The sequence below is a fragment of the Sarcophilus harrisii genome, chromosome 2 (assembly GCF_902635505.1).
Source record: "Sarcophilus harrisii chromosome 2, mSarHar1.11, whole genome shotgun sequence".
Taxonomy (NCBI): Eukaryota; Metazoa; Chordata; class Mammalia; order Dasyuromorphia; family Dasyuridae; genus Sarcophilus; species Sarcophilus harrisii.
The window spans coordinates 462,684,883-462,756,971 of NC_045427.1; the positions used below are offsets into that span (position 1 = coordinate 462,684,883).

Below are 72,089 nucleotides of genomic sequence, written 5' to 3' on the forward strand. Positions count from 1 at the left end.
CCGGAGCCTGAATTTCCTCCTCTGCATGAGGGCGTGGGTGACTTCTGGAGTCCTTCCCAACCCGCTCTTCTTAGCAAGGAAACCTTTGCTAATTTACCCAAAGTCGCTAAGACAATGAGTCAAAGTTGTGGCGTGTGAGCTCAGACTCGCGGCTCTACCAGCCCCTTTTACAATCGCGGCAGTCCTCCCAGAGCAGGGCTGGTAATCTCCCCTAGGCGGGCGCGCCTCAGCCCCAGGTGCAGTGCTTCGGAGGGAGTGCGCAGTCCCTGTTTATGGCGTTTCCCTCTCCGGCGAGCCCCAGAGACAGCCAGCCTGCGAGGCAATCCCTCCGGTCACGGGGGAGCGCTGGGATTCGGGCCGCTGAACAAGCGCCGTCCACTCAGCTGAAGGGGAAGAGATGATGAAATCCTCTCGGAGACAGCCACAGATTGCGATTTCCCGCCCAGCCAGCAAAGCATCTTCAGCAGGTGTGTGCGTGAGCGGGCGGGGAAAGGGGGCGGGGAAAGGGGCGGGGCAGAACTTGCAAATGAGCACACTTTGCAGACGGAGAGGGAGGGGGACGCTTTCCAGCTGCGGCACACAGCACGAACTCTCCCGGTGCCCTTCTTTTCTCCTTTTTTCTTATCGCCCGAACAAGAAGTTGCCTGCAGCCGGGGAGGAGCAGTCTGGCTCCCTTCCTCGCCTCCCACCCCCATCCCCTCCACGGATTCAGAGCAGTGCATGGTGGGAGCTGTAGTTTTCCCAACGCTTTGCACCTGCGCTGCGAAGCCCGCTCGGAGAACTACAAGTCCCAGGGAGTGGCGCGGCGTTCTGGAGCCGGCTCCCTGACTTGTCCCGGTGGGTGTGGAGGCGAGTCCCAGAGGCCGGTGTGGCGAGGGGCTGGTGATGCTGCGGCGGACACGGCCGCCCCCGCCCGCGTCCGAGACCAGCTCGAGGGGAGCGCGCCGGGCTTAGGCGCGGGAGGAGAAGGAGCAGAAAGGCATGTGGCGTCCGGCGCCGCCTCCTCTGCCAGTCCGGGGTGCCCGGGCTCGGCTGGCGCGAGCCGGCGCTTGCCCGGGACCGGGCTCCCCAGCTGATGAAATGCGCCCTGCGCTCGGCCCCGGGGGCGGGGAGGCGGCTGCGGGGGGCGGCGCCCGGGGCGGGGGGGCGGCGCCCGGGGCGGGCGGGCGGGCGGCTTGCTGACCGAGCGTTTGTTTTCGCCAGGCTCCGGGCTAGCGGGTGGAAGGACGCCGGAGCCATGCAGCGGGCGGCGGGGTTGGTGCTGGGGCTGCGGGCCGGCTGCTGCCCGCGCCCCCGGGGCTGGAGCAGCGCGGCCGAGGCGGCCGGGGCCGTGCTGAAGCTGAGGCCGGAGAGGAACGGGCGCGAGTGGGTCCTGACGCCCGAATCCATGAATCCGCTGGTGAAGGCGGTGGAGTACGCCGTGCGGGGGCCCATCCTGCTCAAAGCCGGCGAGATCGAGATGGAGCTGCAGCGGGTGAGGGGGAGGGGCGCGGGGAGGGGCGCGCCCCGGCCGGCCGCCGGCATCCCCGCCCTGCCCCCCAGGGCTCGACCTCCTAGAAGCATCCGGGTGGTGCCTGGCGGGCAGAGAGAGCCTCTATCCCCTAAGCCCATTTATCGGAAAAGAAACTGAGGCCCAGAGAAAGGGAGCGACTCCCTAATGGAGCACCGAGTGAGACCCATTAGAACCTCAGTCTGACTTCTTGCTCACCGTCTCACTTTGCCTGCACGTAGCAGGGATCTGAGCGAGCCCACTAGCTTCCTGCGTCCCTCCTGAAGACCATTCATTATGCAAATAGCCTCCAAGCGGCTCCTCAAACTCATTGCTTGTCAACCCCTCCTTGGTGGTGGGGGAGCCAGAAAATTGCCTTTTTATCTCTTCCCTTCCCCGGGAGGCAAGCTCGCTTTGATCTGGAGGAACGTCTCCCATCTGGCTGTTGTACCCTCCTAGGACTCTGAGAGTTTAGAAGTTTGGGGGAAGCGGAATCGGGTCAATACAGGGGAAAAGCTGATTATTAGAGCCGGCCAAAAATAGACAGAGCTCCCTCTGAAAACGGTGAAGTGAGGGTTTTTCGCGTGTCCTCAGGCTGAAGGGCAGTGACCGTTTTAGAGGCACTATTATTGTAAAGAGGGGTATGGGATAAAATGGTCTTCTTAGGATCTCTAGGTCCCTATGAATTTTCTGGAGAAGGACCCCTCTCACCTCCCTGCTGTTGTCTGGGTGTAGGTGTAGGTGGGGCTGAGAAAAGTAATTGGAATTTCTTCTTCCCTGCCTGAGCTTGTCTTTGGAGCTTTTGGGTTGTCTTCCAAGTTTTTATTGATGCTCTTTCCCCGCTCTCGGGCTCTCTAGCCTTCTGTGTTCTTGTTCTGCTTAGGGTTAATTTCTCTGGCCTCGTAAAATAAGCCCAACATCTCTGCATTTGATTTTTTTTTTCCCTATGGCCAGGACAAGTTTAGGCTGTACTGTTTGAGTTCATTGTGGTGAAAATCCAGAATAGTATCAAAAGCAGCACCGTGGTATAATGACTTTCTGTCTCTAGAGAACAAGACTAGTTGGAATAAGTGGAGCAAGAGACTTTCTGTTCCTTTCTTTTCTGTTATGAATTCCGTACTCCAAACATTCTCATTGTTCTCCATCTGAGATGTTAGCCCTCCAAGCCTCCACAGAAAAATGCTCTTCTTACTATTCTGGCCCTATTCTGTATTCTGGGCAAGGAACCTTCTTCTGGGCAGTACTGGTTGGCCCCAACTCCACCTGTGATCAGGCAAAGATTAATGATGGTAATTCTGGTCTAGATGTGTCAGGACACTTCATTTTGCTGAGTCAAATTAACACAGCAACTCAAAGTGCAAGTCTCATCATTGAGTTGTAATCACTGTCTCCTTCCTGGTGTTTCCAGATCACTTCTGCTTTCCGCAAGAATTGCTTCTGTTTGTTTTTAATTTCCTAAACCAGGTGTATTCCTATCCCTTAAGAAGGGACTGAAGAGAAAATAAGGAGTTTTTGTCTCCTCGTTACTATTTGGAAAGCTAGAGACAATCTTTGAAACTTGCCTCCCATGAACGAGATAGAGCCATCATTTAACTTTTTTTTGTTGGCACTTTTGGTGGTTGGTCCTATCTTTGTCAAATATGATTTCATAGGTATGGGAGACACTCCAACTGTAGAAACTTCCTCCTCAAATTTAGCAACTCCTGTAATTTGAGGGTTGCTTAGGGCACTGAAAGATTAAGGGAATTGCTGAAAATCACATGGCTACATGTTTGGCTGAGGTAGGACTTGAATTCAGCTTTCCCTGAGTTCAAGCCCGATCTCTTCTATCTTGACCACTTACTAGATTAGTAATCAAAAGAACTAGATTTTAGCCCTGGCTAACAACTGATTCACGGTTGCTTTGTGCAACTTACTTAACTGCTATGGGCCTCAGTTTCCTAGTGTCATACATTTGGAGCTAGAAAGGACCTGAGAGGCCATTTAGTCCAATATCTGCAGTTTACATACAGAGAAGGAAACCGAGGTCCAAAATTATACCAGTGGTAAATAGGAAAGCTAGGATTTGAACGAGGTTCTCTAATGCCGAAACTAGCATGTTTTCTACTGAATCATGATTTCCTAACTTCTAAAGTGAGAGTAAGATAGTTAGATGGTCTCTGATTCTGTTATCAAATTGCCATGAAATGTTTAATCTGTTCTTTTTTTGAAAAGTTTATGGACAGATATTCCATAACTTTTTATTGTAGTTTTTTTTTTTTTACTTTATTTTAACCCCGTCAGCCTTCCTGATATCCCAACTTATCTTGTTTTTAATTTAAATCCATTTCCTTTTATGAATCTGAAGAAAATTGGTCAGCCTTATGCTCATAAGAACTCTTCTTTCCTTTAAAGATGATAATTACATTACTATCCTCTTGTCCAAGTTTAAACAGCCCTAATTCTTTAACCTATCTCTATAATCCCTATTTTTCATTATTTTAATAATTTTTGTTGCTGTCTTTAGAACCTGCTTCAGTTTTTCTGAATTTGTTTAAAGATGTGACCAAAATACACCACTGTAATAAAGAGTTTCACTGTATCCTTAACAGTGACTTGTTGGAAGCAAATAATCTTTTAGAACTAGCTTTCTGTGGCAAGTGTAGCTAGGGCTCCATTTCCTTCTCTGTAAAATGAGATTTGATTAGTTTTAATGTCTTTTATGTCATAGCTTAATCCATATAGAAATGGAAGGAAACTAATCCAGTCTCCTAATTTTACAATTGAGGAAGGTTAATCAGAAAATTAATTGAGTTGTCCAGGGTCTCACAGGTGATAGATCTTGAACTAAGTCTTCTCATTCCGAATCCAATTTGGATTTCTTCACGATACCCTAAAGTATATCTGTGACTCTTCATCTAAAGATGTCCTAAGAACATTGCATGTTCTCTTTCTAATCAGAGAACTTTGTACTACAGCCCTCTTTTGAGTTCTTTGCAAACATCTTACTGAGGACAAATTCTCTGTTCTTTGAAACTTGACTTTGGCATCCAGTTTGGACATGGATGACTAACTCATTCTTTTCATGAAATAATCAAGAATAGAAGTAGACTTAGAATCCTGAGACTCTACCCTTTCTGACAGTGATGAGAAGAAAATCCATGCATTGAACTGCATCTGAGAGAGTGAATGAGAGAGTGTGTGTGTGTGTGTGTGTGTGTGTATGTATGTGTGAAAGGAAAAAAGAGAAGATGGGAGAGAAGTTAATTGAATCTGAGCATATATTATGGGTACTGGTACCCTTCCTAATTACCTTGAGGGAAACTGCTGCTACTTTAGGCCAGGCCTCATCTCCTCCACCAGGACTTTTGCAAGAGATGCCTACCAATTCTCCTTGCCACCAGTCTTCCTTCCTTCCAATTCATCTTCCATTATATTTGTCAAAGTAATTTTCCTAAGGGCCAGAAGGATTCAGATCATGTCACTCCTCTGCTCAAAGACCTTCCATGGATCCCTATTGCCTATAGGAATAAAATTTAATTTGCACTGGTCTTGTTTTCAACCTGTCTTTCTACGGTTATTTTGTATTACTTCCCTCTACCCATTCTGTTTTCCAGCCATACTGGCCTATTATAAAGTCACCTATTTAAAAGTTAGAAGGGGCCATAGAATTTTTCTAATACAACCCTATAGTTTTTATATGAAAAAAAAAGAAGACCCAGAGAAATGGTGTGATTTCCCTAGTAACTCAAGTGGTAGAACTGGTATTTCAACCCAAGTCCTCTGTCTTCAAATCCAGCAGTCTTTCCACAATACCATGGTAGGGTGTTTTGTAGGGTTTTTATTTTCCATCTTTTCAACCCAAACATATTACATTTCCTCCAAGTCACCCTCACGATGCCTGTCTCTCCCGCCCTGTGTTTGTTCCTTTTGTCCCCCATTTCTCCCTCCCCATCTTTGTGTCTCCCCCTATCAAATTACTTTGCATTTAATTATTTGTTTTTCATTGCATATATTCCATCTCCCAATCTTTTCCATCCTTTTCCCCTTCCCTTTGCTAAGAATATAAATATCTTGAGATTTAGGATGCTTTTATTTTAATGTATGTCTCCATTACTTATAGAATTTGAATTAAACAATGCTCTTCATCTAGTAGTGCTCAATAAATGTTGAATTTATTCTCACACTGACTCCCTACTTATCCCTGAGAATTTTTGCCATCTTGAACAGGAATTTCAAAATACAAATAGAATAAACATTTATGAGACCCTTTCTCTATGCAAAGCATTCTGCTAGACATTGGGGAAGATAAAGATTTTAGCTAAGACATTTTTGACCTGAACATGCTAAGTCAAAGTCAATAAATATTTGTTGAGTGCCTATGTTACAAACCACACTTCTGTGATAGTCCAGTCTATGCTATGCGTAGTGCATTAGGATTACAAAGCAAAGTGTTTTGTGAGAACTAAGAGAAAAGGCTCTCAACTTGAGATTTTTTCCATTATGCCTTTTTTTCCCTCAGTGTTCATTCAGCCCATGTTGCTACAATGATCCTTAAAACTAATATTGGCACAAATTTGATAATGCTAGTGGGAGGCAAAGAGGATTAAATGTTTTTGTGAAGTTTTCCCCTCCATTTTAATGCCTGAAATTGGACATCTGAAAAATAAAGACCAAATCCAGTTCTAGGCATTCAGTTGAAAGGGAGGTTAGGAGACCTGGAAATCTTTCCCAAACCATCCTCTGCTAGGTAGTGGCTACCCTCTGAAATTATCCTGTATCTACTTTTCATATATCTTTTATGTACATAACTAACTACATATTTTTATGTTATGTTAAATATGTCATTGTTCTCTTTGAAGGTAGCAGAACAGGGTCTTTGACCTTTTGTGAACCCGTAGCATTTAGCATAGTTCCTGGCAATTAGTAAGTGCTTAATTAATCCTTGGTGATTGACTAGTATTTTTGCCATTAATTTGCTATGTAAAACTTGAACTTCTCACTTAATGTATGGACCTTAATTTCTTCATCTATAAAATGCAGATAGCAGTGCCAGCCTTGGGACCAGCAAATCCATGTATTTGAAGAGGTTCAGAAAAGCAGAAATCAGTAGAGAAATACAAAGAATCATTTATCTTAATTAAGCTTGGATTTCCCTTTCTCTTCAACAGTAAGGGTTGTTTGTTAGAAAGCTTGAGTTAAGGTATCAGGGCTTTCTCTTAGTGCTGAAGATTCAGCCTTTGCTCTCCATCCTCCTTCTCTTCCCCCATTCAATCTTAGGCAAAGTGAGGTAACCCCCTTCATTCCCCACCCCCAGGCTCCTTGTCGGCTGCTGATGGAGCATTTCCTTGAAAACCCTGACTGCTAGCTTCTTGTTGATCAGAGGTGCATGTGTATTTTCAGTTCCTCTTGGCTCTCTCATTAATTCCTCTGCCCTCAATTAACCCTTCCTACAAGCCTTCTATCTTCTTAAGTCTTAGGACAACTTCACTCATAAAATTTGAGAGTGGATATAGGTAATAAGGTTCCATTTATGTGTCATGATTTAGTTAAAAAAACATTTTTTTCATAGTAGTCCTGCTGGAAAGCTGGGTCCCTGGTTTTTTTGACCAGTCCCTCCCCCTGGAGAAACAAGTAGTGATGGTATCAGACCATTTTACAGAGAAGACTGAGCTTTATAGAAGTGAATTGCTCAGGGTAATAGAGCTAATAAGTTTTGGAGTCAGGACTCAAATTCAAGTCATGACAATTTGCTTCTGGCTTTTTTTTCCACAGCCTTATCTTTCGGGTGAGGATGTCACTTTTGGGGAACAACTGAACCTTAAGTGCCCAGCCACATCAGGTGCTCCCAGTTAGCATTGACAAAATACCTCAGTAACTGGCCAGTTGGAGCAATCTTTCCCTGGAGACCAGGAGCTGCTAGAGTTTGGTGTGTACTAGGCAATTAGACACTTGGAGCCCTGATCTATAATCTCTTCTTAATAACCTGGTCAGGCTATTTCTGGATTCTGACTTCCTGGAGAGGGCTGGATGGAGGACTTATATAATCCAAAGTCTTGTTTCTTCCTCTTGAATTTCAAGAAGCGGAACCTTCCCCCACTCTTTATCCCCTATGTTCTTGGTATCCTCCAGGGCTGCATTTGTAGCATTGAGCCTGCTGCACTTGCCCCCTTTGTGATGAAGCTTTCTCTTCTCTGGTATCCTTTAGAAGCATTTGTTGGTAAGAGGTTCCCAGGGCCAGGGCTTTTAAGAGGAAATGGGTTTATGAAGTTCCTTTTTGCTGCGACTCTTGGGTTTCTGAAGGATCCTCAGTTTAGCTTTTTTGCAATCTTCATTCTGTAATCTTTTTTGGTTAGAAGCAAAAGACTTTGGGGCCAGAGCCTTTGCAGAGAGGATCAAGAGAGATCCTAGTGTCTTGGGGATGCAGCTCCCCCTTCTGCTGGGCAGTCTGCCCTTATCCAAACGTTCTTTGTTCACTGTGAGAAGCAGCCACAGTGATCATTCAATAAACAGCTATTGTGCTCTTGTTCTTTCTCAGGCACTCTGCTTGGCATTGGAGATACAAAGTCAAAAATGAAACCATCCCTTACCTCTAGCAATTTTGATTCTATTGGGGGAGACATGTGCACCTCTAAGTATGTATGGATGTATAAATATATATACATACACACATATATATGAGTGTGTGTGTGGATATATATGAAATAAGTATTTTGAGGGAGGTAGAACTAGCAGCTAGTAGAGGACAGAAATCAGGAAAATCATATGAGAGAAATTTTAAACTGAACTTTGGAGAAAACTAGGAATTTTTTAGAGGTACAGGTGAGTAAGGAGAGCATCTTAGGAGTTAGTGGTAGTCATTACAAAAGTACCAAGATGGCAGATAGAATATTATGTGAAAGGAACAACAAGAAGGGAGGGATATAATGTGTAACAAATCCGGAAAGGTAGTCTGGAGCCTAGTTGCAAAGGGCATTAACTCCCCTATAGGTGTTTGTTTATGGTCTAGATTGAAGCATAATCAAACCTGCCTCTGTGGAGGGTGGATTGTAGAGGAGCAAATCTAGGGTCATACTCTGATTATTAACAACAACTCTGATTATTAACACCTAACATCACCCTTTGTCTCTGCCTAGCACTTTGCATTTGTCAAAGCCCATTCATATCCATCAACTATTATGATGCTGGAGATGAAGCATGTAGGATAGAAATTATCCCCATTTGGTAAAAATGAAACATTAAGCACAGATGCTAAAACATTCCTTCAACATCATACAACTAGATAATATTCTTTTGTAAAAGATAAGTTTCTATTGAGATCTTTTGGTTTGCATTGCCTAAATTTCTGATTAGATGGTATTAAATCTAAGACTAGAGGCTCAATTTCCTGATTCTTAAGTCAGACCTTGCAGTTTTTCTACTTGCCCTGAAAAATTGGTTTTTTTCATTTTTTTTTTTTTTAACAAGGAAAAAACCCAGAACTTTTTATGTATGTGGAGAAGAGGCACTGGGGCTGGAAGTGGAAGTGGAGGAGAGTTGAACTGGACTTGTCTTCCTCAAGCTTCTAAGGTCTTTCCTGTCTCCTGCTGCTGGATCATCCTGATGGGGGCTGAGAGAGCAAGAGCTCAACAGTGAGAGAGCTCGAGAGATTGAGATTATATTGAGTGCCTGCCCCAATCTGATAGGGTATTAATTAAGCAGGGGAGATTAGATTGGAGGAGGGGAGCAGTTTGCTTAAAGGGAGTGAGACCAGAACAATGAGGTATCCTCCCAGCCTGGTAATCATGTGGCTTCATGACTCCTAGATGAAGGGGAGTGCTATCTGGTGAATGTTGTGAATGGATTTAGACCACAACCCTGAGACTGGGCATAGAGCACTGGAGAAGAGTATTTGTCTCCCGAACATCTGGGCTATGATGTGTGTAAGTAGGGCTTGTGATCTGTCCCTGTGGATTTGATCTTCATGTGGCAGCATAAGAACACAAGTGACTGGAGAGAGAGAGCAGGAGTGTTAATAGACTGACCATTCCTCCCCATACTGCCAGATCCCCAGAGGTGTAACAGGGAATGTCCTACCCCTTGTTGGGAAACATCTTGTATTTGTATCTTTATGCCTTGGGCTCTGCTTCAGTAAGTGAGCAGCTTGGTGTAACCCTTCTCCCCTGCCCCCCCTCCCCTGAACATCTTTTAAAGGGCTCAGATAGCTATTTGAAAAGAACTAGCCATGCTTTAGGAGGGAAATATTGGGGGCTGTTTTGTGGCTGACTTCCCTGTTCCTAAAACCATTTATCATTTTGCTGTCTCAAGGACACACAGAAAAGAGAAATTCACCATTCCCAAGCCCCCTACAAAGCAAGCTTTGAGTCCATTGGGTGAAACAAGGAATGAAGAAGTTGGCCAGTGAAGGGGACTGGGGGCAGGGGAGGGTGTTCCCAAGTGTTATTCTTATGCCAGATAATGGGCCTGCACTGAAGTCCTCCAGCTGTGTTTTGGTTGTTTGCTGTCATGCCAGTGACAGGTTTGCTTCCTTCTAGCGAATATATTAATTTGGAGCCATGGAAATTTCATTCAGTTGGTCATGCCTGGGGAGCCCATGGGAGTGGGCCAGGCTGACAGAAAGATCTTTGTGCCAGCAAGCCAGGCTGGTTTCCAAGGTGCTATGGGACTGTGGGCTTAGACTTCTTTCTCAGGGCCAGCCCCTTGACCACTTAGTCCTGGAACATATTCCCCGGGAAGTCTGCTGGTTTGTCCTCTTATAATATATCATCCTTATTTCACTCCCCCTTTCTCCTAACATCTCTGAATTTTGGTTCCCAAACATTTCCATGAGACTAGACTCAATTCCCATGTGTCTGGCGCTATCCCAAGGCTGCCACCCTTCCCCCACCTCCTTACAGACTGGGCTTGGGACGAGGGAGACGTGGCTTGGATTATTAGGCATTTGTCCTGCCAATCTCTCCTTCTAGCTTTCGAATGATAGATGTTTTAGCTTCCATGTCACTCTGAAGTCCCTTAAAAGAAATCTTAGTAGGGAGTGTCTTCTCCAAATGATTTCTAGGAACCATGATATGCTCTTTTCTTTCTCTGAACTGACCCAAATCAAGAAGAAAGAGGTCTCAGGTTCATAGCCTCTGCTTGAGTGAAACGGGGGAGCCGAGAGCTCAGTGGCAACCCTCATATGCCCTTTTTTATGGGGAGTGTGCCTGGTTTTCTTATGATTCACTAGTGTCTGTGCTATTGCCAGAATTCTTTCTGGGGCTTTGGAAGGAAGGGGATGGAAGAGTTACCTTCTTATCAATCAACTTGCATATATCAAGCACCTGCTATGAGCCAGGAACTGTACTAAACACAGACTACAAGAAAAAAGACAAAAAATAATCCTAGACCTCGAGGAGCTCACAGTTTAATGGAAGAGATGACTACTTGCAAAATAGACATAAGCAGGATAAATTAAGAGATTTCAAAAGGAAAACACAAAGATTAGAGAGGACCGGGAAATGCTTCTTGCAGAACATGGGATTTTATAGCTCATTCTTGAAGGAAAGTCAAGGGAGCTAGGACATAGACATGAGGAGAGATTTCCAGGCTAGAGAAAGAAAATGCTTAGATTCAGGAGATGGAGACAGGAATGATGGAGGGTCTTAATTTGATCTTGGGGAGATTGGTTGACTAGGGAGATGAAATAACTTGTTCTTTAGGAAGACATTTTGATAGCTGATAGAGGATGCATTGGGGTGGAGAAATGGGGGAGGGGAGGAATTGATGATACTTGAGACAAGTAGATTATTTTGGTGGGTCCAGGTGTGAGGTGAGGAACTATACCAGGGTGATGGCAGTGACAAGGAAGAAGGGGGTCATATGATATGTTTCAAAAATAGAAACAAAGAAAAATTGGATGTAGGAGATGAAAGAATGAGGAATTGAACATGATATCCAAGTTGCCAGTCTGGGTGATTGGGAGGGTGGTGGTGCTTTTAACAGCAATAGAAAAGTTAAAAAGATGTCAGGGTTTGGGGGGTGGGGAAGATGATGAGTTGAATTTAAGATGTCTGTGGTTCATTCTGCTCAAGATATCCAACTGGCAGCAGATGTGAGGCAGCAGATGAGAATATATAGGGCTGAACAAGTTACTTGCTTAAAGCACAAAAATGGTCATTGAAACAGCCCCTTTAGCACTGAGCCATAGGAATAAGAGCTGGAAAAGACCTTATGGATCATCTTTTTCCAGATGAGAAAATCAAGGAAGACTTTTAAAAAATGAATAACTTGCTCTCAAGGTATCTGAGTTACAAGGAGCATAGTTGGAATTTGAATCCTTAGGTCTTTTAAATCCCAAGACCAGAACTCTGATCTTATCATCTCACCTTTAATCTATGCTGTCTCCTAAAACGATAACAGATTATGCCTTATCTGCTGGGTTTTTTTTAGTGTTACAATTTATACTATATTAATGATGCTGGTTATATCTTTCTGAAAATGCAGAAAGGCATTTTGTCAGAGTTAATAACTGACTTGTGTTCCAGTTCTGCTTTTGATATATGGTCATTCCTTCCTTGTGACTTCAGACTTCTTTTCTGATGCAAAGGGAGAACCAAAAAATTATATGTGGATTTTCCAGAACATGGAAGTTTCTCATCCTTAATCCTCACAATGTGGAAGGGATTATACTGTTGGTATAATTCTGAGTTTCAGTTGGAATCATAAATTTTTTTTTAATTTTTAATAGCTTTTTATTTACAAGTTATATGTATGGGTAATTTTACAGCATTGACAATTGCCAACCTTTTGTTCCAGTTTTCCCTCTCCTTCCCCCCAGCCCCTCCCCTAGATGGCAGGATGATCAATACATGTTAAATATGTTAAAGTATAAATTAAATACAAAATAATTATACATGTCCAAGCTATTATTTTGCTGTACAAAAAGAATCGGACTCTGAAATATTGTACAGTTAGCCTGTGAAGGAAATAAAAAATGCAGGCGGGCAAAAATATAGGGATTGGGAATTCAATGTAATGGTTCTTAGTCATCTCCCAGAGTTCTATCGCTGGACATAGCTGGTTCAGTTCATTACTGCTCCATTGGAACTCATTTGGTTCATTGGAATCATAAACTTTCAAGGAAACCTTATTTCTTCCCTCTTCCAATTGCATCTTCACTTTGACATTTCAAGAGACCTTTTCAGTCTGACCATGCCCCCTCCCTCCTTCACTAAACCACCCCACCATGACCACTTCCATGGCAGTGGAAAATTGCATCTATATTTCTTATTTAATTTAAGTTGTGAACAGAAGCATCCACTCCTGATATTCTCTATGTGTAGTTATGTCTGCCTCCTGGGAAGGGTAAAGAAACGTTCTGAAGAATCCCAATTATTTGTTCAGGATGCAAAGATGAAGCTGCCTTCTTTGATAAGAGACTTTGAATAATAGCAAATGTCTCCAGAGGGCATATGTGACTTGATCCTTCTTTGCTCCCTGTGTGTACCCTCTTGACTTCTTTGCAATGAGATGGATTCTCTAGGGAGAGTCAGAAATCTTAGGAACTTTCAAACCAAATACATCTTGAGAAGTAGTAGTACTTCTGGATGCTTGAGAAGTAATTCTCCCATAAAACTTACTGTAGCCTTTCAGGAACTTGGGTCTTTTGTGAGAATGTCATTCTGCATTAGTCTTTCTAAATCTGGGAAATGGATGAACAAGTTATAGTGTATAAATGTGATGGAATATTTTTTGTGCATAAGAAATGATAAAGGACTTGGTTTCAGAAAAACATGGGAAGACTCATATGAAATAGATGCAGGGTAAAGTGAACTGAACCAGAAAAATAGTTTATACAATGACAGAAGAATTAGGAACTCTGGTCACCATAATGACCATCCATAATTCTAGAGGACTAATATTAAAACAAGTTATTCTTCCCTTTTGGAAAGGTGAAGAACTCAGTACAGAATGAGACATTTTTTAAATGAGGTCAGTGCTTGCTTAACCATACATATTTGTAACAGAGGTCTTGTTTTTCTTTCCTTGCTAATAAGAGGAAGGGATTTAAGGTGGGAGGGAGAGATTAAAATACAATTTTCTATAAAATTTTGGCTCTACCCACCCAGAGGATCATAGCTGTAGAGCTATAAGGGGCCTCAGAGCAGCCTAATCCATTCCCTTCATTGTACAGATGAGGATGCTGTCATCTGAGGAGATTAGTATTTTGCCAGAGGTCCCACCGATATTAAACTTTGGGTGGGTTTGGACCTAGGACCTCTGACTGCAGAGCCTATTTTTTCTAATGTAAAACACTGCCTCCATCCTATATGTAACCACCCACTGCCTTGTATTCTCTCTTTAGGGCATTAAAAAGCCTTTCACAGAAGTCATAAAAGCCAACATTGGTGATGCCCATGCAATGGGTCAGCAGCCAATCACCTTCCTCCGACAGGTAAGGGCTTGGGCACGAGTTGTTTCTTATGGGATTAGAGAAAAGCAGGTTGTTTAATTTACAGGGAGGTGGGCTTGTGGGAAAAACAAACCAAAAACCAGTCCCTCCTAAACTGTGTGTCTGACCACTTGGGTCTTTTCTTCTTGGGAAGCAGTAGGTCCCAACTGCTATGATAGATGTGCTTGTGAACTTGCTTATACCATCGGCCTGGTGAGGAGCAGGAGCAACATTCTTCTCTTGCTCTTTAATCTCCTTCCTTTCCCCTTGTTCACCACTCAGCTCCATCTACCCTATCCAACAGCTTCTTAGTCTCTTTTCAAGCAGGGAATCATTTCACTTTTGCTGAAATCATTTGCTGAAATTGGAATAATCCCCAATGGGTTACAAGGATGTGTTCTTTAGATAAAATTTCTTGGAAGAAACAAGCCTGATGTTTTTAGGGCTTGATTGGCTTAATGTGGAGGAGATTTAAGGCTGGGAAGGATGTTAGGTCATGTCACATAACCCCCTTATTTTACAGGGCCAGTAGAGGTTGGGTGACTTGTCGAAGGTCAACATAGAACTGGCAGTCAGGATTTAATCTCAGATCCTCTCTGTCCAAATCTGTCATTACACTGTACCATTCTCATTACTATCGGTATGGTGGTAATAGTGGTAGAGGGCACAATTGTTAGCTTTGAGGCTCTTTGTGGGAGAGGGATTAGACTTTTTGTCTTGCTTCTAAAGCAAGAAAGCTGGAAGTTGCAAAGAAGCAGATTTAAGCTCAGTGTGAGGAAAACATCCCACACCTAACTTTGTCAGAGTGAAGTAGGCTGCCTTGAGAGGTAATGAATTGTCTTTGACTAGAGCTCTGGATGTCCATTTCCCAGGGTGTTGTAGAGAGGATTCTTCTCTAAGTACAAGTAGGACTATAAAACCCCTGTGGTTCCTTCTGCCTCTCAGATTTGGAGATATAGGGATGGGATCCTGTCATTTCCAGGGATTCCTGTGTGGTTCCTGGGCAGTGCTACCAAGGTCACAGAAGAGGGGACAGCAAGGTGAGGAGTCATAGGAGGAGAGGTGATCTGGAAAGCATGTGGAGGCAGTAGCTACAGCCCTGGAGAGGACAGAAGCACAGATAGGGACAGAGCCCTGGAAATTTCTGAAGAGATGGGAGTTAAGGCTAGTCTCTTTGTAGCTCTGCAAATGGGCATGCAGATAATCAGAATACTATGGGGGCTAACAGAGCAAGGGGAAGAAACAGACTTGAGGTAAATACAGATGAGGATTGCTTTGTTTTAAATATTCTCTCAAGGAGCTCTAACCAGTACTAACTAGTTGAGGCCCTGGGCTTTGCTGCTGGTGGGATTTATCTGTCTCTGAATATATCTGGCCTGAACAGGATCAAAAGTCCCCAGGCAACCTTCAGTCTTCACTGAGAACCTTTTTCATTTTGTTTTATAAAATACCACCAGAAAGGTGGCCCCAAATTGTTTTTTGTTTAAAATGACATAGTCCTTTTTTTTTTTTTTTTAATGGACAGTTCATGAGACCAAAAACAGCCTTGTAAACAAGTATAAAAAATTGACCTGCCCCCACATGCCCTTTTTTCCCTGCAGCCTGCCTGGCTTCTCCCACAGAGGGAGTCCTGGCATTGAGAACAAGTGACTTCAGTGTTCTTTTCCTCCTCACTGGGCAACCGATGTTTTTATTCACCCTAGCCTGGTAGGTGAGTGACTAGCTTGAGCATGAACAAACAGCAATAATAATAAAGGGTTCACATTTCTGTAGTGCTTGAAGGTTTCCAAAGTGCTTCTTTCTATAATCATGCCAGTGTTGTTGTTTCCTCCATTGGGAAGAATGGTCACTCACAGCTCATTCATGATCACTCAGGAAGTATTCGTATAGGATTTGAACCTAGGTTTCCTGACTATTCCTTCGTCTGCAATAGCACAGAGGATATACATGTTAGAAGAGAAAATGATTTTCTTGTCCTAAAAAAAAAGGGGAGCTTAACTCTGAAGACTCCCAACCAAAAACTGCCCAGTCATGCTGTTGCCCCTGTGGGAGTGGGCAAAGGGTGGTCCAGAGATGAAGAGCCATTGAAGAATAAAGAAACTCTTGTCCCTATACCCTCTTCTCCACCCACCAGCTTCACATACCTTCACAGGATATTCTGCTGACCTTTTCAAACAAGGACTGGCCTCACTTTGGCAGGGGCAAGCTGCTGAAATTAGAATAATCTTTGAGTCCTAGGGCATGGCAAATCATTAAATAAGATTTCTTGAAAGAAACAGACAAACAAATTGGGGGCCAGGGAGGGAGAGGATGAGAAGTACAGGGTGGAAAAAAAAAAAGTCAAAGAGCTCATTAAGTGAACTGGAACTTAACTTGAAGGGATTTGAAATGGTTCTGCCTTAGAACAGACCTCTCTGCATAGCTATCCAGTGTACCCAGGAGGTTGGAAAGCTGCAGGACACAGATTGGTAGTGTTTCAGCTTTTTTCAGCTAGTAACTTCTTGCTGAATGCTATTCCTTCTGGCTATGCATCTTCTAACTTGGAAAGCTGTACTTAGAAGGAGGAGAGGAAGAGGAGCCTTAGATTATGAAGGCAGATAGAACACATCTATGACCATCCTGTGTTAATAAGCTTTGGTCCACCTCCATCCAATTATGCTTCTTTTTTGAGTGCCTATCAGATGGCTTTTGAGTTCACCCTCCACAAAATATGCAGTTTGAGTTCCTAGCTCAGGCAGGGGATCTAAACCTGAGGTCTGTGAATTTTTTTTTTTATATTAAATATTTAACTATTTCAATCTAATAGGTTTTCTTTATTAACCTGTGTATTTTGTGGATTTAAAAGCATTATTCTGAGAAGAGTTCCATAGGTTTCACCAGATTGTCCAAGGGGTCCTTGACACAAGAAAAGATTAAGAATACCTTAACCCTTTACACCTTCCGTATCTCTCCACAGGAAACTCCATGAATGATTTCCCAGCTCCTACTTGTAGAAGGAACTGTGAGATCAAACTTGCTTCTTAGCTCTCCTTTGAGTGTCCATTCTGCCCAAGTCCTCGGATGTTCAGGCAGTACTATAGAGCTCAGGGGGTAGCTGTATTTCCCTCCTTTCTGGTCCTCCTCTGCCAAAAGTATGAGATGGAATAGAAAGAGAATATGGAACTTAGGGTCAGGAAGCATGGATTCAAATCCTGGCTCCAGACTTATTTAGCTGTACAACTGTTGGCAAATCACTTAATTGCTCCAACACTATTTCCTCATTTCTAAAAACAGATAATACCTCCACTGCTTATCTCAGATTTGTAAGAAAAATCCTCTGTAAATCTTAAAATGCTATAGAAATGTGAGCCATTGTACTATGATTACTCTCCCCACCAGCTGGAGGTTTAGGAGAACTGTCTAGGGAGAGGTGAGCTGCTGTAATCTCTGGAACAAATCCCAGCTAAACAAATAAATAAATGTGTATGTTTGTGTGTGTGTGTGTGTGTGTATGTGTATATGAAAGAGCCAGAGGATACAGATTGAGAGAGAGAGAGAGAGAGAGTGAGTGTGTGTGTGTGTGTGTGTGTGTGTTCATTCAGAGAGTTTTCCCTCCCTCCACATTTTGTCTCTTGGGACTTATGAAATAAAGATCATATGTCAAGGAATAAGTTGAGGTTCTGGGAAAAAGGCCCATGCACCTTTCTCCCCTTCTAGGTGGTGGCTCTTTGCACATATCCAAACCTGTTGGACAGCCCTAGCTTCCCAGAGGATGCCAAGAACCGAGCCAGGAGGATCTTAAAGGCGTGTGGGGGGAACAGCCTGGGTGAGCCCTTAAATGGGATGTGCCTGAGATGGGGGAGTGGGTGGGGAGGGATTCCTTGTGTACATCATATTAAATGGGATAAAAGTCTGTAGGCTAAATTGTGCATGTCAATGACTAAAATACAAATTCTGGGGAATGTTCCTAGAGGAGGAAAGCCAATTAATACATCTTTGGTTATGCTTAGGTTAACTTTCTGTATTCACAGATTATTGTTTTAAATAAAGTCTATCCAAGATTTCAAAGGGCAGTTCACTAACCAAAGTATTTGTTTCATAAAGTTTAAATTTTACCAGCTGGGCAGGTTTTGTAAATAGCTATCATTTGTCTATGACCCTAAGAAGATTGAAAGTATTTAGCTACTAGCTTTGGGAATAGAAGAGGAAAAGAAATAGTGATGTTGCTTGGTTTTGCTAAACATTCTTTCACATCAGACATTAATTCTGGTGACTTTATACATACACACACACACACACACACACACATTTCCCTTTGTCCTTTTCTATGACTGAGTGTATCTTGAGCTCACTTACATTTTCCATTTTGCTGAGTTTGAAGTTCCTCCCACCCCAGGGCCACTCATGACCTGCTTTCTGTGGCATCTTTATTGAGAAAGTCAGTCCGAAAGGGGGCCTGGGAATTCTTTATACCACAAGCAAAGGGCCAGGAATTTGACCCCCTTAAGCTGTTGGGGTGAAAATGTACTCTCTTTCCCCTTTTCCTGCTGCTGGGAAAGGAGTGATTGAGCAGCCAGCTTCTCATTTGAGGCTGAGATTTTGGGAATTTGCCTTCTTCTCTTTTCTTCCTGCTTCTGTACCCTGGCCCACTCAGAGGGGCGGCTTTTTGTGGAAGACCCTGGGATTGGATGTGAAACCAAAGTCTGCCCTGGCCCCTGTGCTTTTTGTAGAGTAGAGTAGAGTAGAAGCAAGGGAGTGGAGCCCAGAATCCAATTGTTTGTCCAGAAGCATGATCTCAGCCAGCTCCTTCAAGAAGACAGAGATTTCTTGCTGTCTGAAGGTGAGCAGCAGATCCTTTCTGCCTTCCCCCTTTCCATTCTTATTCCCTTTTATTACCAGTTCCTGCCTTTGCTCCTTTCTGCCTTCCCCCTTTCCATTCTTATTCCCTTTTATTACCAGTTCCTGCCTTTGCTCTCTGACCCTTAAGCTATCTGGGGTTTGTCTTTTAAGTTCATCACCTTTCGGGAAGTAGCCCTATTCTTGTGTTTTCTTTCTTTCTCTTCCTTTTCCTTAATCCCCCAGCACTGTCCTGACCTTGAATGCTGATATCCAGACCATAGACAGGGGAATAAACTTCTCTAGTATCCTACAAGCAGCCCTTACTACAAAGGAAATTGATGATTACCCAGTGGGTCAAACACTCCCTAGAGCATTTCTATGGGATTCCAGGGGTGCTTCTGGAGTTCCCTTGCTGTGCTGAATAAGATGGTTTATTTTTTCTTTGTTACAGATGTGTATTCTGAGGCTATTGAGTGGCAGCTCTGAGCAGAGATATTTCCTCCAAATAGGAACACATCTGTACTCCCTTTCTGCCTACTTCTTCCATCTGTCACAGAATGTCTTTTACCCCTTCAGGTTTTCTTGCAAGGAAAACAGAAGTTTGACCTTAATTATAGAATTTAGTGACACATCTTTACTCTTCCTTGTTTTACAGATGAGGATCTCGGGAACACAGGGCCATTGATCAGCCGAAGGGCCCCCCAAGTAGTCAATGACAGAGACTAGATTTGGACTACAAATGTAGAATGACCACAAACCTGCCCACTCAGTCATGCTGCCACGCTGATTCAGCAGATACCAAGTGCTTATTGTGTAAAGAGCACCTTGGTAGGCACCAAGAGACAGGATAACCCGAAGCTAAAATGGGGTATATAAAATGCGGGGTGAGAGCTAGAAAGATAGTTATTCCAGGCATGGAAATGTAGCATAGGCAAAGCCTCGGAAATGGAAAAGTACTAGGAATCTTCAGAGAAAAGAAAGAATAGGCCAGTTTGTCTGGGGCGTGAAGGCCGATAAGACTGAAGTTGGGGTATCGCTACCTTTGTCATGGGCCTTGAATGACAATTAAAGGAGTTTGAACGCTAGGCATTCTGGAGCCATTGTAGAGTTTTGAGTAGAAGAGAGACAATACATGCAGAAGGTAGAATGGAGAGGGAGCAGCTGAATGGCACAGGGGATAGAGTGCTGGGCCTAGAGGCAGGAAGACTCCTTTCCTGAGTTCAAATCCTCGCTAGTTTTGTGACCCTGGGTAAGTCACTTAACTCTGCTTGTCTCAGTTTCCTCATCTGTAAATTGAACTGGAGAAGGAAATGGAAAACCATTGCAGTATCTTTGTCAAGGAAATCCCAACTGGGGTCAGTCAGACATGACTGAAAACAACTGGACAACAAAGAGTAGAGAAAGTAGAGGTAGAAAGACCCCATAAGAGACTATTGCAGTAATCCAGGTTGAATGTTTGTTTCACTGAGCTACCCTTGTTGCTCATTGGCTGAACTCCAGCTTTTGAAGTGGCTTTTGGCAGTCCTATGCCAGCCATCCAAGTGGGAGGGAAAGATGATCTCTGGGGCCAGCTTCTTCCTCATAGCAGAATGTGTCCTTACCACAGAGCTTTAGTTATGGCAGCACAATTTATTTGTCTACAATAATCACTAAAACATAAGGGAAGAAAGCATTATGAGGTATCAGAAAGAACACTGAATTTGAGATCAGAGGACTTGGAAGGAAGGAAATAATTATTAAGTGCTTATTAGATGCCAATCACTATGCTAGCACTAGGGAGGCACACAGAAGCAAAAGGGGAAAATTCCCTGCCCTCACGGAGCTTACATTCTTATAGGGGAAGACACACAAGAAAGAGCTAAAAAGGGGTGGGGGTGAAAGGATGGGGAAAGAACAAAGGTATGGGATGTACGATTCTAAAGTCCAGAAAGTCAGGAACAGGTGTGGCAGTAAAGCAGGTTGGCTTGGTTCCTTCATGAAATGGAAACTTCAGGAGCAATTCCCTCATGGAGATTAGAGGCCTGGCCCTGCAGAGGGGTAAGGCCTTATACCACAAGAGTGGTAGGATGTTTGAAGGGAGAAGGCCCTAAATGCTAAGGGAAGTTCTAATTTTGAGATAGCAGGAGAGGCCTGATTTTAAAGACCAGAAAATTGGGCACAGGGCCAAAAAGAGAATAAAGACAGGCTCTTTCACAAAAACAGCTGTTCTAGTTTACTGTGTGGCAATGAACAAGTCACTTCTTTCTGGTCTTCAATTTCCTCCCTTATTAAATGAGAGCGTTTGGGCCAGCTGATCTCCAAAAGTTCTTTTTTAGCTCTTCCTGTTTAACTTAAGCCAATCAGTCTGGGGACTCTTTGATAAAGACAAATAGGAAATTTATTACTGTCCCCAGCTATTGTTAGACAGTTGTTCCTGTGCCAGGCACCTTGTGCTAAATGAACCAGGTTTGTGACTTTACTCAGCTGAGACAAAGGATACATTTTTTTATGAAGCCTATGTTTTTTATTTCTCTCCAATAATAACTTTCCTTTTTAGTTGGAAGAACAGGTCGTTCTCGTATTTGAGCTTCAATTGGTCCTTGACTTAACACCTGTAGTTATAGATATAAAGGCCAGCTAGTCTATGAAACCAGCATGGTATAATAGCTGACACTTACATAAGGCTTTAGGGTACACAGTGATTTCATAGTCATTGCTTTTAAGCTGCACAATAACCTTGTGAGGTAGATCGACATTCTACAAGACATCTATAAGGATCTACATTTATATATACATATGTATATACATATATAAAATCTTTCCCCAATTATATGTTAAAACAGTTTTTAAACTTTTTTTTTTAATTTTGAGTTTTAAATTCTATCCCTCCCTGCATTCTCCCTTCCCTGAGATGGCAAGCAGTCAGATATAGTTTATACATGTGCAGTCATAGAAAACATTTTCATATTAGTCATTTTGTAAAAAAGACTCAAAAGAAAAATAATGGAAAAAATTGAAAAATGCATGCTTCTGTCTGTATTCAAACAATATCTTTTCTTTTTCTGGAGGCAGATAATATGCTTCATTGTTAGTCCTTTGGGGTTGCCTTGAATCATTGTATTACTAAGAATAGTTAGACAGTTCTTCATTCAACAATATTGCTGTTACTGTATATAACATTCTCCAGGTTCTGTTCACTTTGCATCAGCTCATGTAAGTCTTTCCAGGTTTTTCTGAAGTCATCCTGGTTGTAATTTCTTACACACAGTACTCCATTATAATCATATACCATATCTTGTTTAACCATTTCCCAATTGATGGACTTCCCTTCAATTCCAGTTTTTAGCCACTGCAAAAAGAGCTGCCATATATACTGTATAAATAGGTCTTTTTTACTTTTTTTTTTTTTAATGTCTTTTGGATATAGACATAGTGTTGCTGGATCAAAGGATATGCATATAGGGTCCCCACTTAAGTATCACGGGCAGGATTTGAACCCAAACTTCTTAAGTATATTAGTCTTGGCCTCTCATTTTATTCAGGTTGATATTGCAAAAAAAGCCTTTTAATCTGAAGGCCTAGGTTCCAATCCTGGATATAGTTCTTACAACCTTTGTGATTAGAAACAAATGATAGCATTATTGGTTATAGAATTGGACAGGATTTTACAGATGTTCAAAGCACTTTAATTCTTTGTACCTCCTTTTTTTTTATAAATGGGGATAATAATACATCTACCACCTACTTCAGAGAATTGTAAAGAAAGCACTTCTTAAACTTAAGCCCCCTAGAAATATAATGTTAATAGGATAAGGGATGTGCACTGGACCTGTGATTTCTCTGATGAAGGGGAGGAATCCCAGTTAGCACATAATCTCACTGAGTTTCTTAGATTAACTCACCCGGGGATGAGGGTCACTTGTACCCACTGTTCTACTGCTTTGTATGTGTCAAAAGGAGGGACTTGGCTCAAGGTCTTCTTGGTTCCAAGGTCAGCTCTCTCCTTGCTCTGCTGTTCTGCTTTTCCTATATCATGCTGATAAAGTAATATAATATATTACTTATTATTTGATAGTATTCATGGGGTCCAAAGTATTACTCTATCTTTTAATACCATAGAAATTGCTAACATGACTGGCTATCTAAGGGCATGTAAAGCTCTTTAGGACAAAGGTTAGAAACAACCACTCTCACTCTCTCCTAGGGCCAATCAACAGAACTAACTCAGTAGTGTTTCCATTGAAACACTTCCTATCTGTCGGGCTCTGTTCTATAAATTGGGAATTATGGAAATAGGAGGAGATATAAAATCTGCCTTCAGGGAATTGAGGAAAAGTTGAGGTGATGAGACTAATACTCATTGTGTGACAGTATGGCCAAAAGTGATTTTGGCCCAAATCTGAGTTTGTTTTTTTTTTTTTTTTTCCTGTTATGGAGGATTTCTCAGAAGGGCGCCTTCTCTCAGTGTAGATCAGCAAGTACACTACAAGTTATGGTCTTAGAAACATGGTCCTTCAAGGTTAAGTGACCTCTACCATTGGGTAATCAGTGTCAGAGTGGACCGGAAGCTCTTGGTACAGTCTGCTTCTCTGGGGCCTACTCCTGCAGGTTCATTTCCTTACATCTGAATTCAGGATTCCCTGGGGTGAGGCCAAATAAAAACCCAATTCCCTTAGCTCCCACCCCAGTAGGATGTAAATTCCTTGAGGGGAAGGGCTAGTTTATTTCTTTGTGCTTAATAAATGCTTGTTCATTTATTAGAAAATAATATAGGGTAATTTGTTGTCTTTTTTTTTTTTTTTTTTATCCCTGAGGTAAATCAGACTAGTGTTATTATCTCCAAATTTGTTGATAAAAATATTAAGGCCTAGAGATTTACTTGAGGTCACTCAGCTAGGGGCCAGAGAGTGGGAGTGGGCAGGTGGCAGGTGAAGCCTACAACTGGAGCTTGCCTGAGTCCTTGGCTTTCTCTATTCAGCCGCCCAAGCGCCATGCTTCCAAGGTGCTGTGTGAGCCTTTGTCATAGCATTTGGTTGCTGTCTTCCAGGGGCTTACAGTGCAAGCCAGGGTGTGAGCTGCATCCGAGAAGACGTGGCCACGTACATCGAGCGGAGAGATGGTGGCGTGCCCACAGACCCTGACAACATCTACCTGACCACTGGAGCTAGCGACGGCATTTCTGTAGGTGTGGGCAGGAGGGGCCGAGGGAGGCTGATGGGAGGGGGGAACCTGTCTCTTTCAATAACTTTAGCCCTGGCTATCAAACTAGGTCTTGCCCCCTTCCACTTCTGAGTACCAGAAGTAACACAAGGAATCCCGCTCCTAACCGGAATAATCTTTTTAACATGACAAAAATTTGCCATTACGGCTATTCTTTTCCAAATCGCCCCCCACCTCAACATAAAAATCCTAGTCATCCTAGCAATTCTATCCACCTTAATAGGAGGTTGAGGTGGTCTTAATCAAACCCATCTACGAAAGATTCTAGCCTACTCCTCCATTGCCCACATAGACAATAATAATCATCGTACAAATTAATCCCACCCTAACCGTCCTAACCCTTACCATCTATATTATAGCTACTCTAACTACATTTCTAACCCTCAACCTATCAAACATTACCAAAATCAAATCCCTAGGGGGTCTATGAAACAATCAAGCACCCCCAAGTCTGAGGACTTAATCCCCAGCCCAGCCCTTTGGCCCATGGGTCATTGTTTGGGTCCTGACTCACTCAGATTGAAGGCACGTATCATTTAGTAACATTTCTTTGGACTGGGTGAAAGAGGAGATTCTTTGCCTGAATCGCCACCTGGCCTGGATTGTAGAATGGGTGCGGCCTCAGTCAGACCTGTGGAAGACCTTACCTTAAACAGGCCAAGGTCTCCCGCTGCATCAGGGCCATCTCCAGGTGTCTTGTTTTATATCTGGCCACTGGACCCAGATGCTCTGCAGGGAAAAGTGAGGGCAGTGACCGTGCATAGCCCTCCTCACTGAAATCCAATTGGATTACATGTCACAGCATCGCTTTGCTGATGTCCCGGGCTTCTTCAGGAACCAAGGACAGACAATGGCAGTCACAGTCTTTGAAAGACAGCAAAGTTCAATGGAAAAAGAGGGCTGGCCTCAGCATCAGGGTCATATTTTGGCTCAGACATTTAATTAAATGTGGAACCTGGACAAGTCCCTTAATTCTCTGGGCCTCAGTTTTCATATCTGTGAAATGGAAGTGATAATACTAGAATTGTAAGGTCACAGAGACTTTCTAATCCAACTTCCTTATTTTATGAATGAATGAGAAAGCTGGTTAGGTATGGGATATATTGTTTTCATTTTGTAGAATATATAATGTGATGAAGTATTACTAAGACAACAAGGAAAAACACATCCCTTGTTGTTGATCCCACATCACTTGTCCTGGTCTGAATTTTTTCCACTTTATAAACTGTTACCTGCATGTGGCTTTAAAATCCATATGAGAACCAGATCCCCCAAGGGAGAGGATAGAACCCAGGGCCACAGAGTATTACAAATTGAATGACCTGAAGGGATTATCTAGTCCAACCTATAAATTTGCAAGCCTTTTTTAACAGCCTGTTAGGTGCTGAGGATGGAAAGTTGGAAGGGTCCTGTTTTCCAGGAGACTCCCCTACTCACTTTGGAGTTGTGTGACCTTGGCAAGTCACCCAATCTCTCTTGGCCTCCATTCTCATCTGTAAAATGGGAGGGCACTAGGCTTCCCAATGTCTTTCAGCTCTAGGCCTTTGGCTCTCTTGTAAACCCTTTGGTGGTAGACATGTAAGTGGAAAGTGTAGGCCATGTAAGTGGAAAGTGAAAACAAAAGGAAGAAATGCTCTCTCCTTTTGTTTTGACCTTTGGAATTGCAAAGGGATACAACTTTCTCTGATGAGGCTGGACAGGGAGCAGGATAGAAACCACTCCTTAGCCACTGATCTCACAAAAGAATGATGTTCCCATCCTCCTTCACCAACTGCCAGTGATTTCCAGGCTCATTGGAACCTGAGGACATCTGAAAACCCCCTCTGAGTTTAACTTACTTTGCCGTGGTGTTCGTGTCCAACTCTTCACGACCCCATTTAGGGCCTTCTTGGCAGAGATACTGAGTGGTTTGCCTCTTCCTTTTCCAGCTCGTTTTACAGAGGAGGAAACTGAAGCAAACAGGGTGAAGTGATTGAGCAGGGTCACGCAGGAGTGAGTGTCTAAGGCTGGATTTCACTCTTCCTGACTCCAGGATTAGCACTCTCACCTCTGTACCACTGAGCTGCTCTAACCCCCTTGGGGATATTGACAGAAAACTTATAGAAAATATTTATCACCAAACTCTCTTGAAGCCCAGAGCTCCCAGCTAAGATTAGGACCCTCTGCCTGTGTTAGGTGCTGAGGATGGCTGAGGCTAGGCAGATGGTGGCACAGTAAATACAGCCATCCTGGAGTCACTTCAGATACTGGATGATCTTGGGCAAGTCCCTTTTCCTCTAACTTCATTCCCTCATCTGTAAAATGGGGTAATAATGGTATCTACTTCCCAGGGTTATTGTGGGGATCCTAGGAGGTGATATTTGATAAGTGTCTGGCACTTAATAGACTTTTAAGAAGTACTTGTTTCCTTCTCTTCCACTATCCCATGGAAGTGGAATATCATTGGATAATGTCTAGAAGCTGAGGCTTGAAAGCTATCCTTATCCTTGTAGAGGTTTTCCCTTTCCTGGGGGGTTACCTTGTCTCTTTGTCCCAATGTTTGCAGTTTTGGGTAGGAAAGATTTCACCTTCATTTACCTAGCTAGGCTTTGATTTTTATCTTATCTCGTTGAGGGAGGCAGCACTATTGTTTTCCCCATTTGACCAGTAACTAAAGGGATAACCAGAAATCATATGGCTTGCCTTGGGTCACAAAGTGGGGTATGTGGCAGACTCAGGGCCTACAATCCAGATTTCCTGAAACTCTCTTAAGAATGTTAGAGAATATAGCAATGTGGTGATCCAAGGCAATTCAAATAGACTTGGAAGAATGAACCATGGAGATTGAATGTAGATTGAAGCAAAAAATTTTCACTTTTTTTTTTTTTTGGTTTTGTTTTGTTTGCTTTTGTTTTCTCATTTTTTTCCCCCTTCCCCTTTTGGTCTGATTTTTCTTGCACAACATGACAAATGTGGAAATATGTTTAGAAGGATTAGACATGTTTAAACCTATATCAGATTGCTTGCTGTCTTGTAGAGAGGAGGAAGGGAAGGAGAAAATTTTGGAGCACAGTTTACAAAAATACATCTTGAAAACAGAAATGAATATTGAAAAATATCTTTACATGGATTTGGAAAAATAAAATACTATTGAGGAAAAAATGTTAGAGAATGAAAGAAATGTTACAGAGGAAAATGAGGCCCAGAGACTTTCCGGCAATGACAAAGCGCGTGCGTGTGTGTCAAAGTCAGAGCAAGAATCCTATAGCTCCTGATGTGGGTTTTTTAAATTTTTTTTTTAACTCTATGTTGTCTGGAACATCCTGTTTCATCCCAGAAATTTTGAGTAGGTGGTGACAAGGAAGACAGCTTTCTACAGTCACTCTGTGTCACTCATGACCCTTTGGTACATTCTGTTCCTAGTTAATTTTTTAAAAGTTCCAACTCTACACAGCCAGCGTCGGGGGAACAAAAGAGAATACAGGCCTCTGTACGGAGTGGGAGGTGTTCCACTAGGAATGTGGTTTTGGCTTGTTAACTGAATGAATTATCTACCCCCTGGAAGACCCTGAGTTAAGGATTTTTCTCCCACATGGCTTCAGCATGTGTGTGTACACCCACATTGCCCACTTGGTCTCTGATTTGGAAAATGGGGTTGTAGCTCCCTCTGGTGGACTAGGATGGTATTGCTGTGGCGTTGGGTGGTTTCTATTTAAGAATGTAGGGTTTTAAGTTGTAAGGAACCTTAGAGATTATACAGTTGTGTCCCCTCCCCTTTCACTTTCATGATGGGGCCAGAGAGGTGAAGTCATTTATTCAGAGTCCTACAGGTGGCAAACAGCAAAGGTGGAATTTGAATCCAAGACCCACAGAGTTGGAAGAGACCTAAAAAGCTATCTGGGGGCAGCTAGGTAACACAGTGGATAGAGCACCAGCCCTGAAGTCAGGCGGATTTGAGTTCAAATGTGGCCTCAGATACTTAACACTCCCTAGCTGTGTGACCCTGGGCAAGTCACTTAACCCCAATTGCCTCAGCCAAAAAAAAAAAAAAAGGCCATCTGGGCCCACCTCGCCTCCTAAAGAATTTCTTCTACAATAAAGCTAGCAGAGCTAGCATTCCACCTTCTAATTGCAGACTTCTCTCTACATCCCAAGACAGTTAATTCCTAATAAAGACAGGTAAAGGATTGCAGTGGATAGAATACTGGAATCAGGAAGACAACTTAAAATTCTGTCTTAAAATCAAATGGAAGAATGTAGATACAGTATTTTGAGAGCCTTAAGATACTTTATAAATGTTATTCTTATTAATAGGAGATTTTTCTTTCTACAGGGACTAAACATGCCATTTTTGCTCCAGAAGTAGGGCTTAATTAGTTTTTCTTTTTCATGGGTTCTTAGGGGAAAAGGTCAACTAAAACCCTAAGGATTTTCTGGATGATGTAGGAGTGTTAGAGGTGTATTTCACAATCAGAAAAAACCATAATTTGGTTGGTTGAATTAAGTTTGTGAAAGGTAATCAGTAATAAGTGGGTGATCTAAAAAGACTGATTCAATTTTCCACTCACTTCCTCTTGTAGACAGTTCTTAAGCTTCTGGTGTCTGGTGGAGGAAAGTCCCGGACTGGAATATTGATCCCCATACCCCAGTATCCACTGTATTCGGCTCTCATTTCGGAATTGGCCGCCGTCCAGGTGAACTATTACCTAGATGAAGAAAACTGCTGGGCCCTGGATGTGAATGAGCTTCGACGAGCAGTGACTAAAGCCAAGGAGTACTGTAACCCCAAAGTCCTCTGCATCATCAACCCTGGCAATCCTACAGGTAAATAGTGTTGAAGACCTAACCCTAGTAACTGATTTTCAGTTTAATTGAGGCATAGTTTTACTTCTTATGGCCAAAATGGAGTTAAGTATTCACAGTCCAAGTGCTATGTGAGGTTAAACATTTTTATGCTCTTTGAGGAAAGGGAGAATTTGAATAGATCTTAGGACTGATGGAGGGTGTACAAAACAGAAGTGATAATGGAGGGGTATGAAATAGAATCACCAAAGGCAGCAGCCATGGACAGCAAGTTGTGGAGGCATTTGCATTGTTCCGCTTGGAGGTAACTGAGTTTCCCAAAAGAACAGATTTTTTCTTGGTAGTATTTAATTTACTCATAGTCTTTGTACTGCTGCTAAGCTTCTCAGAGTATGATGGCAAAATAGTACGCTTTGCAACTGCAGACCTAGAATTCTGATGCCACAGGAGGTTCCTTTTACCTTTGGTTCATAGGTAAGAGAGTATGGAGTAGATAGGACAATAATTATAACTTGCCCCCTAGAAAGGCTGAGTGACATGAATCATGTTGAGGGTTATCCTCAGAGTCAAGATGACCTAGCTTCAAGTTCTGTCTCTGAAACATACTAACTCTTTGCATGTCTCTTAAAGTTTGCTGTGTATAGTAAGGTCAACAACAGTCATGTACTAGATATTTTACCTTGTTCCCTCTCACATCCCATTTTACATTTAAATAAATGAAGATTCAGAAAGTCTTGATATTTTTTGCAGGACTATATAATGGAGTTAAGTAGGAGAATTGGGTTTTAAATCTAAGTACTCTAACTCCAAATCTATTGCTTTACCTTGTAGCATAAGCATTACAAATATTCCCATTTTATTGATAAGAAAACTATGATATAGAGAGATGAGGTGATTTTTAAAAATCTATCCTAATTTATGGAAATTTTTATAGTTTACTAAAAGCCCTTTCCTAAAACAAACCTATGTGATTATATTATAAATATTGGAATCATTTTGCAAATGAAGACACTAAAAACATTTTTAAACATTTATTAAGCACATGCTATGTGCCAGACATTATGCTAAGCTCTGGAGGTACAAGAGAAGCAAAAGACAGCCCATAGTCAAGGAGCTTGCAGTCTAATGGGAAGGGGACATCTAATAGGTAAACGAATATATATAAAGCAAGCTATTTACAGCATTACTAGGCAATAGTTAATTGAAGGAAGGCACAGTAATTAAGAAGGTTTGGGGAAGGAATTAACATCCCCAAAAAGGTGGGATATAATTGGACTTAAAAGTCACCAAGGCCAAATGACTTCTCCAGAGTCAGACTATTAATACAAGTTGGAACCAGCAGGGGTATACAGTCTTTTGATGGTCTTGTATATGTCCCATTAAGTCACTAGGAGCAAATAAATAGGGATGTTTTTCAGGGCAAGATTGTGATTTTGATACTAGTTTCCTAACTGCCTGTACAGTTAGCTAATTGGAGAAAGTTTAAGCAGAAACATATCTGTGAAAGCATAATTTAATTAGATGTTTAAAATATTTACATACTTTCCCTATCATTTTCAAATTCTTCAATTTTTTTTTTTTTTTTTTTTTTTTTTTTTTTTTGCTGAGGCAATTGGGGTTAAGTGACTCACTCACCCAGGGTCATACAGCTAGGAAGTGTTAAATGAGATTAGATTTCAACTCAGGTCCTCCTGACTTCAGAGCTAGTGCTCTATCCACTGAGCCACCTAGCTACCCTTCTTAATCGTTTTTGATGGGCCAGTATTCACAGTAGTTTGTGTCCCCTCCTTAGTCCAGAACCTAATGTATGTTTCTGAATAAGAAATGACATGTGACTTTGCTCCTTTCCAAAGAAGAGGTGGAGAACTACAGATACAGAATGTTGCATAAGCAGTCTGATGTGTTTGTTATAGCTTTAACTTTACACCCATCTTCACCTTCACCCCTACCTCCTCTTATTGCTTGACTGTATGGATGAGAGGTGGGTGGAGAAGGACTTGCCAGGAAATGACCTCTGTCAAAACAAAGCTATCAGTAATGATGTTGTTTTTAAAGAAATGCCATTTAGGGAAAAAATCCGACTTTTCATGGGTTGAGAAGCAACATAATGTTGTATATTTTTCCTTTTGTTGTTGTTTTAAACATGTACACAATACTGCCTGATTCTATCCAGACTGCTAGCTTCATATTCCTTTTACTCAGCCTGAAAAATCCATTAAAAGAAGTGCTGTTCCCTTTCCCTTTGGAGATAAAATGGGCAGCAGCTGAAATGTGTCCGAGTTCATTCTGGAATCTTTTGTCTCAGGGACATAAAATGCTGCCCCACCCAAGTGAAAGCAAAATTTGAATTCCTGGTGGACACAAGCTATCTTATCAGTCTAAAATTTTTGTTTCTGGTGGGATTTTCTTTTGTCACTACAATCTATGACAAAGAAAAACTGTTAAAGCAAACTGATTGGTATTTATAATTAACTTAAGTTTCATTATGTTTTGTTTTGTTTTTTTCATTTATTGCTCTTTCCAGAATCAGTCCATACTTGCAGTTGGGGAAAGTAAAACAAATAGCTTAGATGAAGAAGGAGGTTTACATTTAAAATTAAGATCACTGGTCAGGAGGAAGGAATTTTCTGGCCAGATGTTTTGATAGCTTTTTAAAAATTTTTAAGCAGTGACCTAAACGAGATCTTTGTATGCCTTTAAACACACCTCAAAAACTATGTCTCCCTGTCTGTTGTGGTCCAGGAAAGGCTTTGATTCTTCATAGCATCCTAAGCAACTCGAATTGCCACAAAATAAATATTGATGGATTGTGGAAAATCTGGGCTTTGCAGACTTTAAAAAATTATACCTGATAAATAGCTTAGGTCTGAGGTGTGCTAAGTCTAATCATGACTTCTGAGCACCTTCTTTTGGAGTTAAGCTTCCCCTCAGTAATACTATAGACAGATCAGGATGTCAGTAAAGACTTAACCCCTTCAGAAGAGACTTCTGGATTGATGCCCAAATTCACAGTGATCAGAGGACTGTAATATTTTTTTTCCTGATTCTGGATTGATATTGATTTGTGGCGTATATGACTTGATCAGGCCTGATAAGAAGATAACAGAATTATTAATTTATCCATTTCCCTCAATTTCTGCCCCTACTGATGTTTGCAGCATTTCTTCCTATTCCATAAAAGCATATAATAGTCTGACTTGTAATTTACTCATCTGTGTCTGCTTCAGCAGGTTAAGAAAGTGCTTTCTGGGGGAAGGGGAAAGCATGAAGGCAGATCACACTGACTCTGGCATGATAGTGACTATGGAGAGAGGAAGATAGACACTGGATATTGTTGTAACTGGAAAAGTATACTGAGGTTCTGGGCCAGGTGCCAACTTAAATAAATTTAAATTTAGTTTCTTTTTCTTCTTTGGGGTGGGGTCTTTCCAGGTCAGGTCCAGAGCAGAAAGTGTATTGAAGAAGTGATTCACTTTGCTTGGGAAGAGAAACTCTTCCTATTGGCTGATGAGGTAAGAGGAACTGGGACTTTTTCTTCCCTCTGTCATGTTGTTTTCTTAGCCTAGTTCTGGGTGTGGAGCCACATAAATAATTCTGTGTGTACTGTATTTTCCAGCTTTCAAATATCTTACTCCATTATTTTGTGGCAATGTGTAATGACTGCCTTTTAAAATAGAAAGGGCAAAGATTCTTGTCCCTGTTTCACAGATAAGGAAACTAGGCTCAGAACTCACCTTTCTATTGGCACTTTTATGGCTCATAGTAAAATTCCTTTCATCATAACCATCCTGTGAAGAGGCTGTCTGTGGTGATAGGTATAACCCTATGAGGGTTTGTGGCTCAAATGTTAAGGGGTTTGTCTGTGCTCACACCTTTTATAAGTGTCACAACCAGGATTGTCCAGCTATTCTGACCACCAAGTTTAAATGTTTTTTCAGTACACCAAATTACCTCTTAGAAACTTAATGAATTGCTGCCTTATTAGATAAAGTGCTTTGGTGGTTTTAGCAATGTGCGCCTAAAACCCCTCCTACACTTAGAGAAATAGGTATTTAAAGTTTTCTTTCCTTCTTCCCACGTCCTACTCAAGTTTTACCCCAAGAAGTACTTCCCTAAGCTTAGACCTGCTCTTTGCCATAAACGTTGTTCCGTAGTTGTTCTGCATGATGTTGGATGTGCTTACTTACTCGACCTCTCTTGTTGTGTCTCTGGGACACTTGGATTGTGGCCCCTGTTCAGGCCTACGTGTGAATATTAGGTGGGTGTCATCAATCTGCTATGATGGTCTACCACTGGCCACTCAGCAGTCTCAAGAATGCTGTCCTAGCCTGCCTTATCATGACAGTCTTCCCAGAGTTCCATGGAGCTACTCCAGGCAAGCCCCCTTTCTTTCACGGGACTCAGTTCTCTATAAAAGAAGGGAATTGGACTACAAGGTCTCTGAAGTCCTTTCAGCTCCAGGGCTATGATCCTGTGGTGTTTGTATCTTCAGACATTTTTAAAAATTTTATTTTTTCAATTAACAAACATATGATTTCTCCCTTACCCCCTCTCTTCTATCTCTCTTTGAAAAAAAAAAAAAAAGAAAAACAAAAGCCTTATAACAAATATGCCCAAGTAAACACAACAAATTACCAAGCTGGCTGTGTCCAAAAGAACATAGCTGAGTCCATCAGCTCTGTCAGGAGTGGATAGCATGTCTCATCGTGGGGTGTCTGGAATCATGGTTTCACTGTCAGAGTTCTTAAGTCTTTCAGAAGTTGTTTGTCTTTAGACAAACTTTTGTTACTGTCTTTAAGTTGTTCCACTTCTGCTCATTTCAGTGTGTATGAGTTCATACACAGACTCAGTTTACTTCCCTTGGTTGATTGCTCAGGTGTACCAGGACAACGTATATGCCAAGGATTGCCAATTTCATTCCTTCAAGAAGGTTCTCTATGAGATGGGGCCAGATTACTCAAGCAATGTGGAGCTCGCATCCTTCCACTCCACCTCCAAAGGCTACATGGGCGAGTATGTCAGTGTTGGCTTTTTGCTGTTTTTTCAGGGATGTGGAAAACTTTTCTTCACGTATACTATCTTGGGGTTGACCCATTTGACTGATTCTAGGACAAATCAACTAATCTTGTCATTTTGATAATTCAAAAAGTTATATTTACTTTACAGATTTGTGATTCTATCAGTACGAGTCCTCCCTCTACTAATGTACATTGCAATGCCTCATAGTTTAATATGTAGGCTTTCAGAGTTTTTGTGACCTGATAATGAGCTTCTCCATACTTACATAGGCTTGTCCTTAGACAACAGACTCATAGTTCATCATTAGTCCAGTATTCAAAGCATTTCCAGTTTGGTAATAGATACCAGGGCAGCTAAGTGACTCAGTGGATTGAGTCAGGAAGACTCAAATCTGGCCTCAGACACTAACTAGCTGTGTGACCCTGAGCAAACCACTTAACCTTGTTTGTATCAGTTTCCTCATCTGTAAAATGAACTGGAGAAGGAAATGGCAACTCCCTCCAACATCTCTGCCAAGAAAACCCCAAATGGCATCACAAGAAATTGAAACCAACTGAAATCTAGCAGCAAAAACAAAAAAGTATCAGAGCTTTCTCTCTGCTAACAGCCATTGAGAACCCAAAATCCCCTTCACAGATTTGTGAACCATCAAAGGAGGATTTTAGTGAAGATCTTTCCCTTCACTAATGAATGAATTAAGGAAAAAGAGTTTGTTAAATGCCTGCTATATGCCTGATTCTGTTCTCACCTCTTGAGATACATCTATAATAAGCAAAACAATACATGCTCTTAAGGCACTTGAAGAAAAGAAGACAACCCCATAAGCAAGTAGTAGTAGTAGTAAGAAGAGGTAATTTGGACTGGGAAGTCATGAGGACATAATGATTGGAGTTATAAAAAAACTGATTAATTTGACTACCGTTCTCAGCGCAAGAAGCAGAAAGCAGGAGGAGACATAGGTATGTGTATGGCAGTGTAGTGGGAAGGTAGTCAGAGAGCATCATGGGAGACCAGAGGGCATCTAGATATGACAAAGCCATCAAGAACATAGGACCCTGAGGTGGGAGTTGGAGTGCTGTGTCTTACTCCTTAAAGTTACATCTATGAGAGAAAGAAAAAATTAATTAGAGCTGAGGGATAGCTTTAGTGAGGGGCACTAGCCTTAGTCACGTGGGGGGAGCCTACAAATGGGAAACTGCTTAGCTTCAGGTAATTTGGAATCTCTGGGCTGGTGAGTACTGGGCCTCAGAGGATTTAGTGGGAGCATTTTTTATAGGCCACAGACAAATTCAACTAGAGTTATTAAGTACCCACTCTGCAAGGCACAGTAGACAAAGGTTCCCTCAGGGTTAGTTGAGTTCTGGCAGGCCATAGTGAGCACCTAGGAACTGAATCCGGAGAATGGAGCTAGGTCCTGGAAGGACTGGTTTATAGAATGTGGGAATGGAGAACTAGTCACTGGAAACTTGGGAAAGATGAAGATGCTAAGAACAGTGAGCTCTGGAGCCAAAAGTCCTTAGGTGTCCCTGCTGACAAGGCAGACAAGACAGGGCAGAGGTTGCGGGTTCCATTAGCTGTATCAGACCAGCCACATCGAGGTGCCAGGCCGGCCATTCTGTGTTCATTCCCAAAAGGCGATTGGGCTGAAGTGGGATTGTATTTTGGAACCTTCCTAAACAGAAACCTTTATGTCTGGGGTTCCAATACAATTAAGCCGCATGAAACCAGGCCATGGAAAGGAAGACCCAGACTCCCAGCAGCCATGGATCCTTTTGGCCAGTGGCGCTTCTAACCATCCTGGAGTGTTGTAGGGGATAGCCGCAATGATAAATGGACTACCAAGGATGGGTTGAAGAAAGTGAGGGCGTTCAGCTTTGGGAAAGAGAAAACTTAGGTGGGACAAACTGGCAGAAGGTGTAGGCTTATTCTTCTTGACTGCAAAGGACAGAATAAAGTCTGAGAGGCAGACTTGGCTGCCATTTAGGAAGACTTCCCAACAGAGCTTGCCAAAGATGGAGAGGGACAGTTCAAAATGTAGTGAGTTTGATGGATGCTGGAGACTGCCTGTCTTGACTATTTGAGGATAATTTCTGGTAAAATGTACTAGTTTAATTAATTAACAAGTGTTTAAGAGCCAGCTCTATAGCAGACACTATACATACATAAATTTATGCAGCAGAAATAGAAAAGCAGCTCAGTGGTCTTATAAGTAGAGAACTAGATTTGAAATTGGGCACACCTGGGTTCAAATCCTACCTCGGACCCATTTATAAGCTCTGTGACCTCGATTTCTCAGCCTTGGTCTCTTTATAAAATGATCCATAACATTGGTGCCTACCTCACAGGGTTGTGAGGATCAATTGAGACAGCTTTAATTAAGTGTTTTGCAAACCTCAAAGTGCCATATAAAGGCTAGCTATTATTCAAAAATTAATCCCCACATGTACAATAATACAAGGTAGTCCCAGGAAGGAGGGCAGCACCAGCAGTTGGGAGGGTTATGGGGGACAGAGAATCGGGAAAGATTTCACAAGAAGGATGGTACATGAGCTGCATCATAAAGAAAAAAAAGGGTGGGAGGGAAGAGTTGGAGGGTTATGAATGAGTAATAGAGAGGAAGGCTCCTTTGAATAATCTCAGAGAGCTTATGTTATAACAGAAGAGAAAACTTATATAAATAAGTACATACAGAACCAATACAAGGAGTCATTTTATGTTACACTCAGACTTTTGGGATACCTTGTATAAAAAGTACAAAGTAGTTCAGTAGAAGAGTGTGTTCTAGGTACAAGGCTGTCTTAGCAAACCCTTGAGAAGCCTGGGAGTCGGGTGGCTTGGGCTCTTTTACAAGCTTGTCCCTTGGGAACTGCATTTGGATTCTGGTAGAGAGAATATGGTGGGGAGACGCTTGTGACTTAGGAAGAAAGTGGAAGAAGGGGACACCCCAATAGCACAGTTGACAATCTGAAACCTGGCCAAACTGGCTTGTAAAGGACAGTGCCAAGACCCCTAGGCTGATTGTAATTACAGAAGTTGTATCCACACCAGACTTCCATGTGGTTTTTAAGCTTCTTTCCCCTCCCCTCTGACCTACTGAATGTAATTTAGAATTAAGGAGCAGTGATAACTGTATAAGTTGTAGCCTGTTAACAGTAATTGATTATCCTAAAGACCCTATGAACAAGAGGTTTGGCAATTGTTAATGCTGTAAAGTTACCCATACATATAACCTGTAAATAAAAAGCTATTAAAAAAAAAAAAAAAGACCCTATGGTAATAAGGATACTCAAAGAATGGGCTGTTCTGGGCAGTTTCAACCCTTTTTATTTTATTTATTTTATTTTATTTATTTTTATTTTATTTTATTTTATTTTTTTGCTGGACACCTCTGTCTCCAATGAGGTTAATTGATGTACTGTGGTGGGCTCTGTCCCTGTTCATTGTGGGTCTCTAGGTCTGCCCTCTGCACATTAGTTGTTATTTTTCAGGCCTGTGACTAGGGATCAAGAAGGATTGTGAGATTGGGCCAGATGTAGACTGACTTGAGATATTTCTTGAAAGGTGGTTCTTAGAAACCAAAGTTACCTGCAGAGCCTCTTTTGCATCTAGATCCTTCTCTCACTTTAGCCTGGGGACTGATTGCTCCTTGCCTAGGTTTTTGCAATAATCCTGCCAAAGGCCTCTCCTCTCCTTCAGTCTTTTCTCCACACAGTTGCCAAAGAGATTTAACTTTAGTTCGGCTCTTACAATATCACCCTCCTCCTAAGAAAACTGGGGCTGCCTAGTGCTTCTGCAGTAAATTCCTTCAAACCCCTTCACAGTCTGGCTCCGGATGATCTTCCAAGTCTCAGTACCTGCAGTTTCCTCTCCTCCATTCTACAGCCACACTGAGTTTCTCTCAGCTCTTCCTGCACATACGCTCCCTTCTCACCTCTGCCAGTGAAATCCTTCCCTTCCTTTAAGGAGCAGCTCCGGCCCCCCTCTTGCTGCTGCCCTTTCTCCCAGATTCTTGTGGATTTATTCTGGCAATATTTATGTAGGCAGAGTGTATCCCCAATTCAAATGTGAACTTCATGAAATTATCCCCAGTGCTTGGTGTGCCTTATAGATGTTTGTCAATTGATTGATTAAAATAATAAACAAAGATGGAATATGAATGTTTTAACTGGATTCCAGTCAATTGAAGCTTTACCTGAAATTTTGCCCTTTTATCCTTCTCTGGCTAGGTGTGGCTACCGAGGAGGCTATATGGAGATGATCAACTTACATCCAGAGATTAAGGGACAGCTTGTCAAGATGCTCTCAGTCCGCCTCTGCCCCCCAGTGTCTGGACAGGCAGCCATGGATATCGTCGTGAACCCTCCAGTGCCTACAGAGGAGTCTTACGAGCAGTTCATTAGGGTGAGTACAAATGGGCTCCTTGCTTCTGACGTCCTGTGTGTGCCTTCATAGGCACATGTGGGTCCTAGACGTGGGACTGTTGGGTATCCTAGTGGTAATTGAATGTTGGACTAGAGAGAGGAAGTGATTTATCCAGAATAAGCCTGAGAATCCATCTTTTCTGCCTGGGCCAACTAGACTTGAAGGAAGTTAGACCTGAGTTCAAATTCTGCCTCAAGACACTTATGAGCTCTGTGATCCCAGTCTGGTCACTTGACTGCCTCACTCTTCTTATATGTAAAATGGGGGAAATTAGACTTAATGGCCTCTTAAGTTGATTTCAGCTTCAGATTTGTGATCCTATGACTCCAAATCCAGTCCTGTTGACAGACTCCATTGCAACTCTGGTTAGAATGAGAGAGGCCACAGTTAAAACTTCCACCTTGGTAGAGCAGAGAGGTTGTGGCCATGGCTTCCATCTTGGTATAGACTGGTTAGTTTGCCAGAAAAGACAAATCCTGTTCCATGGTAACAGAGCATTGACCCCTACTCCTGATCAGGCTTCTTATAGACATGTCTCCTAAGGATGAGCTTACTTTGTGTGTGAAGGAGTTAGTACACTTTGCCAATCCTCCTTTTCCTTCCCATTTCCACTGGTCCCCAAATCTAGTGCTCTTCCCACTATATCCTGTGGGTCATAGTTCTACCACAAACTTTGTGTACTCCTCCTCTAGATTCCTAGAGCAGTTGGAATCCCTAAAAGAGTAACTTTGATTGGAAAAATCTTTCTTTTATATCCCTCCTTCATAATTTCTGGCATGGTGCAAGGTGTAAATGAATAACTCAGTTTGATCTAGAACAGGAGCTCCTACCTTTTTGTGAGTCATAGAGTCCTTGGCTAGTCTGGTGATGTCTTTGGATCTATTCTCAAAATATTTTTAAATGCATAAAATAATATATGTGAGATTATAAAGGAAACCAATTACAATGAAATAAATTTTTTTAGTTTGTAGATCCTGGGTTATATCAAGTCAAAAGCACTTTTATAAACTTGTTCTCCTTTAGGCTTCAGAGAAATCCTAGGCTAGGCAGACAGAGCCAGTAGGTTTTCTTAAAATAAGAAAACTGAGGATGACAGAGATTGAATGTTTTGTCCAAGGCCACAGAGTGATAAAGCTGCGATCCAAATGCAGGTCTTTTGATATTTCAGTGTTTCTTCTGTATCATCCTGCTTTATCAGCAGAGCGAACTGGGGATGTTTAGTCTGTAGAAGATTCAGAAGAGACATATTAACTTGTTCATATCTGAAAGGCTGTCATGTAGAAGAAAGATTAGCTTTGTTCTTTTGGAGACAAAATAAGGATCAGTGGGTTCCTCTTTCCAAAGAGGCAAATTTAGACTCAGCATCTAGGGGGAAACTTCTAGCAGTCAGAAGGAGCTGCTAGATTCCCCTTCCTCAAGGGGACCAGTAACTGGATAAAATATTTGCCAGGTATGTTAATGTGATTTCTTTAGTGCGTGGCTAATACCAGATGGCCACTGAAGGAATCCTTTCCAGTCTCAAATTCTGTGAATTCTGGGATCAGCGATAGTTGTTGAGAGACTCATCCTGCAGACTGGGCATATCTGGTTTTGCTAAGGTTTTCTAGTCTATATGTGGCTATCTAGTTTCCCTTTACCTTCACCATAGGGCACCTGGACAAGGCAGCATGTGAGTTTTATAGGGAGAGAGGCAGGTTTTTAGGCATATACCGTAGGTTTCCCATTCTCTGTTGTCAAAAGCAAGGAATGCTCAGGATTGGTTAGTGAGTCAAATTAGGGAAGCAAGCCAAGGTATAGAATTTCCTAGAAAAAGTCCAGGAAATGGGGGCATACCCCACACAAAAGCAATCTGTTTCATGTGGTTCTTATGACTTCTGAAAGATCAAAAATGCTGGGAAAAGATTTTGAAGCTCACTTGCTAGAAGAGAGCAAAGTCCATTCAAGTCCACTTCCGATGGAGGGAGTGCTTTCCTATGTTGGGAACCCAGCATCCCTGGCTTTGCCTTTTGAGTTCAAAGTCTGGTTGTTATACGAGAACCAGGGGCATCGTGGGGAATTCCAGGAAAATAAGGCAGCTTCATTTTCAACTGCAGATCTGACAGGAGGAAAGAAAAGTGGTTTTTTCTGCCCAAATTCCAGAGCGAGGGCAAGATGTGGACATCTTGAGTAGAGCAGGAAGAAGGAATGACTCTCCCCTTGGGAGTGGAGTGAAGTCAGTGGATGTGAGTAGGGATTGAAGGGAAAGAAAACTTGGCGTAACTTACCTGGCCAGTTCTGTAGCCTTCATTCTTCAGAACTTCTCAAGTTTAGGACACAACAAATTGTAAAACTCAGAGATCCTCTAATACAAGGGTCTCCTCATTTATAGATAAGGAAATTGAGAGGCCCAAAGAGGGGATGTGACTTTGCCCCAAAGTCAAGTAGATTTTGAATGGAGCCAGGAATCAGATCTAAGTTGTCAGGATGCCCAAATCTAGTGCTCCTTTCACTGCCATAAGTCATGGTTTCATCCCTTTCCAAAGCTTTTCCTTTCCCTCCTCCTTGAGTCCTAGACTAGTTGGAAGCCTCAGAAAGGGACTTTCATTGAAAGTAACATGTGGCAATGCCTTCTGGTTTGGGTTCTCCACTAGGTGTTTTCCAATTAACTTCTTGGGTCCTCTCCCCTGCCCATTTCCCTTCTCTAAGGGGGATATAACTATTACTTTAAAAGTCCTTTCTAGCTTTTAAACTTCAAGTGACTCTACTACAGGATGATAATCTTATTTCCTTGGGAGGAAAAGGCTCCTTCCAAAGTGCTGTTGGTTTATATTTTTGTTGGTATATATAGAGGGAACCAGTTCTAGAGTCTAGTCATCACTGCCCTACGTGAACTTAACTTCATCTCTTTTCTCTCTTTCCACAGGAGAAGGAATTTGTCCTGAGCAATCTTGCACAAAAAGCCAAGCTTACAGAAGATTTGTTTAACCAGGTCCCAGGAATCCACTGTAATCCCTTACAAGGAGCAATGTATGCCTTTCCCAGGATCTTCATCCCAACAAAGGCAATTGAGGCAGCTAAGGTGGGTTGGTCCTTCTTGCCTTCACTCTTAGCTGAATTCAGATTCTGCCTCAGACCCTATTTGTGTGACCCTGGACAAATCATTTACCCATTTGCCTTAGGATCCTTTTCTGTAAAATGAGGATTATAATAGTCTATATCTTTCAGCATTGTGCAAAGTGCTTTGCACAGTGCCTGGCACATAGTAAGTGCTATCTACGCATAGTAAGTGAGATAGGTAGATAGAAATAGCGATAGAGATAGAGATATAATGTTAGTTGTGATGATGATGATTACTGTGACAGTTGGAAAAGGGGCTACTGTTAGACAGTATTCCCAAAGTATTAGAAAGTATTCCCAAAGAAAAGGTTTATTCTTGGTCTCTGGGTATCTCTGCTGAGTCAGCCCTTGGATTACAAATCACCTCAATGGCTTATATTTGCTTTGGGATATAGAGTACTAGCTACTAGAGCCAGGGCTGTGAACAGGACTTTGCCATCTCATTTTGGCAAATCCAAATGAAAACAAACTCAAATTCAACTTGAATTTCTCCTTGGTGCTTTTACTGGGACTGGAGAAAGTTGATTTTCTAGGTAGCTTTCAGAGATTGATTGTTAAATATATAGCACTGAATACTGTACTTGGCACTGTGAGTGAGCTATAAATCCTTGCTGAATTCAATTGATATTGAATCATTGAACACCTATTGTGTATAGAATATTGTGTAAGGGGCAAAAGGGAGGTGCAAAATAATTGCTGCTGTCATGGAACTTGCCTTCTAATAGGGGAGGTCAAGCACAAAGCAGATTATTATGATGAACAATTCTTGACATGAATATTAGATATAAGACAGAGGGCCATGTCAGGTCTGACAGGTAAGATTGCTCCTAAGTAGGGGGAACAGGGAAGATATCATTGGAAAGGTGATATTTGTGTTAGAGTTTACAAGATAGTTAAGGAAATCAGGAAAGGAAGAAGAGACAGAGAATGGTACAGCTAGTGGATTGAGGAGCATTTAGGTTCTGATTGTATGCCCTGCACCATGCTAAGCACTGGAAATACAGAGAAAAAGCAAAAACAACCCCTGTCCTCAAGGAGCTTACATTCTAATGTAGAGACAAAAGAATACAGCCTGCATTCATAGCAGAGAGTAATCTAGTTTGGCAAAAGTACTGCATGTGTGGAGAGGACTTCATGGGAAGGGAGGTGCCTGAGCTGCATCGTAAAGGAAGAGAACAACTCTGTGAGGGATGAGGGGAGTGCATTCCAGGCCTGGGAAATGGCCAGGGCAAAGATGGATGGGGGGGGGGGGGGGGGGGGGGGGGAGAGAGGAGGAAGGGATTGGATTGTCATGAGTGAAGAATACAGAAGAGGCCCCTTCGGGTAATCTGAAAAGCTGGAAAGGTGAATTTCCAGAAGGGCTTGAATACTGGACCAGAGCAGTTTGAACTTAAGTCATTAAGTAGAAAGGAGTCTCTATTTTTGAGCAGAGGAGAGTGACCAAATGTATAGATAGGAAGGATTATTTTGGGAGCTGTTTCAGAGTGATAGAGAAGGCAGGGATGGGGGTACAGTGGTGTGTGATCAGTACAAGGTAGAAATATGTCATTGTAGAATTAATAGTGAAATTATTGCAATATAATCCAAGTTACTGTTATTGAGAGCATGCACTGGGATTACAGAAGGGAGGTTTAGGAGAATGGACAGAATCAAGAGTTGCTGCAGGGGCAGAATCAACAGGATCAAATGACATGAGGGAGAGGGAGAAGGAGGTCAAAGATCATGCTGGAGGATGGTTTCAGAAAAACCTGGAAAGACTGATATGAACTGATACAGATGTGAACAGACCAAGAGAACTATTTATACAATGACAACAATATGGTAAAAACAAACATCTTTGAAAGAATAAGAACTCTGACCATTGTAATTGCTAATCATAATTCCAGAGGACATAGCTACAGATATACACAATACATACAAACATATACAGGCACACACATATTTGTTGAATCATGTTTGACTGACTTTTCTTGTTTTCTTGTCAAAGATAACAGGGTAGTTCACCATTTCCTTCTCCAACACATTTTACAGATGAGGAAACTGAGGCAAATGGGTTAAATGACTTGACCAGGGCTAGCTAGCGCCATGTCCACTATGCCAGGCAGCTGCCCTAATAAACAAACACATAAATAAATAGACAAATGTATATACATACATACACATACACACACATACATACATACATACATATGTGTATGTATATATGTGCCACATTTATATGACTTGGACAGGGAAATTTGTTTTTTGGTCATTTGGAATATAATTAAAATAAAACAACCCCAGTTAACTCTAAGCTTCAATACATGGGTGAGAAAATAAAAGGTAATAATAGAACTACAGTCATCAAAAATGGTGAAGCCAGAAAGAAAAGCAGATACATATATTTAAATAATTCATAGGAGTTAAAAACCAAGACCCAGAGAAGTCAAATTACTTGCCTAAGATCACACAGGTAGCAGAATTGGAATTCTGATCTGGATCTCTGATTCTAAATCCCAACTTCTTTTGGGAAAAGACAAAGTGATGAAATTCATCAAGTTAATAAAAGCTCTTTATTCCCTTGGTGGAAATCTTGTTGGGAGAGAAGTTTTGAGATATGGCAATATTCTCTTGGGCTTGGTTATGGATCACAGGTGTTCAAATTCTCTGATTCTTCCAATTTTCCTGAGCACATTTATATGACTTGAACTAAGCTTAGAAAGTTGAAGCCCATATCATATGTGCTTTATTGATTAGAACCATACAAATGCCTCTAAAGTGCTTGTCAGAATTTGAAAATAGTTTGCTTTTTTTCATAATTTAAACATTCCCCTTACACTTACATTTACATCAAGGTTAAAGACTTTTTCTTTCTAGATAAATGCAGAGGGCCAGCATTATCCAAATGATCACAAAGTCCAAGTTGATAACATTTTATTTTATTTTGTGATTCAGTTCTTGGGGGCTAAGGTATTGGCATGTTTGGGGGTTGGATAATTTTATTAACTGCAAGACTGACAAACTTTCTCATCTGTGGAGATAATTATTATTGGAGTTAGGGACCTATGTGACCTGTTTTCAGATGTGTTACAGCTTCTGTTTTCTTGAGAACCTTGCTACCCTGAGAAGCCTTGAAATCTTCAGCTAGTCCTAGGAAAGCATGGTACATCTGTGTGTGATGCTGTTTACTTTTCAGGGTACCTCTCTACCCATTAATTATTACATTTGAGCTTCACCATAGTCTTGTGAAGTCCAAAAGACATGTATTACTTTCCCCCTTTCATAGCTGGAGAAACCGAGATTTGGAGAAGACACAAGAACATAGGATTAAAGCTGGAAGGAACCTGAAAGATAATCTAGTCCTAGGCTTTCTTAACTTTTTAGTGTCATGAACCCCATTGACAGTCTGGTGAAGCCATAGATCCTTTCTCAGAATAATGGGCTTTTGGGGGTTTTGTTTTTATAATAGAGAGAAGGAGGGAAAAAAACCAAGCAAACAATAACAAAAAGGTGAAAATACTATACTGTGATCCACATTCAGTCTCCATAGTCCTCTCTCTGGATGCAGACATTCATCATTTTTTCCATCACAAGACCATTGGAACTAGCCTGAATCACCTCATTGTTGAAATGACCCACATTTATCAGAATTGATCATCATATAGTATTGTTGTTGAAGTATATGATGATCTCCTGGTCCTGCTCATTTCACTCAGCATCAGTTCATGTAAGTCTCTCCAGGCCTTTCTGAAATCATCCTGCTGGTCATTTCTGACAGCACAATAATATTCCATAATATTCATATGCCACAATTTATTCAGCCATTCTCCAATTGATGAGCATCCACTCAGTTTCTAGTTCCTTGCCACTACAAAAAAGATTGCTACAAACATTTTTGCACATGTGGGTCCTTTTCCCGTTTTTATGATCAGAGTAATGTTTTTAAATGTTCAAAGTAAAACAAAATGCTTTGGATTACAACGGAAACTATAAAGTATGGTTATTTTTTTTTTTTTAATTTTAGTTCATGGACCACTGGTTAATTTAATCCAAACTTCTCATTTTACAGATGAAGAAACTGAGGTTCAGAGAAAAGTATATTGTTCCAACATTACACAAATATTTAATGATAAAGCTATCATTTGAACTTGAGTATCTTGGCATTCAGCTGAAGGCTTTTTTCTGCTGTAACTTACTCCATTCCATGCCTTTAGGAGACAGAGTATATGTATATTTTCTTCTGCTCTGTTCCCACCCTATACCCTACCTCTTCCCAGGACTCAACACTTGCCCATGTGGGAAAGAGCAGCTTGATACAAGAAAAGTGTCAAGGAACTCTGGGTATGAATCTTCCCTCTGCCACTAACCCCTCATGTGCTGAAGCAAATCATTGCCCTTCTCTGGTCTTCACTTTGTTCACCTGAAGTGATGGGGTTCGATTAGATGAAGGGACTGTTTGAGGTTCTTTCCATCTCTAATTTTATGAACTTGTAAGAGTAGGGAAGTATTCCTTTTGGTTTGATTGTGACTCATTAACTTTGCTCTATTTCCTCAGGCCCATAAGATGGCCCCAGACATGTTTTACTGTATGAAACTTCTGGAAGAAACTGGAATTTGTGTGGTACCTGGCAGCGGCTTTGGCCAAAGGGAAGGGACTTACCACTTAAGGTATTGTCTGCTTTCTATCCTGGGTGGGATAGTTCTTAATCTGGGGTGCAACTGTGGTTTTATGTGCAGCCCCAAAAGGAGCCAAGTCCTAGACCAGGGAGAAATTTTTGGAGAAGGACCATCTTCTACCCTACTACTTTTTTTTTTTCATATCAGAAGAATATACATCCTATACCCAAAGATGTCAAAAACATGATTATATCCAGTCTCTTTTGGATAGTGATTATCCTTGCCCTCTACTAATAATAATGATGGTGATAATAAATCTGAATAGCAAATATTTTATATAGTGCTTACTCTCTTCTAGGCATTATGCTATAAGTGTTTTACAATTAATATCTCATTTGATCCTCACTGGGAGTGCTATTATTATTAGTCTTTTTTTACAGATGAGCAAACTGAGACAAATAGAGGTTAAGTAATTGCCCATATAGTAAGTCTTGAGTCTACATTGATTCCAAGTCTAGTACTAGCTACTGTAACACAAGCTGCGTGAATTATAAAGATTTTACAAACCACTTTTTTCCACAATCTCCCTATGAGATAATTAGTAGCAGCAGTATTCTCCATTTTGCAGATGAAAAAATTGAGATCCAGTGAGAAGTGATTGACTTAGGACACACCACTAATTATGTTAGATGAGAGATTTGACTCAAAAGTGAGTGTTTTCTCCCTTTTACTAGGATATTTCCTTTTCTAAAAATTCGTTCCCTTTATGGAAATAGAAGATTCTCTTAAGTTGGGATAATACCCCCTTCTATTTGCATAGCTTCTATTACCAAAAAAAAAAAAAAAAAAAGTATGGCTTATTTCTGTTGATATACAAATATCCAGCTGTATTTCTGATCTCATCGCTTCAGAAATTCTCACTACTGATTCGCATTTTGGCCTATCTTGCTCATCTTATGTGACTCTTGTCCAAATTCTCCCAGCAAAGCTGCCTTTGTTTTCTTCTGCCATGGAGAGGAAGCAAGAAAGGGTTCGTAACAACCCATCAATATTGATATCTTTGTTTTTACATCATATTCATTTCCAAATTTAGTCATCACTTCTTTCCTCCCTCAGTGATTAAGCTGCCCCTAGTAACAAAGTTAAAAACCAGCACCAAAAAGCAATTCAGCAAAATTAACTGACATGTTGACCACTGCTGACTATTCAGCATGCTTCACCCATAGTGTCCTACCTCTTCAGTGAAGGGAGAGAGGTTTATTATCTCCAGCATATTTCCCCTTCAGTATTCTTTCTCTCATTTTCAATCTCTTCCCTAGGTAGTAGATCTTTCCCTATTTCCTTCAATCATGCCTAAGTCTCTTCATCTTTAAAAAAACTTTCACTGCAGTTTGCTATCACCTCAAGCTATTATCCTATGGCTTTCTTCCCTTTATCAGACTCCTAGAAATAGTTGTTTATTCTCACTACCTCTGTTTTCTCTCCTCTCCTTTCTTCTTTTCTTCACTTTTCAGACCTTTGCAGTCTGGCTTTCATCCTCACACTTACTTGAGACTTCTTTCTCCAAAGTAATCTTTGAATTGCCAAATCTGATGGTCATTGCTCAGATTTCATCTTACTTGATCCTTTTTTCCACATTTGATACTAATTAACAGCCATCTTCTCTTGGAGATGTATTCCTCTGTAGGATTTCATGACTTTCATCTCACCTGTTTTTTTCTGACCCATGTGACCCCTGATTCACAGTATCCTAGGCTTGATCTAATCCATATCATATCCCCAATCAGTCAGTGTTCACCAAGGCTTTGTCCTAGACCCTTTTTTCTCCATTTTCTTTTGGTGGCTTCCTCAGTTTCCAAGGGTTTAAATATTTTCCCTGTAAATGATTTATAGATCTATATATCTGGCCTTGGTGCCTATTCTGAGTTTCAAGTCCATATCACCAACTGCCTATTGAATATTTCAAATTCAACATATCCAAAGCAAAATCTTCCCAAGCCCATCCCTCTTCCATATTTCCATGTTTTTCTTGAGGGAACCATTATCTTTACAGCTCCATAATTTAAAACTTTGGTATAATCCTCACCTCCTTGCTATCATTCCTGCAACATATCCAATCAGTTGTCAGATCTTGCTGTTTCTTCTTTAATAGCATCTCTCACATGTGACTGCTTCTCTCTTCATACAATCCTCAGTATATTTCAGGCCCTCATCACCACTAGCCTGCATACTGCAACAGCCTCCTAATTGGTCTCCCTGCCTTGGTTGCCAAAAGCCTTTTTCTTAATTGTAGACAGGATCACCTCACTTCCCTATTGCTTAAATCCTGTTGCAACTAGTAAAAAATATATCAACTCCTCTTCAGATTCTTGAAAGCCCTCAACAAGGCCCCAACCAATCTTTTGGGCTTCTTTGTGTGATATGATATTCTCATAATCTGTGATCCAGCCAGCCAGCCCTTGTGTTCCTTACACTTGTTACTCCATCTTTGATCTTCATACCTTGTACTATCTCCCTCCTAGCCTTGAGTATATTCCCTACTATTCTCTGTCTCACAGAATCCCTTTTTTCCTTCAAGATATAGTTCATGCAGCATCTTTTACAGTAAGTCTTTCTTGACCACTCTAGTTAATAGGGTCCTCCCTTTCCTAACTGGCTTATATTTATTATTTTATATTTATTTAGTATAGAATTATACATGTACTTATTGTTTCTCCACTAGGATGTAAGTTCCTTATAAATAGGGATTGTCTTATTTATTGCATGTTTTCCAAGTGCCTAGATCAATGCCTGGAACATCTGCTTCTGTGGTTGCTTTAGTTACTATAGATCATTTTTCAATATATATGCAAAAAAATCAAATCTGAAGGCATTAACTGCTATTATACTTGGACCAAATTTTCTCTATTGTTTACATTCCCATAAAACCTGTACTTTGCAATTATATTTATGTCCCTTTTCTCTCAAGAACCCTGTAAGGTGACTTAGTAATGTCACCTTCCCAGTATAAAAGAAAGAAAGAAAGAAAAGAAAAATGAAGTACAAGGTAATTATATCCTTCCTCCAAAATCCATTGCAAGATAACTTTAAACTCGGGGCTCTCAAATTACTAGCTTGTTTACTCCAGTAAGGACCAAATTTTTAAAAGAAACAAAAGCCAGCCAGTTGTTAGGAAGACAAAACTACTCGAAACTGTTGAGAGCACAATAATAGTACTTCACACTGATAGCATTTTTACTTTCTCAATTAATTTTAACAGTATCCCTGGGAGATAGGCTGGGGAAGTACTGTTAAACCACTTTTAAAGATGAGGAATCTGAAATAGACAGTTCATTGACTTATATAAGGTCTTACCATATTTCAGTGTTTGAAAAGTATTGTCACATAGGAGCTGGAGAAGGCTGGGTTTGCTCAGCCCCAGAGGGTACGTTCTAATAAAAAGAATGTTTGACTCCATCAAAGCACAAACCTCCTCTTAATTATAAGTGCCCACAGTGGATTGGATAGCTTCAGGAAGTAGCGTATTTCCTACCACTGAATGTGACCATTTGTCAGGAATTTTGTAAAGGGGGGGTTTCTGTTAACTGTTAAGGTCCCTTCTTACTCATGAGACTAAAATTTTGTGGCAGCTGGAACTGTGACAGGTGTCTGGATTTCAAAGTGCAAGGACTGTGGGCTGAATATGGTATAAACCAACCATAAGCTTTTAGAAAGACAGTGAATATAAAAGCTTTCAGGGTAGGATTTGTTCGTTTAGAGAGGACTTCCTGGAAGAAGTGTTTTGGTTTTGGAGCAATATTGCTCGTAAATGTATCATCAGCACACATTTTTAAAATAATTCTGTGCATTTGTCAACTAATGCCAAAAGTTCTGCTGAAGTGTTGGCCACAAAGCATGTGTATTTGGTTTTCTAAAAGGATGTCTGTAATTTCCTTTTTGAGTTGAGGTGAGTCACTTAACTTTCATATGTTATAAAAGTGATGACTAGGCTGGATAATAAGAAGAGCTCAGCTATTACTAATTCATTGTGTAGCATGGGACAAATCATTTTCCCTTTTACCTCAGTTTCCCTATCTGTAAAATGAAAGAGGGTTCTTCTAGCACTGAAATCCTATGAAATTTCTGAACTGGTTTTCTAATACATACTGCGCTGAGAATCCATGGACATAAAACTGCTCTTTAGCTATGAACTAGCAGGACATAAGCAAAAGAGTTTCAGGACTTTCTTTCCTTTACTCCAAGAGCTTTTGTGTCCCACTTTCCTCTATAGAGGGTATTGAACTAGATGACTGGTGAAGTTCCTTCCTGTTCCACATCTATCTAGGTTGTGGCTAACTAGGAATTATTATAATCTTCTTTCTTATTTTTTTTCCCCTAGAATGACTATCCTCCCTCCAGTGGAGAAGCTAAAGATTGTCCTGGAGAAGTTGAAGGACTTTCACATAAAATTTTTGGAAAAATACGCATGAGCCCCAAGACAGCATTGCCCAAGGAACAGAGACCTGGGGAGTTTGTTTCTAATTTAACTGGGTCCACAGAAGCCTTGGCTTAGGAACCTTGTTGGACCAGAACCATTCTTCCCGAACAACAACTCTACCAAGCATCTTGCCTGGGGGACTTTATGATGTTCACCTTTGATTTTGTTATAGAAGACTTTTTGTGCCTTGATGATGAGAATACTTCTCTTCCATCTCTTTCTCTTTCCAATCAAACTGGGAATTGGTCACAATTCAGAAAGCCTCATAGGCCCTGGTATCCACAGAGCTGAAAGATGAACTTGATCAGCAGAAGTGGTCAACCAGTGCCCTCTGATTTATTTGAAAATCCTAGTTGAGTTTGTAAAACAAAACAAATCAAAAAGTTATGTTGTTCTAAGTGGTTTCAGAGCTAGGGCAAAAATAGGTGCCAGAGAATGTCTTAATTTCGGTTAAGTATTGGGTAGCTGAGGTAAAATAAAACACTTATTCTTATAAGAACCTAGTCTTTTGAGAGGAGGGTTATTCAGAGATCAGATTGAAGATGCTGAAAGTTTAGCAGCCTAGAAATAGGACCTTGCCCAATGGATTTTAGAACATGTAAAGGCCTATTTGCTCCAGGCCTTAAATGGATGGAGCCAAGTAGGCATGTGGAAGGATGGGGCTCAAGAGGAAGGAGGTGGAGATATGGAGCTCTGAGCTCAGCAGTAACACTACTTGGGAAAAATGAAATGCAGATTTTGTCCCCATGGAGAGATTTGGGCTACATTAAGTGCCTGTTGGACACAGACCGTTACCCCTTTTCTGTAGGAGGCACCTCTTAGGGATTTGAGGGTAATGGACAGTGGGACTCTTGGGTTACACCCACCCTGACATTCCTGGTAGAAAAGGATTTAAGGAAATATCTATCTGCAATCCAGTAATTTTACTGCTCCCATCAGTTCGCCCTTGCAAGTTGTCTCAGGATATGAAAGATTGAGTTGTCTGTCCTCTACACAGTTAGAAAAGAGATCTATCCTACACAAAGACTGTTTTTGATAGGCCCTTCAACATCTCTTTATTGACTAAAAATTTGAACATTGAGGACCTAGTAACTTTGGCTTCTCACTCCCCTTCTCCCCAAAACCAGGCCAACTGATTGCAGGGTATTTTTTTTCTTCCTTGTCTGATTTTTAAAATTATATGAGGCTAAGTCTATTCCCCTTAGAAGCTGCTTCATACCATGTAACCAGCTTTCTCTTTACTTAGGGAGATTTCCAGATGGAGCTTATTAGGGTGGAGGAAGATTTTGAGAGAAGACACTGATCTCATACCTCCCAGGAGATAGCTGTAGACTAGAGATCCAGAGTTAGGGATTGGTGGGCAATAAAGCTACCCTCTTTCCTCCTCTGATTCCCAGACTCCCTCAGTCATCTTGGTATTCAGGTCAGACAGCCAACAGAGGCTTACTTAACTGTGAGAGGGACTTTGACATAGGTGATCTCAGTCCCCTATCTTGTTCTCATATAACATAGCTATCTTTTATTAATATCTTAACCTCTTCAATGTATAGTTTTTGGGATAGAGACTCAGATACCACTTACTCTCCTAAGGATTGTCAGGGAGTAGGCTGAAAAAGGGGGTTCTTAAAGTCTCCTTCCTCATTGAAGCTTCTCTGTGTCCCCATGGACTGAGAGGGTGGGGGAGCAGAGCAAGGAAGGGAGAACCAATGGGAAATTGATTTGGTACTTCTAATCTATCATTATTCAGAAGTATCAGATTCATTCTGGAAGAAGTAGTCAAGTTCTTAGATATCAAAAGGGAAGGATTGAAGATTTCCCACCCCCCCCTTAAGAATTTTTGCACTTATATGCTATATGTGATAGCAAAATGTCTAAAGGTAGTTGGCGACTTCTGGTTGGCTGCTTAGAAAAGGCAGCTAGGACTGAACATGCTCTATTTGAAAGAAAAGGTTTAACAGTGGAGAAGTTAGTATATTTTTTTATATTTTTGTAACAATTGCTTTTTTCATGGGGAGGGGGTTGGGCAGGGAGAAGGGTTCGTATTTTCGTCTTAACGAACCCAATAGATTTTTATATTTCCCTTCAGACAACAACCCTAAAAACTTTGCAAGGTTTACATGATTTTTAAAGATGCTAAACATTTGTAACACTTAAGAACACATACATACAAAATCCAGTTAAAAAATAAATAAACAAGCTATTCTAGGGAAGTTAACTTCATGTGAAAGGTTTGTACTTTTAGAGATTCGAGTTTCATGCACCTTTTGTTTGGTGCCTTAATTTTTCTGGCACCAGGGGGATAGGGATTGGAAGGTAGAGGGAGAGCCAGTTATTCCTTGATTCCTGTGAAGCTTTTAATCAAAAATGTAAGGTTTTTCTATTGTGTCATTCACCACATCTGTCTGTATTATAATCAGTGGAATCAACCTCATACATAGAAAATTTACTCTCAGAGGTAAGTTCCTGGAGTTGCAAACCCAGGTTATTGAATTTTGTCTCCATTGTTAACTGTAGCTTGCCACCAAAAGCAAATACAGACTTAATTCTGCATGTTTCCCGTTTGGGTTCTCACAGGGGTCTCCTGGTATGGGCTTTAATGATAGCTATTATATTGGAAGTTTTAAAACAATAAAACACATACAAAATAGGTGATTGTAATTAACTTTTTTGCAAAAGCCACTAATGTAACAGGCAGGGCTGTATCTTAATGTTCTAAAAGAGTTCATGAGATTTTACCCTAATACAAACTCTAGGTCTGATCTCCTCAGCTCTCTCTCTCTTTTTTAAAATCTACTTAAACTAGAAATTTTTCTACTAGAAGGAATTTCACTTCCTAAAACACCTCCTTGAAACTACATTAGGGAATGGCAACTAGGGGGTGCAATGGATCGAACAGAGTCCTGGAGTCAGAAGAACCCAAATTAAAAGGCAACCTCAGGCACTTAGTTATATGACCCTAGACAAGTCCCTGATTGTCCACTAAAAAAAGAAAATCATATTGGGGATTTTAACTGGGTTCTGTGGATAGATGCTGAGAACTCCATGAACTTGGATAGAGAAAAAAAACAATACTTTACATCGGTATTTTCACTAACCTTTGGTTCCTTCTAATTCTGTATCTATGCCTTTAGAAATTTTATTCCAGGAGTCCATAGGCTTCACCACAAATACATGGACAGGGTCCTGTGACCCAAGAAAACATTAAGAACTGCCCCACATGTGTGAGGTACAGTCAGAATGATACGATATCCACCAATTGAGGTATGGGATGACACCCCAAAATATATTGGGCTTATGGGCCATTAGTCCTCCCAAAAGAATTTGTAAGCATTCACCTCCAAATCAAGGGGCCGAAATTTTACTAAACTGCTAAGAGTAGGCTAAATTCTAAGAGAAGTTAGCAAGGAAAGGGGTGTTGGCAGTTGACTAGGGGAAGACAAGTTCTCTAATGGAACTTACAATTTATCAGGAAGAAGATGCCTTAAGGTGAAATTACATCTGACTGGAGGAAGGGGAAGGAGCTAAATTTGTAAAGCTGTTTAGCAAGGATTTAGAGTATAAGCAGATCTTTTATAGGAGAAATAGAATCTGAGCATTTGACTTCATAACTTGGCTTTCTGATTGCATATAATAAGACCTCCATCTGGGGCCAGAGTGTAATCATCATAGACATGATCCTATCAGTGTTCTACCTTCTTGCTGCCAGGAATATCCTATCAGCGTTCCAGGTTCTCTCTGCTGAAGCCCATCTACCTCCCCAGAACCGCATCACGTTGTGAATACCTTTTCCACCAATGTAGAAACTTCCTCATATGGGATACCCTTCCACCAATAAGAAATGCAATCTGTGACTTAGTAGATAAGTTTGTAGGGACTTAGTTACTTGAGGTACACAGAGGTTAAGTGACTTGCCTGATGTCCCATAGCTAAATAAGTCTCAGAAGTGGAATTTGAACCCTGGCCTTCCTGATTAAACCCAAGTCTCCATCCATTCTAACCAGATTCTAGGCCCAATTCCCTTGTGTGGGCTGCCTCTAAGTAATCACAGACTGGTGATTGTATTGCCATAAGGAACTTCCTGTGAAGAAACTAACTCTACCAATAACAAACCAATAGTTAATATTTCTGTAGCATTTTAAGGTTTGCAATGCACTTTATACTTATTTAATCCAACTATAACTCTGTAAAGTAGGTGCTGCTATTCTCATTTTACATATAAAGGAAATCCAAGGGGTCTTGCCACCAGAGGCAGGTTTCCATACCAATATACTCACTCCACTACCACAAAGATTGAAAGTTGCCTCAGGCAATGGTGAGGTGACTTTATTAGGAGTCTTTGACACTCACAGGGAAACTAGACGTCTGAGGTAACTTGCCTGAGAACCAATGTATAATTTGCAAGGAGTGGGATGAGGGTGAGGAGAGAGCTGGAGGGTCTTGGTGAGTTGATGCTGGAACCAAAACTCTAAAGATGATTTCCACCCCTTGTTCCCTCTTTTCCAGTGCAGAGATCGATATGTTGAGGTGTAGATCAAATGTCTAGATTTGGGGTACCTAAATGAAATTAGGGTTTAGTTAAGGTCTAGTGGCAGGTTTGGGGTACAGGGAGTCAAACAGAGTTCCCCTGCAACCCTTTGGATTCGGCGCAAGGATACGGCAGCATATGAGGTCAAGTAGCTGCGTGAATTCCCAATAAAAGCATTTATTGGCCCAGAGAGCTAGATTGATAAAAGAGGTTTATTATTGAGTTTAGACGTAGGAGATAGGTGAAGGTAGAGATAAGGAAGGCACTGGAGGGTCCAGTGGGCAGAAGATCCTCACATGGCTGGCATGTTTGGAATCTCTGCAAAGAGGGGTTCCCAGCGTGGCCCTTTTAAGTCAGAGACTTAGCTCGAGGGGCTTTGGGGTGTAGCCCCAAAGTTGGCTCAGATCCAGGTGGGGCTGGGACAGATCCGGATCTTCTATTAGAATTCAAAGGGACCAGGATTTGTGAGTCAAAGGGTAATTTACATTAACTAGGGGGGGTTGGGAATCAAAGATTGGAATCTTTCCCGCATCAGATATATAGTATAGCATATATAGTATATAGACTGACCTGGAGAAAGCCTTGATTATTAAGGCCATTATTCGTTTAAGATTTGTTCTGCTCAGGCCAACAATGGACAGGTGCAAGAGGGTCATAGGCCAAAACCAGGAAGAAGTTGCTTTGTTGTATTGAAACTTTTACTAGTTTACCTCATCAAGCTGCCCTTAGTCCCAAATGTGAAGAGATGTGGCAAGAGATAGAAGTGTAGGACTGGGATGGAGTTACTTTAGTGGGATATGGCTTAAAATAAAGTTTTAACATTTTTTTTTTTAATCATGGTCCCCTTTAGCATTCTGGTAAAGCCAGTAAACCTCAAAATAACATTTTCAAAGTAAAATAAAACTACAAAGAAACATTCTATATTGATACATATTTTTTTTAAATTCATAGACCCTAGGTTAATTATCTTTAGCTTAAAAGTTTCTCACCTCCAGTGGGGAAAGATGTTATAGAATAGCTGCCCCCTCCTCCCCCCAATCTGAGTCTCACCAGCATATCTAGTTCCTTCAAGGCTTCCCATAAATGATGATCTGCTATCTTCCCTTCAGGCTAGTAAGTCTTAAGCTCTGTACCCTTTTGTAAATGAAACATCTACTTTTCATCTTAATGAAACTTCAAGATTAATTAAATTATTTTCCAAGATTTCAGTTTCCCTTTTTGTGGAACAGACACTGAATTATCTACACCTCTTCCAATTGTCAATTGCAAGATTCTATTATTAATGATGTTATTATGAGCAAGTTCTTGGGCGGTTTCTTGTAAAATGGGGACAATGATCTGTCCACCCTACCTCAGGGCTGTGTGAGGATCAAATGAGATCATATTTGGGAGAGTACGTTGTGAACTACAAGGTATGTCTACATAGGACATTATTCACTGACTGCTGAAGCAGGTACTGGCTTAATTCCTTTGGGGAAAAAAAAGCTGAGATTGTAGGCAAGATGGGACGTAACTTATAGGTAGCACATGAACTTAGATGGCTTCTGGGATTCAGTTTACCCTTTCATCTATGGTGGCTACATGTCACTTGCATGTAAATGCACATGATTTACATTTGCAAAATGCTTTACATACCCAATGCCCTATGAGGTGGTCAGCAGAGACTTTGGGGAAGGATAGGTAGATTTGTGAATCACCAGCAGAAAGGTAGTAATTATCCATGGGAACTGATGAGATTACCAAGTGAAATAGTATAGAGAATTTGAGAGATACCCATGGGTTGAAGGCATAATCTAAAAGAAAGTTAACAAAGAAGATAGAAAAGGAGCAGCTTGCTGTGGGAGGTAGGAGAAAGGATCAAAGAGAACAAATGTCAGAGGCTGCAGAGAAATGGAGGAAAAGGAGGAGGAGGAGGATTGAGAAATGGTCATTGGATTAACTAAGAGAGCATTAATTACTTTGGAGAGGGCAGTTTCAGTGGGATGATAAAGTTGGAAGCTGGACAGGAAAGAATTAAGACATTAAGAGTGGAGAACGTAGAAGCATTTATTGTAGAAGACCTTTTCCAGGAGTTTAGCAGTTTTTGTTTGTCCTTCGGTCTTGAAGAGGACCAGGACATCAGGGAGGTGGTGCTGTGACATGTGAGTGAGTTGGATTTAAGTGAGGGAGGCTGGGTAAGATCATTGATTTGTAATGCCGAAGAAACTGAGCAAGACAGAGATTAGAGACCAATTCAATAATTTATTAAATGGAGAGAAATACTGGGACCAATGCATCCATGTTGATCCCAGGGCTAGAGGAGACTATCATCTCAAAGAGTCTAGTAAGCTTTTTATGGAATAACAAGAACAATGACATTACTGATATTCTAATGACATCTGAAATGGATAAACCTTTATCTTGTCAAACATTATGTCTATAAAACCTTTATCTCAACCATTAAGAGGGGATGGTTATAACCTAAGGCAGAATTATGAAATAGGACAATTGGAGGAACTGGTCACCCCATTAAAAGGGAACTTTGGCATTACAGATTCACCTTCCCCTCTAGAGCATTTGGGTCCAGAGGTCAGACAGAGATCAGGACGACTGGAGATGGCCCTGATGCAGGAGGCAGTTTAGCTACAAAGCTGCAGAAGAGAAACAATAGTCAGCAGAGATCAAATGAGGGAGAAGACATGGTCATGTCTGTAGGCAGTAGGATATGAGCTTATGGAGGAGAGATTAAGAATAAGGAAAAGAGAGGGCAGCTAGGTGGTACAGTGGATAGAGCACCAGTCCTGAAGTCAGGAGGACCCGAGTTCAAATGTGACCTCAGATACTTAATACTTCCTATCTGTGTGACTCTGGGCAAGTCACTTAACCCCAATTGTCTCAGGGAAAAAAACATGAGGAAAAGAGGAGGGTTGAAAGAAGACAATCTGTTGGAGGAGATGCAATGGAATGGGATGGCCACTTCATCGTGGGAGGCAGGAGTGAAGGAGAATGTGGTAGAAGGCACCCAAGTGACAGGAAATGAGGAAGAGGAGAGAAGAGGAAGTCCATGGCAAATGGCCTCAATTTTTTTCTGTAAAATGAGGGCAAGGTTTTCAGCTGAAAGTGTTGGGAGAGGGGAAGCCATGGGAAGTTTGAGGAGGGATGAAAAGGTCTGGAAGATGTACTCTGTAAAGTTGGATGGTGAGTTAATAAGGGAGGCATAGGATGATTGCTAGCAGCAGTAAGCATCTAGTTGAAGTTGCGTAACAAATTTGTAGTAGAATCAATCAGAACTAGTTGCATTATTTTCTCCTCCTTTCTTAAGCAGTGTGTGTGGAAAAGCAAAGGCAGGTGTGAGAGGGATCCAAGGTTGAGGCTTGGCTGGCTTTAATTGATATAAGGATGGTAGGAATTCAAGAAAGAACTGTAGAGATGAATTAGTTCACCAAGAGAAGAGGAGAAAGTGACTAGTGCAGGGAAGATGGTCTAGGAGATAACAAAAGAGTGAAGAGATTGGAGGTCACGGTGTGACCAGAGAATAGGGTTTTGTACGGGAAGGCAGAAGAAAAGGTGAAAAGCCAATAGACTAAGGTCAGATGAGGGTTTTCAGAATTCTTGAATGTAGGGTTGGTACATTTGTGGGTAACCACAAGATCATGATTTTGATTGGGTGATAGATATAAATAGTATGAGCTTCAAGGAAAGATGTTATTGAGTGAAGGAAGTAAGGGGCAAAACTAAAAGGGGGCAATGAAGAGCAAGGAGTATTCCAACTCTCCTGAACCAGCGAGTCATGGAGAAAGAATGAAGGTGCAATCAGTCCTGAAAAGAGTAGCCAGGGAGGTTATGTCCTCAGAGGGAAGTTGTCAGGTTTCAGGAAAAACTGGTAGAAGTGGGGAGGAAAAAGATTAAGCTGAAGGAAAGTTTGTTGCCTGTGGAACAGGCATTCCAGAAGGCACAGTAGAGGTGCTAGGTGGAGTTAGGTGGAAGTTTTGAGGGGATGGGAATAAGGAAGCAAGTGGGAAGGGTTGGAGAATAGGCTTTGTATGATGATCTACAAGAGTTCAGAATCCCTGGGAAATGAAAGGTATGTCACATAGCTATTAAGTGTCTGAGGTGAGGTTCAAAACCAGACCTGATAAAATCCAATACCTTGGCCCTTAAACCAGGAAGCCTCTTTAAAGTTGGATAATGCCATTGTCTAAATTTTAAGGGGCCTGTTTTACAATGAATGTTAGACTCTGTGACCCCATTTGGGGTTTTCTTGGCAAAAATACTGGAGTGGTTTACTATTGTCTTCTCCAACTCATTTTAAGATGAAGAAACTCAGGAAAGCAGTTAAGTGATTTCATACAATATAAAAAAAAGTCTTAGCATCAGATTCAAAGCTCATGTACCCCAGCAATTACCATTAGCTATAGTGAGTGCCTATTATACAAAATGCTGTACATGTCCTCTTTTTAGGAACCAGGTTATTAGTTGGGGAAAAACCATCCATCTACTTGAAACCTGAGACTGCTAAATAATTGCTTATATTAGTGCCTTGCATGGCAATCATGCTTTTCAGAAATAATGTAAACAAGCATTTATTAAATGTTCCATTATGCACTATTCACTGAGTCAAACTGCCCTTGAAAAACTTAAATTCTAGGAATTTAGGAAGGAAGTTCTAGGAAGTGAAACAACATAGACCTGAGTAAATATATACAAAGCAAATGCAAAGTAATTGGTGGAGGTAAGAAGAACATTAAAGGCCTCCTGGGGAGGTATGGCTTGGATTGTGTTTGCTAAACACCAGAGACTCAAGAGACGGAGAAGTGAATTTCATTTTTGATTCTCATTACAATGCTGTGAAAGTAATAAATTGGGTCCACTCCAGCTTTTGGAAGGAGGGCTCTCTGAGTTTTAAGTGACTTGATGAATTTCTTCATTTGGTGACAAATAATTCTCTCAATAAGTGGTTCTGTGTAACTCAGGCATCCTCACAAAGGCATCATCCTCAGGGCAAACAAGGAAACCAAAAGAGATTTACTGAAGGATGTCCTTCACAACATCTGGAGACAAAAATGTGATTCTTTGGGCTTCCAAATCTACTTCCAGACTGAGTAGTGTGACAATTCCTCAAAGGGTTTCCTCTTTTCCTGTTTTTGTGTTTAGAAAAAGTCCCATCTGACACACTAGAGACTCTCCCTCCTCTTGGGGGAATTCCAGAATGGCATTTGTTGGGGAACACAGGCTTTTCAGATACCTCTGCTTCTAGAGCTACACTTTGAGGTCTTTGAGGACCATAAAGAGATTGATGAGGATGAGAGTATGGGCCTTAAAGGCAGACAAGGGACTCCCCCTCACTCATAACCTTTGTCAGAGGTCAAGGACTAATAATATAGACTTTTAACATATATTAAATTGTGCTTCCATGTTTATCAGGTTCATATTTCTTTTTTAAAAATGTGTCACTGATGAAGTTTTTAAGTGTTGTGAATTGAACCCCATTTCCCCCATAATCTCTGTAGTTTTTAATTGCATTTTTTTGTATATTTTGGTGAATTTTCAGAAAGAATGTCTCTTTACAGCACAATTGACTATATTTCAAGCATTTGAAGAGTTGTTTTGTAGAAGGGAAAATTATTTTTTTCAGCTTGGGCTTAGAAGATAAAACTGGGAGCAGCAAGAAATTTCAGAGAAGCACATTTAGGCTCCTAACAAAGCTATTCAAGATTTCCTTTTTAAATGGAATGGAATGCCTTTGGAAGCAGTGAATTTCCCATCACTCTGGAAGTCGTCAAATAGAGGCTGGATGAACACTTGGGAAAAACAAGAGATAAAGGTTTTTGTGGGTTTTATCCACAATTACACATTCTATTTTCTTTTTTAAAATATTTTTTATCTTAAATTTTATTTTTTAGGTTATACATGTGCATACATTTTTTTACAAATGACAAATGAGTCATGTTGAGAGAGAAACAAAAAGGAACAAAAGGGAAAAACCATGAGAAAGAAAAAAAGAACAGAAGGAAAAAAGAAGTGAAATCGGTATGCTTTGATCCACATTTGGTCTTCATAGCTATCTCTCTGGATATAGATGGCATCTTCCATCCAAAGTTTATTGAAATTGCCTTGGATCACTGAATTGCTAAGAGCTAGGTCTATCATAATTGATCATCACATCATCTTGCTGTTGCTGGCTATGTTTTCCCGGTTCTACTTGCTTCACTCATCATCAGTTCATGTAAAGTCTTTCCAGGTCTTTACAGTTATACATTTTCTAAGTGCATAAGGCAGGATTTGAACTCAGCTCTTCCTGACTTCAGCCCAGCATTCTATCATTCCTGCAGCCTCCAAGCTGCTGAGCTTTCCAGGGGGAGCCCCAGTGAGAGTAGCAAGTGTTAGTCATCACTATAGGCTGCATGGTAGTGTTTGCAGAGACAGCATGGAAAGCTGATCCTCTCTAAACTGATCCATCTTCTAAGAGTAGCTAGGACACTAGTGCTAGAATTGCTCCCTGGCTCAGAAGGTCCCTCCCACCTTGTGGTTCGGCAACTTCACAGAGCACTCTGGGCAACGGATGTGTTGGGGTCGTGAGCTGTGGGATGTGGCGTCATCTCTCAAAGAATCCAAAGCTCAAACCATTTGGGGTAAGGGATGATGCACCCTGTGGGGCTCCTCCTTAAGGGAGGGGAGCAACCCAGTAGAGTGAGGTTTATACAGAGAAGGGAAAGCAAGGGAAAACCTGGAGAATTGGGCAAATCAGAAAACTGAATGATCTCAGAGGAGATTTTGCATAGTTGGAAAATCTCAGAAAAGCCCCTATAATGGGACAAAAGGATGCATGGAAAAAGAAAAAGGCCTTTGTTCCAATGAAATCCATGAGAGAGAAAATGACAGGATTATTGGGGCTGGGGCAGCAGCTAAGATTCTATCAGATGGTCATCTCTCTTTAGTTTCATCATAGGATTCTCTATTTCCCTTGTGCTTTGAAGTATAGGTCTGCTTGGTACTTTATCTCCATTTAAGAAGTGAGATATTTTGAAATCACCAAAATACATGCTATTTTGACCTTTTTAGAATGGATTTGTTCCATCCTCATGGCATCTTGAGACCTGCTCTCTCTCTTTTTTTTTTAAGTCTGGGACTTGAGAGCAATAAAAATATGTAAGAGCTATTTTTTGCTACTCCATCCTCATCTCTGAGTTCAGATCTGGCTTCAGGTAGCTGTGTGACCCTGGACAAGTCACTTGATCCTATTTGCTTCAGTTTCCTTATCTGTAAAATGAGCTATAGAAGGAAACAGCAAACTCTTCCAGTGTCTTTGCCAAGAAAACTCTAAATGGGATCAAAAAGAGTCAGACATGACTAAAAAAAAAAAACAAAAAGACTGAATAACAAGTCTTACTCCTTACTCCTTTTCTCTTATATATTCCTGAAAAATTGGAGTATTCTGATCTCCTATATACTCCAAACCCTGATTTATTTATTCACAGTGTCCTCCATGCCTCATTCCACCTGTTGGAATCCTTATAGAATTATAGTATTTAAAATTCAAAAGTATCTTAGAGATCACATTAATCACTCCCCATCCTTTAGTCACCATTTTACAGATTCCAATAGAGGAAGAGATTTATTTAAGGTAACAAAAATAGTGGTAAACTCAGCAAGTTGAATCTGACCTCATCCCAGTTTCAGGACCCATGAATTACCTGAGGCTAACCAGATACCATCACTCCTAAACTCTAATTAATTTTGCAAAAGTCTTTTGGCATATTGTCATACATACAAATACATACAAAGATAATTTCAACATTCACCCTTGCAAAACCTTGGTTTCCAAATTTTTTCCCTCCCACCCCTTTCTCCTATTCAGCAAGTAATCCAATATAGATTAAACATGTACAATTCTTAATATATTTCTACATTTATCATGCTGCACAAGAAAAATAAGAAAAAAAAAGAGAAAAAAAGGAAAAAGGAAAAAAAGCAAACAACAACAAAAATACTATGTTGTGATCCACATTTAGTCCCCATAGTCCTTCCTCTGAGTGCAGATGGCTCTCTCCATCACACAAGTCTATTGGAACTTGTCTGAATCATCTCAGTGTTGAAAAGAGCCATGTCCCTCAGAATTGATCATTGTATAATCTTGTTGCCATGTTTAATGATCTCCTCGTTCTACTCACTTCTCTTAGCATCAGTTCATGTAAGTCTCTCCAGGTCTAGCACAATGTCTTGCAATACATGTGAGAATCAGTTAAAGGAACTGGGGATGTTCAGCACAGAGAAAATATTTGAAGGATTTGAAGCAGTTGAAGAATTGTCAGCTGCAAGAAGGCTCTTGCTTAGTTTTACTTGGCCTCAAGGGCAGATGAGGAACAGTGAGTGGATCATAAAGGGGCAAATTTGGGCTCAACATCAAGGAAGCTTCTGAATAATTGTCATTTAGTCATTTCAGTGGTGTTTAACTCTTCAAGATCCATGTGGGGTTTTCTCGGCAAGAATATTGGAATGGTTGGCCATTCCTTCTCCATTTCATTTTACAGATGAGGAAAATGAGGCAAACAGGATTAAAATGACGCTCAGAGTCACAAAGATGGTATCAGAGGATAGAGGAGTTTTCCTGTCTCCAAGTCTGGCAATCTACCTGCTGTCCCACTAGCTCCATGCACCTTTAATCACTGAGTGGGTATTGCCTCAGAAAACTGAGACCCTGGGAAAGACCTTGACTTACAAAGGTCAACAGCTTTCATTCCAGTCGTCCAGACCTATAGAGGAGAGACTGAGGCTGACGACTTTGCACAGCTCTATCTCACTTAAATTCAATTCATTTGCAAGTCATCCCCCCCACCCCAATATCGTTGGTCTTCTTCAAGAAGAGCAACAAGAGCTGTACAAAAACTATATATGCTCCTTCTATAGGTTGTGTTCCCAATTCTTGGAGATCTTCAAGGAAAAGCTGTGACCACTTGTCAGGAGTGTTAGAGCTGGAATTCTTCTTAGGGCTTGAGTTGCACTAGTTTCCACATGAGACTCAAATACCTGAGATGGCTGCTCACATCTCTTCCAGCTCTGGAGTCCTGTAATTTTGCCAGGTATAGAATGGATGGGGAAGATTTTATCAGTTAGAGAATCCTAGGTGATACTACCTAATTAGCCCGGTTTCTCCCATAGTCTCACAATCAGCTCACATAAGAAATGTTTCTGGTCAAATTTCTCAAATTGGAGGGAGGGGAAGGAAGGAAGATCCTTTTCAACTTAAGCTTAGTCTCCATCCCCTCCCCACCTCAGTCCCATTCTAGGAATGCCACAACTCAGGAATCCCAGACTCAGATTGTTAGAGCTGCGATGGACCTTAAAGATCATCCAGTCTCCTTGCCTCATTTAAGGAATGGGAAACTATAGAACCAGAGGGGGAAAAGCTGGCCAGGGAATATAATTATTGTGATTATTGCCTGAACTAGGACAAGAAATCAGACCACAAATTTAGAGCTGGAAGAGACCTCAAAATTAATCCAGTCCATTAACCATCCCTTACAGATGGGGAAACTGAGACCCAGAAACTAGGCAATGTGGGATTTGAACCCAGGTCCTCCAGCTCTAGTTCCCTTTCTAGTACACCATGCTGTCACTCTCCTGACTTGGTATCCAAAATTGTAGTAGCAAATGAAGAATGGCTAAATCTGAATTCTTTGTGGGCAGCTACCTCAGCTTGTGTATGGAAGAATATAAGCATCTTGAAAGCAGGGACTTTTTTTTTTTTAAATCCCCAGCACTTAATATAGTGCCTAGCTCTTAGCATATAATCAATTCTTGTTCTTAGGGTAATTGTTTGGGAAATATCAGAGGAACATAAATATTTCTTGTGTCCAAAGCTTGCTGAGAATACAATACTTTATAGTTTCCAATGTCCTACCTGCAATCTCATTTTTAGCCTCCTGAAAGGAAAGAGAATTGGACTAGATGTTAGGAGACCAAGATCCCAGCTAACTTACCATATGACTTTGGCTGTCACTTCATCTTTCTTACTCTCAAGTTTCCTACTCTTCTAAAGGGGAGATGGGGGTAGATTGGGCTAAATGAGTCCTTCCAACTGTTCTCTCAATGCCCTTTTCCTTTTCTCTCTCCTAACTAAATACTAACCCCCTAACTCTATCTGTACCCACATGGGAAAGGAACTGGATCCCCATTTAACTCCAGTCATCACCCTCAGCTCACTGTCCCCTTCCCTTCTGAGAATAAGCTATCACATCATTTAGGTGAGCAAGGAATAACCAACTACAATCCATTTAGCAAGATGAAGTTCCACCCAGCCTTCCATTAATTTACCACTGTGTGGCCTAACCTGCTAAAGTACCCTAAAGACGTCTGGACCTAGACATCTTCCCTGTAGCTGGAGTTTCTTATTAGAATATGACCCCCTTGAAAGGAGAGCCTCTTTAGGTTTCCTATTTGCAGTGTGCAAAAACTACATGTCCATAGTCTGCTTAATAAATTAAATTTCACTCAAAAGGTCCCTGAGGTTCTTTCTAACCTTTTAATGATAGATATTTATATGATTTTGCCTCCTTCTGAGGCTGTTAATACAGGGGATTGTTCCAAATCATTTAAACATTTTCTTAATATACATTACTTTATGAATCCTATTGGGAGAGAAAAATCAGAACAAAAGGGAAAATTCATGGGAGAGATTAAAAAAAAAAAAACAGAAAAAAAGAAGTGAACATAGCATGTGTTGATTTACATTCTTCTTTTTCTGGCTGCAGATGGCATTTTCTGTCCAAAGTTTGTTGAGATTGCTTTGGATGGCTGAACCACTGAGAAGTACCAAGTTTTTCATAGTTGATTGAACATTCTTGCTATTATTGCGTACAGTGTATCTGTGGTTCTGCTTCTTTTGCTCAATATCAGTTTGTGTAAATCTTTCCAGGCCTTGTTCATCATTTGTATAGAACGATAATATCCCATTATCTTCATATACCACTTGTTCTGCCATTTCCCAATTGATGGACCTCTCATTTTCCAATTCTTTGCTACTGTTCCACGCCATCTGGAAAGAAGGTAACATGAACTTCTCCCAGGGTATGTTTGACTTTGATGAGGGTTAATGATAATCTACTTTGATTGTGCTGCTTCTACTACTAGTGGGCTGTATAAATATCAGGGCCCAAATAATCTCAGAACCCCAAAGGGGAATCATAGATATGAGTGTGCATTAAGAAAATAACCTCTCTGGACCTCAGTTTCTTCCTCTGTAAAATGGAAGGATTAGATTAGTCCTCTCAGATCTTTCAACTTTGAAACCATAGTATTACATGTGTGTAGAGAAAGGAAAGAGCACACTACTATATACCAAGTATCTTCCCCATAACCAGTGAGGTAGGTATTATACATAATAAGGAAACACTGACCAATTAACTCTTGGCAATCCACTTGATTGAAGTACAAGATATAAGGATCAGGGAACAGAGATGATGAAATGTTAGGACCTGCCTTTTTCCTTGAGTGGTTCTTTGCCCTCTCACTCAGAGACCGAGCCCAAGAGTGGGAGTAACAGAATTTAAAAGCAGAAGAGCAGCTTCTGTCAAAGTGTCAAAGGCAACTAGTGTCAAAGTTCTGGGCCTGGAGTCAAGAAGGTTTACATTCAAATCTGGGTTCAGATACTTACTAGCTGGGTGAGTCTGGGCAAGCCATTTAACATCTGCTTGTCTCAGTTTCCTTATCTGTAAAATAGTGATACTAAATATCATCTAACTTAAAGGTTTGTTATAAGGATTAAATGCAATAGAATTTGTTTAAATTGAAAAAAAAAAAAAAAGGCACTTTAGCACTGTGTCTGTCATAAATTAGGTGCTGTCCTCTTCCTTTCTTCAGCCCTGAGAAAATGGTTCTATTTTTCCTTCATGTCTCTAGGAAAAAAGGGGGGCAGGAAGGTGAGATTTTTCTCTCCCTTAATGGCATCTTATACCAGAAGCACTTAAGTATAGGAGACAAGTACTTACATGCAACCTACAAAGGAAATTCAAGGACACTGATTCCCAAGTCTAGTTCAAGGGTTAAATGGGGATTGGAAAGAACAGAGAGAGAGCTTAAGGCTCAAGCCTGGGCCCCTGCTTCTCAGAAGGCAGTCCCCAGAGCCAAGTCTCTGCTGAGCCTGATATGGAAGTAATGGAGACTGTGCCCAGTTAATAAGTGAAAGAAGACATAGTTGAACTTGGATATTCCTGATTCTAGGCCCAACAATCTAATCAAATGCACCACTAACTGCCTCCAGAATCAGCACTATGTGACCCATAAAGTACCCTCAGTAGATAGATCATTAGAATAGTGGATCGATGGGAACAAGTCAAAGATGTCTACTACTGCAGTATTGAAGATATGAGTCACACCTTTTCATATGTACCCTGACCACATCAGTTTCCTACATGTGTTTATTTCTATTTTAATATATTTTATTTTTCTCCCAATTATATATTAAAACAACTTTTAAACTTTTTTTTTTATAAAGTTGAGTTCCAAATTCTATGCTTTCTATCCTTTCCTCCCTCTTTCTTGAAAAGGTAAACAATCTGATATAGTTTACTTTATTTACTTATAAACTCTACTTGATGTAATTTGTACTTGTGGGATGGTGTGCCTTAGGATTAAGGGAAAGGTGTTTTGCTACTATTCCAATACATGCATTTGTTTTGATCTGTGTCCTCTGACTACTGGGGATAGACACATTGCTGGGGGCTCATTAAATAAAGTTTTAGGAGCATATAGCCAGAGAGTACCTTGAATTTATCTGCCAATGTCACTTGTGGGAGATTGTGCAAAAAAGACTCAGAGAGAGGAAGTAATAACTTTAGTGACAAAGTCAGGAAGTGGAGAACTAGGGACTAAAAGTCAGGTCCTCTCATTCCAACTCCAGTACTCCTTTATACAAAGTGACAGAAGATTATTCATAAGCTTCAGCCAGACCCAGTTACACTTCATAGAATGATAGAGCTTGAAGGAAGCTTAAAAAACTATGGAATCATATACTGATTAGGAAAATGAAGCTGAGACAAGGTCAGTGTCCCGGCACCTGCACAAGTTGCCTCTCAGAGGTGGAATATTTTGGAGAGAACCAGTATTTCTGGACGCTCCCCTGCACAACGGGTGGTAATGACCGACTAACCCTGGGGAATCCACATAAGGGAAGGAATGATGTCAGACTGGAGAGAATAAGAAATGGGGAAGGCAACCAGCCGTGTCCTATGGCTCATTCTGAACCCCTCAGCTCCTGGAATGGCAGCGGGTGATTTAGATTAATGACCCAGCTTCAATTTAAATCCCGCTTCAGATCTGTTAGTTGTGGGACCCTAGCAAATGATAACTCCTCATCCCCGCTTTTGTCTACCTGTAAAATGAGTTATTTATAATAGCAGCACTTACCTCCCCACTCAACCTTTTCTTTCCTCCTCCCCCTGTACCTAATTCTGTCCCTTTTGTCACAACTCCTCTGTACTTGCTTTTTCTCTTCCTTCCCTTATCCTCTCCTATTCCTTCATAGGGTTCTTCTGAGGATATAACAGCCTATTTTTTCGGCGCTCTGCAAGCCGCAATATAAATGCTAACGTCCTCTTGCTCTGGCCTTCTGAGAAAGAAGTTGCGGCTCCCTCACCCCTTCTGCCCAGGGCTGGATATCGGGCTCCACCTGCGTCTGCGTCCCGGGGATTCAGGGAGGGATGGAGTCGGGGACCGGGCAAAGAAGCCTCTGTTCCAATTCCGAGAGAGGAGGCGGAGCTTCGGAGAGCTAGAAGCAGCCTTTGGCAGGAAACAGGTGAGCTGGCGGGGGATCGCATCCCTAGAGGCGGCCGGCCGAGAGCCTCAGCCCCAGTGGGTTACTTCGTTAAGGGAAGCAGGTGCACCTGGATTGGCTCGCCGGGTCCCGGGGCCCCATTCACGGCCACGACACCGGCTAGGACGGGGCGGCAGCAGCGGCGGGACCGCTGGCCCCCTCTCAGACTTGGGCTAGGTGAGATTCCCGCGACCGGCCTCCCTGGAGCGTCCCCGGACTCGCCCCCGGGGTGGTGATGGCTGTTAGGGAAGTGGAGGGCTGGGGGGTTTCAGGCTCCGGGGTGTGTTCGTAGGGCCAGGGTTGGCCTGAATTCTATGAAGTGTAACTAGGTCTGGCTGTGGACCGTGACGAGCCCTTGTATCAGATACAGTGAATTCAGCTGGAACCTCTGTCTTCTAGTTTCTCCCGCTCCCCACTCCACCCTTTCTTTCCTCCTTCGCCGTACTTTAGTCTGTCCCTTTTCTTACAACTCTTCTTTTCCCTCTATATCTCCTTTTTCTTTTTCCTTCTCTTATCCACTCGTATTCCTTCTGAGGTGGGGAAGGAAGGTGGCATTTTGTGCCAGCCACTGTTAAGCTCTTTAGAAACAATCAATAAACATTTATTAAGCACCTACTACTGTGCCCAGTACTGTTACCAAAAGAGGCATCGTGTCTCATTTAATTCTCACAATAAATCTGGGCTTAGTTTGGCAGAATTCAAGTAACTTCTTAAGTTATTATGTCATACTAGGAGGTGACATTTGAAATGGAAATTTAAAAAAAATGAACAGGAATTGAATAGGTTAAAATTGAATTGTTTCAGGCAGAAACAAATAAAAAAGTCTTAGATAAAGAAAATGAGGTAGGTGCTATTAGTATTATCCCCATTTTACCACTGATTAGGAAATTGAAGCAGATAGCCGGTAAGTGACTTTTGTCCAAGGCACTACAGCTAGTAAGCATCTGAGGTCGAATTCGATCTCGGGATTTCTTAATTCCAGGCTCAACATTGTGGCCACCAAACTGCTCTGATGGTGACGGGGGTGAACTCTAAAACCGTGTCCCCTTTAATTTGTAAAATAATCACTCTGAAACTGTGTCCCCTTTGATCTGTGAAAGAAGGGAGATTCAGGGTCTCAGACTCCAGAGAGTCTGGGAAGGGGCATACTTTCCACAGGGGTGATTTTCTAAGGCAAATCACCCCCCCATTAATCTTTTGGGGTAGTTGGATCCCCATTCAGGAAATTCCAAATTCTGAAAAAAAAAAAGCCTTCAAAGTGAATTCATTCAATTAATTAGAAGATCTCTGATAATCAGCTCAAACTGCTCTCAGCCCTCAAGATTTGCTCATAAAATAGGTTTCTGTTAACACGTTCTTTGAAAATCTCATTAAGAGATTTGTCCGCTAAGAGAGAGCTTCTTAGTGAAAAATAAAAATTCCTCTTTTGCCACTAAGATTTAGGGTTTGCCAATCACTTTGGACCTGCGCCTTCCACCAAAGAGGGGATTCTCACATGAATTTTCTACCACTAGACCTGCATCAATGGGAGAGATGAAGAGAAACAATTGGTTAAAAAATCACTGGGCCTGAGAACTGACTTTTTCTCCTTTTCTCTTGTCCTTCTTCCTTTGGAATCACAACTTCCACTCCGTTAATAAATTTCTTGGTTTTCATGGAAACATCATTCTTTTGATTCAGCATCTTTGTTTTGACTTGGCTGCTTAAGAAAGGGGAGAAGAAGGAAGATGGTTAGGTTGGTGAGAAGCTCAGCCTCCAGTTTCTCTGACTAAAGATTTCTCTATGAGTTAGTCTATATTTTAAGAGCTCATTTTGTAACAAGCACTGTGTTAATCACTGGGGATGCAATGAAAGGTAAAAATTAGTTGCTGCTTTCAAGAAGTCCACATTCTATCTAATGAAGGAGGGACAAGGCCTCAGTATTCTACATGAAATACATACACACACACACACACACACAATGTTGATTTCTATGAATGAAAGGGATGCAATATAGCTTTTAGGGGAGACAGTAATAATTAGGGGGTAGTTCTGTTCTTACAATCTGTCAGTGATTCTAAATCTTTTGGCTTTAGAATCTGATCCAGAAGCTCTCTGATCTAAGAATGCTATTGTTCTGTCAATATTATAAAAATCCTGTGGCCTAGGAATATGATATTTCTTCCCTTAGACTTTAGGAAGATATATTAGTGATCCTGAGACCATTGTTCTAACAATCTGTCAATAATTTCAAGTCTTCTGGCCTTAGAATAATCCTACAAACATTTGTCTGTTGTTCAGTGATAACCAAATTCTTGAGACCACTTCTTGGTTCTACCCCTAGACTAAAAAATTAGCACATCAATAATATGAAGGACTAGTTAAATGTGTCTCCTAGCTTCTGTTTCTTTGTAAAATTCTCTTGTAATTTAGATTGCTTCAATTGAAGTTACAATTATAATAAACTTTGCCCCTTGAGTTGGATACAGGTTCAAGCTTGCAAATTTTTTAAAGATACCTTGCCACTGGTTTGGGACCCCAAAAGGGGTCCCTTCCCAACCTCAACATTTGGTGGCCCTGTAAGGGGAGAGTCTGGCTTCCCCTGGCTTTCAAGGTAAGCCCCTCAATTTTTTTCTTTCCCTCAATCTTATGGCTGGGGCACCCCAAGCCACTGAGAGAAGTCTTGTCTGGGTCGTTGTGAGCTCCACATTAGGCAGTTTTCCTTGACTGGATCCGCCCAGGCTTGGAAATTCTTGCCATTTTTTGCAACGTTCCTAGGGAACCTTTGCCACCTTTTCATCTTCTCTGGGATGCCAGAGGAGATGAGGTGCTATAGGATGGTTTTTTTGCAAAATTTTATGGCTTTTGGCAAGGATGAGACAGTCCTCTTTCATGCCATCTTGTCTGTGTCTGCATTTCTGTGCAGAATGTCTGTGCAATGTTTGTTCTGTGAGCTAGATTTTGTTACCTGGAAAGATTTAAAATACAACTAGCAAGAAAAAACCTTTATGGTGTAGTTAGGATGCTGGGAAAATTTCTTAAAAAGCCTAACTTTTTCCTGTGGACTTCCAGTCTGGCCGAGCTGGCAACTACACAAAAAAGTTAGCTAACTAAAATTAAAATAACATCTTAGCAGATTCTCAAAGTTTTGAGAGCAATGATTAAGAAGTTTGGCAATTAGTCATTTTAAGACTGCAAGAAAAATTCCTGAAATATTAGGGATGATTCCAGGAATTTACCCCATTCTGGAAGAAAAAAAATGTAAATAGTAACTTTTTGTTAACTCTTCCTTGACTCCTATCTTGTCCGGAGTCCCTTTCTGCTCTTTTGGGAAAGCACCCCAGAAGATATTAAGGGACTTTCTCTGCTCCACTCACCAGAGTTTGGGAATTGCTAACAAGATTGATATAGCCCAAGTCCCTCTGTTTGCTAACTTCTTTCATCTCAGATCAGATTAAAACTCAAATTTCACCTCACCTGTAGAAATAG

The 72,089-nt window shown here is 41.2% G+C and overlaps 1 protein-coding gene across 2 annotated transcripts; it reads left to right on the forward strand.

Annotated features, from left to right (window-relative positions):
* Positions 1–821: 821 nt before the first annotated feature.
* GPT2 (glutamic--pyruvic transaminase 2) lies at positions 822–53,066 on the forward strand. 2 transcript variants are annotated; one of them, XM_031954421.1, is made up of 12 exons: positions 822–837; positions 1,204–1,474; positions 13,812–13,901; positions 17,595–17,703; positions 23,743–23,876; positions 28,475–28,718; positions 32,130–32,209; positions 33,574–33,710; positions 37,943–38,117; positions 41,041–41,196; positions 45,769–45,881; positions 50,209–53,066. In XM_031954421.1, exons 2-12 carry the CDS (start codon positions 1,238–1,240, stop codon positions 50,297–50,299), a joined length of 1,566 nt encoding a protein of 521 aa, XP_031810281.1. In that variant the 5' UTR covers positions 822–837; positions 1,204–1,237; the 3' UTR covers positions 50,300–53,066. The 2 variants fall into 2 exon arrangements, with proteins under 2 accessions (XP_031810281.1, XP_031810280.1); XM_031954420.1 differs by having other exon boundaries at positions 835–979.
* The last annotated feature ends 19,023 nt before the right edge of the window (positions 53,067–72,089 follow it).

Excerpts from the sequence above, each read along its gene's own strand:
- GPT2 (XM_031954421.1), top strand. The coding sequence starts at position 1,238 with ATGCAGCGGGCGGCGGGGTTGGTGCTGGGGCTGCGGGCCGGCTGCTGC. Across the intron at positions 13,902-17,594 it reads CAATCACCTTCCTCCGACAG|GTGGTGGCTCTTTGCACATA; the intron begins GTAAGGGCTTGG and ends CTCCCCTTCTAG. Across the intron at positions 41,197-45,768 it reads AGGCAATTGAGGCAGCTAAG|GCCCATAAGATGGCCCCAGA; the intron begins GTGGGTTGGTCC and ends CTATTTCCTCAG.